The sequence below is a fragment of the Sciurus vulgaris genome (assembly GCF_902686455.1).
Source record: "Sciurus vulgaris genome assembly, chromosome: 1".
NCBI lineage: Eukaryota > Metazoa > Chordata > Mammalia > Rodentia > Sciuridae > Sciurus > Sciurus vulgaris.
Window position 1 is genome coordinate 164,397,676 of NC_136461.1, and position 72,089 is coordinate 164,469,764.

General features: G+C 34.6%; 1 long non-coding RNA gene across 1 annotated transcript; it reads right to left on the reverse strand.

Annotated features, from left to right (window-relative positions):
- Positions 1-19,112: 19,112 nt before the first annotated feature.
- On the reverse strand, positions 19,113-43,255 carry LOC306663621. Its single transcript, XR_013764491.1, has 3 exons — positions 43,157-43,255; positions 42,492-42,686; positions 19,113-19,445 (listed from the first exon to the last, which is right to left on the reverse strand). It is a non-coding gene; the product is annotated as an uncharacterized lncRNA (long non-coding RNA).
- Between the last annotated feature and the right edge of the window lie 28,834 nt (positions 43,256-72,089).

Below are 72,089 nucleotides of genomic sequence, written 5' to 3' on the forward strand. Positions count from 1 at the left end.
AAATCTCAGACCCTTCTCCTCCATGGTGTGTTATGTTAGTAAATTATAACAAAAGAGATCCAAGTAAAAGTGATACATGTATTTTTTAAGGAACACCTTCAAAGAACACAGAGAATAACCTTCTCAATCCCTTCCCTGCTTCCATTGACTGCAGTGCAGACCTTAGGACACAACTGAGGTCTCTTGAATCATGAGGTGTGCTTGGAATAAATTACACCCTCTAAAGCAATGAAATAAATCCGTGAAACTTGGGACCCTGACACTATGGATCATAATTCCAGCTCCTAATGTCTGAACCAGAGAAGACAATCCTCTTGATAACTTCTATCTTGGGCAGTCAAGAGGCTCTGCTCAGGTTGACATGAATCAGGTACCATATGGGGTGTAAGGAAGCCCTTATCAGGGCCAAGTCTGCTGGCGCCTTCACCACATTAGTGCATCATCGTCAGAGGTGAGAAAGAGGACAGACTGAATGTACACAAGTTCATTAAAGCTTTTTCCCAGAAACAATGCATTATTTTACTCTCATTTAATTGATAAAGATAAGTCATATGACCATGTGTATCACTGGGATATGGAGAAGTATAATCCTAACTATACCTAGAAGGACAGGAATCAGAAATAACAAGGAGGAGCACTATTGATGGCCCCAACCTTCAACCATGAGGCATTTCAGAGAAAAACCCTATTTACTTAAGCCATGATTGCCTTGTGTTTACTAGTCCTCATAACTGAAGCTAATCCAAACTATAGCCCTTCAGGTAGGGTTAGGAAAAAGATTAAATGAGATGAAATATGTGACATATAGCTTGGCATGTTGTAAGCCCTGGGCCACCACATTGCCGTTTTCATTACATTAGGGTATCACAATATCAGAGATGGATATCTAAGCTGTGAGTAGTGAATTCTCACTCCTGCTCCATGTATTTGATATCTCCCAAGTCAAAAATCATCGTCTAAAAATTTAATGTGAGAAAAGTAGACTCTGAAAGTAATGTTTGTCAGCCTGAGTCCTGGCAAGAATGCAGGGTGTAAGGAAGCCCTCCTACTGGAGCTGTCAGTGCTTCTCAGCTGGTACATCTCAGGAACCTATTTCAGAAGAACAGTATGAAGTACTTCTTTCTGTGCCAGATGCAGCACCTCGAAGAACTTCTAGATCCACTTAGAAGTAAAGATATCTCGTTTAGTGCAGTTTCCCAGATTTTCACCCAAGGGGAGAAGTTAACCTTTACAAAATCTCCTCATACCCCCATACCATCAAGCACAGATTTTCTTATGTATTTTGCAGTTCCTAAGATCTGAAGGAAATTAAAAAGATATGCTCATTTGAGAAATGCTTGGGACCCCAATGTAATTCCTTACCACAGTTGATGTCTCTAGCAGAATCTCAGACTTACATATGGGTAAAGAATCATACCAGGCAACAATGAGTTCTTTTCTCCTTTAATTATTTCATGCAGTTACCATTATTTTCTCTGTTATTACTTTTAAATGGACTTTTGCAATAAGGAAAAAGAAAATCAATATGAGGGCTGGGTATATAACTTAATGGTAGAGTGCTTGCCTAGCATGCACTAGGTCCTGGGTTCAATCCTCAGTAACATACACACATACACACACACACACTCATGAGGGCACAGTATAGTCCCTGTTGTTTCCGGGGGAAAAAAAATTAAACATCCCTACATTTTATCAAGAAAATTTCACTGTTTATGGTATCCAAAGCTTTGTTTTCCTGTGGATTCCAAGTTTTTCCCCAAATAACCATACACTGGGATGTTTCATCTTTCTAGAACACAATTACCACAGTAATCCAAAATGATGTCTCTAAAAAGGATATCTGATCATGATTCATCCTTATGTAAAACTCTGAAATAAAATAAAAAAGAAAATGAACTAGTTTCCCCGTTCTATCATTTTATAGCCTGTAACCCATATTACTGTTACTAGAGTTCGGTCAATAATTTGGGGGACAAGTAGCTCTGCTGTGCTTTAGCCATCTTCAATGCATTTCTCAAATATAATTTTCTAATGTGCAAAATCAAATACATTGTATACTCTTATGCATACTGGATTAGATTTGTTCATTAATAGCAAAAGTAAGTTGCTTTAAAAGCAGTTATATTGATAGTGTAGGAATTTTAAAGTAAATATGGTTCTTTATGATATCCACCTTAGACATTGGTAATTGAATCAGTTTATAAACCTTATACAAAAATCCTCCTTTGGTTCACAGTATAAATATTATGAGACTAAAACTGGAGAAATTGATATGGGGTATTGGCTTACATGTCTTATGGTATTAAAACCACACAAAGACTGGAGCTCCAGTTCCCAATAAGATGTAGTAGATCACAGTAAGGTCAGCTCTTTCACCCCCACAATAAGGAGAGGTGGATAAATTACACAACTCATGTTTTAAAAGGTGTCAGGCATGTCTGTAAGCAAGAATTAATAGACAAACTAAATTCCAGAAAGAGTATAACATTTTCAAAATAAGCTGATGACTTCCAGTTGTTTCATTTCTCTGTGGGGCCTCTGGCAATCCTGTGAAAACTTCAGGATATCCTAGGCAGAAAGTTCACAATGAGGAAGAGATACTAACAATGTTTTCAGCAGTTACCAAGAGCTGAATAATGGAGCTTAAAATGTCTAAAGTTCTAGCACTATGGGGAAAGTTACAAAAGCATAATATTTATGAAGCAGAGATAATGTTATATCTAGAGTCACCATGAAAAACTGGTGATAGGCTATGTAACAGATGAATGAAATAAAAAGGAAATTTTAAAAAATAGCTGATTACTATAAAAGAAATAAGGATGGAAGGAAGGTTTAAAAAAATTATCAAGGGCAGACAATTTATATATTTACCCAAATAAGTCAATAATTAAGTGTTGAACTTTTTATTCCAAGGAAAAGTTTGGGAACGTGAGGATGGAATAAAATGTTTTAAAAACCTTACGATACAGTGCACAAAAGAGATGCTTTAAATATAAGGGAAAAAAAAGGATTGAGAGAAAAAAGAAGCTGCAGTAGATGTCGCCCGGAGGTCCTCTCTAGAGTGTGGAGCACAGCTTCCCCTGAGGCCACTGCCTCAGACGCCACCTCTACCTCCAAGTGCCACTGCTGCTCACGCCACCTCAGGTGCCCAGAGGTCTTTTCTCCGGGCACTGCTGCTGCTATTGACATGGTCGCAGTTGCCATCACAAGGGGTCTGCTGCCCTTGACCCCGACCCCAGCTGCCACCTGCACTGCTGCTTCTGCTGCTACCACTGCCACCAAAACCCATGCAGCTCCCTGAAGGGCACCTGGAGGTCTCCTCTCCGGATGCCGCTGCAGTTGCAGTCACAGCCACTGCCGCCACTCCTGCCACGGTCCTCCCACCTACTGCCACCGACTCCTGCTACTGCCACTTCCACCACTGCCCAGAGGTCTGCTGCCAGGAGGACTCCAGGTGTGGTTGCACCAGGCCACATCCATTTTGAGATGCTGGCCAGAGCCTGGGGTTTGTTTGGGGTGCTGGTGGGTTTGCTGCCACTGTCATTTTGGAGCACAGCCACCCCTGCCTGAGGACACTGGCCAAGACCTAGAGATTCAGTGTTGGGGTGCCTACTGGTTTGGCTGTAACTGGGGTCTTCCTCCTGGGAGTGTGGGTTGCTGTCATCTAGTTACTGTCTCTCAGGATTGCTTGTCCCTGGTGGTCTCTCTCCAAATTCCAGTGGCTTTGAGATTTTAGGATTGCAACATGGCCAGATCCAGGACACCTGAGGCCCAGATTGGTGCAATGGTGTCTGGGCCTGCCAGGGCCTGCCTGAGCCAGGCAGTCTTGTGGGAAGTCAGAGACAGAACTGAGAAGTTTCTGAACTCTCAGAAACAGTTGTTCAATTTTCCACCAAGATTTATTTTATTTTTATTTTTTTCTTCTCTGGCATCTCTGTCCACCATGTTTGGAGCAGCGTGTTTTTTGTGCATCAGTTTGTTGAAGACAGTAATATATGCATGGGGTTTTACAGTATTCTTATATTTTAAAATTTTTTTCTTCTCTTCATATGTATTCTTCCTCTCACTCATCTATCTTCCTAGATTCCCTTTCTAACTTTTCTCCACATAACAGCCAATCTCTGTTGGTTCCTCTCCAACTCTTCCTCTGGATTTTTGTTTCTGGCTTTTTTCTTTCTCCCTCATGAACACCTTGTCCTGGTCTGTTTCTGTTCTTCCTTTGTCCACTGTTTGAGATTGTGAATCCATTTGACAAATGTTCTGTTTTTATTGTGAACAGTGAATGAACTCATTATTGCCATTTATAGTGAAAGGGCAGTGGCTACCTTGCTGGAAGCTATTAGATTTGAGACTGTATATGGTTTGCACTAGGTTTTGTTGATATTGGTCTCCCTCTTAAAGGTGGGATACTGGAAATGATCAGTGGCAATATAAGTCTACAGGGTGCAATCTGTATTGCCTCAGATTCATACAACTAGGTGGGAAAACACAAAAGCAACATGAAAAAGCAAGGGAACAAAAGGCCACAAACAAACCAAGATGCCCCAATAAGAGAAGCCAATGACAACACAATGGAGGAAATGTTGCCGCCCGCAGCAACAATCCCACGGGAATTTATCGGAGGTGGACTGGGAATGAACTACTTTTATTATCTTTTTTTGGGCTGCTTTCTTGCTTGCTTGCTTATTCGCTAGTTTATAGAGGAAGAGAGGCTTTGTTTAAAGGAAGAGAGGCTTTGCTTAGAGGTTTACTTAGAGGAAGAGAGGCTCTGCTTAATTTTAGAGGTGCTACGCTTTCAGAGAGGCTACGCTTTCAGAGGTCTGCTTCTTAGAGGTGAGTCGCTTCTTGGAGGTGTGGGGTGCGGCGAGTGGCGTGCATTCTGCAGCCTGCTTCCTGCAACCTCCGACCTAGAGGTGTGTTCTTAGTTCTCCGTTCTGCGATCTATGATCTGCGACCTGCGACCTGGAGGTGTGTGCTTTAGTCCTCCATCCTGTGAACTCCTCCCAGACGAAGAGAATGTCTTATATACCCTAAGGCAGCCAATCAGTTTAGGATTAAGTAGCATGGTTGGAGCATGTGCCAAGGTACCAATTAAGAATGAGGAACATCTGTTGACCACTAGCACAGAGGAGATATTAACTAATCAGGCAAAAGTAGATCACACGTGTTAACACTAATTATGCGCCACCTCTTGGCCAATGCCACACCATCTTAGAGCTGCTTAAACATGTCTCTGCAAGGAAACGTCCATGAAGGAATTTAGAATATACACAGTTGATCTGATTTATGAAGTAAAGGATGGCGTAGAGAGTGAAATCAAGAAGGTATCGGAAGTGAAAGATTACTTCAATAAAGAGAGAATATGAAAAAGAACCAGGCAGAGAAATGAAGGAATCAATAAATCAAATTATAAATTCAATGAAAGCATCAACAACAGACTAGACCATTTGGAAGACAGAACCTCAGACAATGAAGACAAAATATTTAATATTGAAAATAAAGTTGACCATGCAGAGAAGATAGAAAGAATCTATGAACAGAACTTCCAAGAATTATGGAATAACATTAAAAGACCAAATATAAAAGCTATTGGGATAGAAGAAGGAGCAGAGATACAAACCAAAGAAATGCACAATCTTTTCAATGACAATGTTAGAAAATTTCCCAAACCTAAAGAATGAGATGGATAATCAAATACAGGAGGTATATAGGACCGCAAGTGTACAAAACTACATACTACCCATACCAAGACACATTATAATATAAATAACTAAAATACAGAATAAGGATAAAATCTTAAAGGCCATGAGAAAAAAAATCAAATTACATATAGCAGAAAATCAATTCGGATCTCAACTGATTTCTCAGCCCAGACCCTCAAGCTAGGAGGTCATGGAATAACATATTTCAAGCTCCAAAAGAAAATGGATGCCAACCACGAATTTTATATCCAACAAAATTAAGTTTCAGATTTGAAGATGAAATAAAAACCTTCCAGGATAAACAAAAGTTAAAAGAATTCACAAATAGAAAGCCTGCGATACAGAACATTCTCAAAAAAATATTCCATGAGGTTGAAGTGAAAAAAAAAGTGAAAACCAGCAAAGGGAGGAACTACCCTAAAGGAATAGTCAAAAAAAAAAAAAAACTAAATCAAATTAAAAGCCAAAAATAAACCAAAATGACTGGGAATACAAGTCATATCTCAGAAATGAGCTTGAATATTAGTGGACTAAAATCATCAATCAAAAGACACAGACTTGCAGATTGGATTAAAAGACAAGACCCAGTAATATGCTATCTCCAAGAGACTCACCTCATAGGCAAAGGCATCCACAGACTGAAGGTGAAAGGATTTGAAAAAATATATCACTCATATGGATTGTATTAACAAGCAGGGATTTCCATTTTCATATCACATAAAGTAGATTTCAGGCCAAGGTTAATTCGAAGGTACAAAGAAGGTCATTCATTCTACTGAAGGGAATTATACAGCAGCAAGACATAACAATTGTAAATATTTATGGTACAATCAATGGAGCATCTATGTATGTGAAACAGACCCTTCTGAATTTCAAGAATCAAGTAGACCACAACACAATAATACTGGGTGGCTTTAACACACTTCTTTCACAACTGGACAGATCTTCTAAACAAAAACTAAATAAACTATAGAACTAAATAACACAATCAATAATTTGGACTTACAGACATATATAAAATATTTCACCCATCGAAGAGCAAATACACTTTTTTCTCAGCAGTACATGGATCCTTCTCTAAAATAGACCATATCTTATGTCACAAAGCAACTCTTAGTAAATACAAAAAAAAAAAAAAATAGAGATAATACCCTGCATTATATCAGTTCATAACAGAATGAAATTACAAATCAATGATAAAATAAAAAATAGAAGCTACTCTCACTCATGGAGACTAAATAATACACTATTGAATGATGAATGGATAGTAGAAGAAATAAGGATGAAATGAAAAAATACTTAGAGGGAAATGAGAATACTGCTAGAACATACCAAAATCTCTGGGACACTATGAAGGCAGTACTAAGAGGCAAGTTCATTGCATGTAGCTCATTTATTAAAAGAATAAAATATCAACAAATAAATGATCTAACATTATATCTCAAAGTTCTAGAAAAAGAAAAAATCAACACCAAAAACAGAAGACAAAATAATTAAAATCAGAGCTGAAATGAATTAAATTAAAACAAAAGAAATAGTTGAAAAAATTGAAAAAACAAAAAGTTGGTTCTTTGAAAAACTCAATAAAATTGATAAACCCCTTGCCACACTAATGAAAAGAAAGAGAGAAAAACCAAATTACTAAAATTCATGATGAAACCTAACCCTAACCCTAGGACCTGACTCCCTTAATGAGACTCCTAAAGTGCAAGAAGTAAAATCAAAAATCAATAAATCAGATGTACTCAAACTAAAAAAGCTTCTTCTCAGCAAAAGAAACAATCAATAATGTGAAGAGAGAGACTACAGATTGGGAGAAAGTCTTTACACATGCATCTCAGCTAAAGCATTAATCTCTAGGATAAAGAACTCAAAAACTTAACACCAAAAAATAATAATAATCCAATCAATAAATGGGCTAAGGAATTGAACGGACACTTCACAGAAGAAAATACAATTGATCAATAAATATATGAAAAAGTGTTTAACACCTCTAGCAATTAGAGAAATGTAAATAAAAACTACTCTAAAATTTCATCTCATACCAATCAGAATGGCAATTATCAGGAACACAAGCAACAAAAAATGTTGGCAAGGATGTGGGGGAAAAAGTAGACTCATACATTGTTGGTGAGAATGCAAATTGGTGCAACCATTACGGAAGGCAATATGAAGATTCCTTAGAAAACTTGGAATGGAACCACCATTTGACCCAGCTGTCCCACTCCTTGGGCTATACCCAAAGGACTTAAAATCAGCTTACTACAGTGACACAGCCACATCAATGTTTATAGCAGCTCAATTCACAATAGCTAGATTGTGGAAACAGCCTAGATATCCTTAAATGGATGAATGGATAAAAGAAAAAAACTGTGGTACATATACACAATGGAATATTATTCAGCCATAAAGAAGAGTAAAATTTTGGCATCTGCAGGTAAATGGATGGAGTTGGAGAATATCATGCTAAGTGAAATAAACCAAACCCCCAAAACCAAAGTTTGGATGTTTTCTCTGATATAGGGAAGCTAATTCACAATAAGGTGGTGGGGATAGGGAAGACTAGAGTTACTTTATATTAGGGAGTGAAAGGAGGGTAAAGGATATGGGGCTAGGAATGATAATAGAGTGAAAAAGACATTATTACCTAATGTACATGTATGACTGCATAACCAATGTGATCCTGCAAATACGTTTAATCAGAAAAATGAGAGGTTACACTCTATTTATGTATGATCTATCAAAATGTATAAATGCATTCTACTGTCATGTACAACTAATTAGAACAAATAAAATTTTAAAATTTTAAAAAAGAGAGAAAGATGATGGGGAAGATCTTGTGAGTCCTAATGAAAAAAAAACTGGTCTTGCTCTGCTAACATCAAACAAAGTAGATATCAAGACAAGAAGCATTATGAGAAATAAAGAGGAACATTACCTAATGACAAAAGGTCAATCCATTAGGAAGATATCCAAATGAACAGACAAACACATAATCAGTTGGAAACTTCAATACACTTTTCTCAATAAGTGACAGAATAAGTAGGAGGGGAAACCAACTTATTAAAGATATGGAAGATCTAACTATATTATTAACAAATTTGAGTTAATATAAAAAGAATGCTATATATACAATGAGAGAACTTATACTCTCATTTCAAGAGTACATGGAACACTTAAAACTAGATACTATGCTGAACCATTAAAAGAAGCCTCAGCACATTTCAAAAAATTAAATTATTTCAAATATGTTTTCTGACCACAGTGGTTTAAATAGAATCTATAACAAACCTAGGCCTAGAAAAAAAATACAAGAACTTGAAAATTAAGCAGCATACTTCCAAATAATGCATAGGTCAAGAAGAAATCAAAACAGAAACTAGAAAATATTTTTAACTGAATCATAATAATTACTTGACATTTTACATACTAAATTAAATTGGATGTAATTAAAGCAGTGCTTAAAGGAAAACTTATAGCATTGAAACGTCTGTATTAGAAAAGAGGATTGAAAATAAATAATTTAATTGTTCATCAAATGAAAAGTTAAGAAAAATGCAAGCAAATCACATATAAATGTCAGGATAAACAAAGTAAGAAGCAAAAATTAGTAAAAAGAAAAAAAGAAAGAAGAAATTAGATTAAAAAGTCAATAAAACCAAGATCTGCATATGTTTTTAAAGATTCATAAAATCAACCAGGCACAGCGGCACATGCCTGTACTTCCAGCAGCTTGGGAGGATGAGGCAGGAGGATCATGAGTTCAAAGCCAACCTCAGCAACTTAATGAGGCTCTAAGCAACTTAGTGAGACACTACCTCTGAGTAAAATATTTTTAAAAATGACTGTGGGTGTGGCTCAGTGGTTAAACACCCCTGGGTTCATCCCCAGTACCAAAATAAAAAATAACTATAAAATAATAATAATAATAATAAAAAGATTAATAAAATCAATTATTAATTGATTGAAACTCTATTAAAGCTGATTCAGAAAAGAAAGAGAAACAAGTTACAAATGTCAGAAGTGAAAGACTGGAAAGCATTACAAATTCTTCAGACATCAAAAAGATAATGTTTCCTCTTCAGTTCTCCATGATTATAGCATGTGTAATCATCAAGAGACCATCATATAAAAGACAAATTTCAAGATAATATTTGGAACCATATGATACAGTTGCTGCTTCTCCAGGCAATTTTCCTTCTATAGCCAACCTTGGAATGTTTTGTTCATTTTTAATGTGAAGTTGCAATATCTTTCTACTCTTCTTATTCTCCCTCTGCACCTCCCAACTAGATTGTGCCAAAAATGGCATATTTGAGAGCAGCATCTGATTCCTTTACCTTTCAATACCTAATAAACTTACCTTCTTTCAGATGAATGACCCTTCCTACCATCATCAGTCAGCCACAGAGCCATTTGCAAGAATAAAGACCTGAATATATGTGGGCACTGAGTATCCGGAGCTAGAGGCAAGCACAGACATTAGCAAAGTGCAAAAGACAGTAAGGTTGGGAGACTGAAAAGAAATTAAAATTTTTCTCAAATCGACTCAAAACCTGATTATAGGCCAGCACCTCAATCCATACACACCACTCCAAGACTTTATCACATATCAGGTATCCCTGACTCCATCACTTACAAGCACCTAAAAACAATGACAAAAACAATGCCAAAAAAAAGAAAAAAAAAAAAAAATCAAAGACAAAAACATTCTGTGTAAAGTGGCACTATAGGAATGACAAGGATGTTGGGTTAATAGCTCCTTCTCTTTGAGCTTTAATAGTCCATTTATGGTTACTACTAGTTTTTAGTTCACTCTTCAAGTAGTTGGACACATTTTCCTCCAATTTAAAAATATTGGTTGAATTTTCTGTTTTCGTTTTTTAACCTATTGATACTAGTACAAAGTGGTTCACTATGTTAAGGAAGCATACCACATTATGTAACAAGAGCTAGAAAACTGCTTATGTCAAGTGATGTAAACCCCACATTGGGAAAATTATTCCAAGATAATAACCCAAAGGAAAAATGATGGTGATGTCATTTTATTGTGTAAATGTCATAGTTTATATTAGCATTTTCACATGTATTTAGTGCAAATATATTTTAACTATGTTATGCGTAGTAACAAAACAATGGAGAAACATAAATGGCTTACATAGAAACAGGAAGGTAAATGACATAGTTACGAAAACTGTAAGGATGGAAAATGAATAATGGTAGTGCTAAAGGGAAACATGCTGAACCCAAAAGAATACATGTATGCTGTTCTTAATGAAATGTGTATGAATGCATACCAAAGGTCAGAAATGTAGATTATTTTAATTTTCTGGGATTTTTTTTAGTAAAGTAGTTAGAATAAAAAATAAATATTTGTACAATTATAGAAAAGAAGATGGCAATATGAATGTCCAGGATTTTCAATGACAATACATTTGATGATTTCAGTGAAACAAATACCTCAGAATTATAACACATCAAAATCAATTAAAGAAATAGAAAAACTAAGCAGTTATATATATTTTGGGGTCCAGGATCTAGTAATAAGAAATCTTCTTCAAAAGAAAACTGCAAGCCAGAATGGCTTCATTGGTCAATTGTTCAAAATCTTAGGGAAGAAAAAACACCAATCTTAATAAAAAAATCTTCTCAAAAAATAGGCAAGAAAGAAATATAATTTAACACTTTCTATAAAATCAAAGGAAATTTATAGAAAGAAAATTTATAAACCAAGACAATCTCATATAGGCAAAAACCTTTAATAAAATACCACATCAAATTTAGCAATGTATAAAAAGGATACCACACCATGATCAAGTAAGGTTTAGTCTAGATATTTATGATTGGTTGAAGTCGATTAATTTACCACATTAGCAGATGTCAATGCTCTATCCATATCTTTTCTGATTGCATTTCCACTTTCCTGGCTACCTGTTGCTTATTCAAAAAAGTCAATACCTGGGTTACTTTGTCAGACTGATACCCTCAGGCTGCTGAATATACAATGAGTATACAAACTGAAAAGCTAAAGTTCCAGAGAAATTCACACCCCCAAACCTGCAACTCCTAACCAGTGTCTGAGAGATTCAGGGGTATAAATGATGTACTCTCCTTATCTCATCTATATTGGTTCTAGACCTTCCCTGCTACTGATATAAAATTATCTACCATAAAGCTTTGTTTGATTAAGCACCCATATGTTGTCAAATCTATCCATTCTGCTATTGGTTTACCCTAGGAATATTTTCTAATGAATACTTTTCACATCAGTATTTTTCTCAGTCTCAGTTTGAAGAAATCTAACATTTTAAAAAAAGGACAAAAATAGGAGGGATAACAGTACAATAAGGAGATCAAGAGGGAGAAGAGGAGGGGTAGGGGAGGTCCAAGGAATGAAATAGACCAAATTATGTCGTGTGTGTACAGATATATCACAACAAATCCCACAGTAATGTATAATTATAATGTGTTAATTAAAAAATAAATGAATAGAAGGGAGATCAGTCAAGTAGAAGAAGGGAAACAGGGAAGAATGAAGGGAGAGAAAGTTTGAGGGAATGAAATTGAGCAAATTATGTCGTATGTGTACAAATATGTCACAATCAATCCCAGTATGTAAAATTAGAATGCAAAAAAAAGGATAAAATAAATCATATAATGACTTTGATAATTCAGAAAAATATTCAGTAAAACTCAAAACCCACTGAAAATTATCATACTAGATATAGGCACGTAACTCTTCAACCTGATGAAGAATATTTACCAAGAAGCTTCTGTAAATATAACACCTAATTAAGAATTATTTTATTTAAATTAATTCTGAATTGAAACACAAAAACAAAATTATACATATTAATGGAGCACTATGTGATATTTTGATACATTATACATTAATTTAAATGTTTAAATCAGATTAACTATATATGGACTATCTTTTTTGAGCACCTTGGAGCCATCCTTCTGATATGTGAACATCAAGGGAGAGAGCATCCCTATCTCCCATTCTATGTGGGAGACCAGAAGTCTAACTTTGGTGGGTGTTTTGTTACAAGTTGTAAAACAATTGTGCCTCCTGTCACAAAGATACTTGAAAGCTTCCTTATCCTTTGGATAAATTCAAATAGCAACACATGTGGCCTATTTTCTTACCTCAATGCATAAAATCATCCCACTCATGTTTTCAGTGGAGTTGAGTTCAGACTTCCTTCATTTTCTCCTAGCATACTATATTTGAATAAAATCTTCCTTGTCTGTTTAACTTTGTCCAGTGCAACTTTTGCCTTGATGCTATCTACACTCACTCATTCAATTTGAGTTCTTCCTAAATAACCAATTATGCATGCTAATGGTACAATGCCACCTGACTTTCAACCAAATGTGTCATGAAGGAAGGAAGACCATTGGCATTTATTGAACCCTTTACTATGCTAGGTATTATGTGTAATTAAAAACTCTAAAAATATGGGCTATCACTCTGCACATTATATAGATGAGGAAATTGTAGATTAAGGAGGGTAAAGGACTTACCCGATATCAAAAAGCTATGAAACAATTCAGTCAAAACTAACCCAGATCTGCCTATCTTCAAAATGAATACTTTTTTGCATTAGACTACACTCTAGCCTTAGAATCACAAAATCATTAATTCATTACTTTTTAGAAATTCATGCCAATTCATCAAATATAAATGCCTATAGGTATCTCATTTGAGTAGATGTTGAGTCCAATAAAGTTAGAATGCTACTTGGAAATTAGCAAATTCAAATAAATCTAGACACTAGTCTTATAACCTATGAAGATTCATTCATTCATTCCATAAATATTTTATTCATTTCAAAGAGATATAGTATTAAACTACTTGCAAAAACCTGTTAAAATCTTTCCCTCTGGTAATTAAACAATGGAAAAATCCTCTCAAAAAGTCCAGGAAGTTCAACATAAGTCATTTGTATCAAGTAAAGAAAGCTACTTAAGTTGAATGCCTAAATTCCACTAGTACATCTTTGTTTTGTCTACTTCTGAGCTTGCTCTTGGGGCTTGTCTCTCTGGTGAAATATCCTTATGAGTATGTGTGACATTTCAAAGTGTCAGTCATATTGCTTTGATTCAGTGAAGTAAGTGAGGACACTCTGATGAGGTCTTAAAACCAAACTTTTGAATTCTCAGATGTCTTATTTCCATGTAATGCATGAAATGGATATTCTTACCTCATTTCTAAGCCTTACTTCTTTATTGAATCTCTCCCACAAAGAGGTTTCTACTTTGTGGAGGGAAAGCAAAGATAAGGTATGTGTGAGTATGGAAATTATTATAATCAAAACACAGTGCTCCACTTAGACCTCCTGTTCAGGCCTGATGCACCCACAACCAGCTATCAGGAGAACCCTTTCTTATGACCCTACTTCCTTCCCTGGGTTTGCCCTTGGTCAAAGGAGTCACCTTGCCTGGTGCTATGTTTCCCCCTGAAAGATGGCTCTTGCCTATGATGGATTAATGAGGGCATACAGACATTTGGGATGTCTTTGAAAGAGTATACCAGCTCCAGGACATCCAATAAGAACGGCTGTGACCTCAGTTGTAGAAGAACTACTAGTTAGCTTCTCTCTCCTCTATGTCCTACCTTCTTCACTTTCTCACAGGGATATTGCCTGAGAGAACTTTCCAATACCTTTATGTATGTAACCATGCATCTCAGAATCTGTCTCCAGGGAACCATGTCTAAGACATCATGTGCATTTTGAATAGTCTGCAGCTCAAATTCCTTGACATCTGTCTTAAGAGTCCTTTAAGGGATTCATCTTCTGTTTAATAATAGGACATTGTAGGTTTTTCTTTCTTAATTTTAAATCATATTCAGTTTCATCTCCATATGCAATTGTGTAAGAACTCTGGCTTTTTACTTGAGGTACATATTATGAGGGTAGGAGGCAGGCTCAGATGATAGACAGGCAAACTATCTTGCTACAGTATAGTCCCTTCTGTTCAGTGTCATATGTTCAACATTTTAAATATATCAAAATTTAATATAAATAATTTCTCATTATAAGTATAAGGCAAACTCTTGAGCAAAAACAAACAGAGGTGTCAAAGGAAAAATGTCTCCTTAATTGAGTTTAGGGACAACAAATCTACCACAGTCTGTGGTGGAGGCTTATGGAGTTCTATAATGAGGTCAGAGATTGGCCCCAACACCCCAAAGGCAATACAAAAACTTGGGAAGAGAAAAAAGTCATGCCATTAATCTACACTTAGATTCTTCTGACAGTGTAGTATACTCACATGAATAAAACATTGTTTAAAACTCTGAGAAGTCAAATGCAACAGACTACCACAGTGCCCAGAAAATAGCAGACTCTCAACAGACATTTGTTTTAAACAATGAGTGAGTAATGGTTGCTATGCAGTGGCAGAGGGGCTGGAAGGAGGAGTTAGCAATGGTGAAACCGCTTGTCCCACAGGACTGGAGGAGAATGTGCTTTGGCTGACTGACATCCCATTTTCATTGTTATTTGTGTTGATTTTAATATTTTAATAATAAATATCAAATGTATATTCCAAAATGCATTAAACAATATAAAAATTACAATAAAACATGAAATAATATAATAATTTCCCTATACCTATCAACCAGATTTAACAGCTACTAGAATTTTATATTTGCTTGAGAACTCCCATACAGAAATAGTTAAAACGGTACTCTTTGTATACATTCTTTCTCCTTCCCCAACAAAAGAAAACATTATGAATTCTATGTGTGTGTATATACATGAGTCTGTGTGTGTGTGTGTGTGTGTGTGTGTATACACACACACATGGGTATCATGTTCTTTGAACGTTCACTTTTTTATTTTGAGGGGAGGTGGGGGTAGAAGCATATTTATTCTTCCAAATGTGGAGGCTTTCTTGTAGCTGATTTTTACTTTTACCATATTTTTATTGGTGCACTATGGTTGTACATAATGGTGTTATTGGTTGCTACATATTCATATATGCACACAATAGAACAATATAATTTGGCCAATATCATTCCCCAGTATTTCCTCTTTCCCTTCCCTCCTCCCTTTTCCCTGTTCCCTTTCTTCTACTCTACTGATCTCCCTTCGATTTTCATGAGATGAATATTTAATATCTAAAAACATTTACATGGCTTAGAATTATATAAATATCATGCCATATTCATCTTTTGGCAGTTAGGTTTTTATCATGTTCATATTGTAGCTGTATATTCATGTAACATGCAGTTAACATATTAATTAGTATGCATCCCAATAGCAATAACTCAGTTTATTCAATCTAGTAAGAGATAATTGTGTTGTTTACTCTTTTAAGATGTTCACAAATACTGATTTAAGAAACATTTATACATATTGTCTTATGCAAATGAGAACATATTTCTCTTTATAAATATTTAGAAATAAAATTTATGGGTTGCAGATTATGCATATCTTTGTTTATACTGGGTACTGATAATTGCTCTTCAAAGTGGTTCTCTCAATTTATACTCTCACTAGAACTGCATATTAATTCACCACTTCTCCCCATTTTGCCAAAACATGGTGTTAACTTGAGCATGAAGTGGTATCTCATTGTGGTTTCATTTACATTTTCCCACCATTAGGAAAGTTAATCATGTTTATTGGAATTTAGGTTTACTTTTGTGTGATTTGCATGTTCATATCATTTGCTAATATTTTGCCCATTTTTTTCTTATTGATATGTAAAAATTACTATTTAAGCTGTGTGTGTATGTGTGTGTGTGTGTGTGTGTGTGTGTGTGTGTATGCATGTGTGTGTGTGCGCATGATTGTACAGCATATATCCTTTCCAATCTGGGGCTCCTTTGGTGGCCAATTATTTAAGCATTTTTATTTTAATGAAATCAAATTGGCTCGTATTTTTCTTTATAGTTTGTAATTTGTATATAATAGTAAGTAAAGAACATGTCCTCAGGAGAAGCCTATAAGGATTAAAAACCCACCTTACCACATGCAAGTTAAAATGCTATTTACACATCTGAAAATAGGGTGGTAATAAAATTTACTTTAAGTTTGTTGTGAGGATTTAATTACTTAGCACAAATCAAGTGTGTAAAACAAGGCCTGGGACACAGTACTTTTGATAAGTTTTAGTGATTTTTATAGTTGTCATTAGTAGAAGTACTAATATTTTACTCTACTAATAGTATTAGTACTATTGCCACTAACTAAATATCTATTTTAAGAACAGGAATAAATTTTCCAATGTTTATTTTTAAACCAATTTTGTTTTTTCACATTTGGATATTTAATTTAGAAAGACATTCTTGAGATATGATATGAGAGAGGAAATTTTTTTCAGGCATCCCAGCCTAGACTATCTATTGAATTACCTACCACTTACCCACTGATGTATAATGATATGTTTCTTCTACTTCATATTGTCAAATCTATTTATTATTTATCTCTTCTATTCTACCAGTCTGGATCCCTGTGGACTTTCTACCTGTATTTAACTAGTATAAAGATTTTTCAGTAATTATTATCTGCAATGAATTCCTTTGTTATTACTCTTCAAAAATTCTTTATAATTCTTGGCACTTCACTATTCATATGAATTTTAGGTTCAGCTCATTAAAATTACATAAAAATATTTTGCTGTTTCAACTGTACTTTCCTTGAATATTTTTTAATTGAGAAAAACCTATATTTTTATAACATTGAGCCTTCCCAAGTATGACTATGTATCTGGCATCGAGCTCTACTATAAGAAGTTCTGTTGTTTCAATCCATTCAATGTTTAAAATAATCAAGTAGCAAACAACTATTTTCTTCCCATTTACAGTTGAAAATATGCACCATATTTTCTACATATGAGCAGTGTGGTTCATAAACACACCATTACCTATAGGTTCATGGAGAACAAGAACATGTAAGCCAACAATATCAGTAAAACATAAATAAGATTACAACAGAGAACATACACATGGTAAAATGGATACACATGGTAAAGTATAAGCAATAGTGTGGACCAAAAAGGAAAAGGACAGAAATTCAAAGTCTAGTATAGGTCATGATTAAAGACATGGAAGCAGGAGAAAGTTTCACGTGAATTGGGCACTGCAAACTCATATTTATTCCTGGAGTACAGAAGATGAAAAGGAAGTGAAGAGCTCTTAGGGACCACATGATGAAGGAATGGTGGAAGAAATTTGATCAAGGAAATAAGATTTGTACATTAGATATCCTGTAGGAGGATAGCTTGGGAGGGACAAGATTAGAGGAAAGAGGAGCAAAGAAGCTATGTCAGAATTCAGGTGAGAAGAAGCCAGTGTCAAAATTCAGGTGACAGTTGTGGATGAAGAGGCCACAGCCATAATTAGGGAACCAAGTATGGATAAACAATCCACTATCAGAGTTCAGAGAAGAGGTTTGGGGGCAAACTAGTGGCAGCAGTATGGATGGAGAGGAACAAAGATATTGGCAATTCTGAGGATTTAGAATTGGCAAGCTTTGTGTCTGATGTGATGGTGTGCAGTGTGGTGTGAAAAAAGGCTAAAACAACTGCAAAAAATTGGGGTTGGATGATTTGATAGGTGATATTATCTTTCAGCAAACTACTCTAAGTGACCCTTTCAATATCCCTTTCTTGGCTAGTTGTACTCCACAGTCATTGGCAGCAAATGAAGTTACAAATAGAGCCACAATTAGAACTAATTATTCCTCCTCTTTTGCTTTTCTCTGAACTAAAAGAATCTCTGTCTTATTTAAATTTCTCCCCAATTTTTTGGAAGTCTCTAATAGATATCTCATATCTACTTTGCATCTAAATTCCCTTAGATACTATCCTCTTACTCTGGTTTCACCTCTCCATAGTCAATCTGACCACCCACCACTGATGACAAGACCTACAATACTTAAGATGCTGCTGTCTGACAAAGATGATGTTACTGGCATTGAGGTTCCTGATAACTGTAATCAAGGATGCTGATGTTTTCCCATACATCACTCTTGCCTGATACTGCTAAAGCCATTTGTGTTCCATCTCCTTTGAACCTAGAGCCATCAAAAGACTTGCTTTCAATTACAGACAGTGTACTTGTCCCAGTATCACAATACTTTACCCTCAAACTTTTTATTATTTCTTCTAATTAGTTATAAATGACAGTAGAATGCATTTTGACACATCATACATATACTCTCATTCTTCTGGTTGTACATGATATAGAGTTACATAGGTCATGTAATCATATGTGCACATATGGTAATAATGTCCAAGACATTGTACTATCATTCATTCCTACCCTCAAAGTCCCTCCCCTCCCTTCACTCCCCTCTGTCTAATCCAAAGTACCTCTATTCTCCTCCCCACCCATATTGTGAGTTAGCATTCACATATCAGAGAAAACATTCAGACTTTGGTTCTTTGGGATTGGTTTATTTTACTTAGCATGATATTCTCCAGTTCCATCTATTTGCCAGCAAATGCCATAATTTCATTCTTCTTTAAGGTTGAATACTATTCCATTGTGTATATATACCACAATTTCTTTATCCATTCATCTGTTCAAGGGCACCTAGGCTGGTTCCATAGTTTAGTTATGAGTTTAGCTAGAAGTGGGATAACTGGGCCAAATGATGGGTCCATTCCAAGTTTTCTGTCCTCAAACTCTTGAATGAGTTTAATTCTTGATGCATAGTTGTATTTTACTCTATGTCCCCAGTTGTACTCAATATTGATTCTAAGAATACTGCTTGGGAAGACAAGCTGCAAAGAGAATTCAATACCATATTATAAACCAGTTTTTCCTTCCAAAATTGACTATTCTTTAAAACAACGAAAGTGAATTTACTCTTCTTTCTTCTGGAATGATTTGTTTCAAGAACAAAGTAACTATTTATGTATGGAATCCCCTAATTGCTCTACTCGTCCCTGCCCTCATATGCCTAATAGTAAACAAATAAAATTTAGACTATGTTTGAGTATTAAACTACGTACTTTCCATGGGAACAATTAAGATCATACTATGTAGGGGTGAGGGGTAGCATGTTGGTAGCACATACTTAGCTTGTTCTAGGTCCTGGGTTTTACCCCCAGAAGCACCAGAAACAAAGAAAGATTATTATATACCATAATCCTTTAAAGAACTAGGATTGAACTAGGTCCAAAAGAACAAGGAAAAAGAGTCTCTAGAAAATAACGGGTACAGGGCTGGGGTTGTGACTCCATGCTAGAGCCCTTGCCTACCATGTGTGAGGCACTGGGTTCAATCCTCAGCATCACATAAAAGTAAATAAATAAAATAAAGGTATTGTGTACATCTACAACTAAAACAGATTTTTAAAAAGAAAGTATGGTTTACACCTTCTTTCTCAAATTTGGAGTTGTATGTTTTTTGATGATTAAATTTTTGAAGAATTGAATTTGCTACAATGAGAGGCCACTCACAACAATTGCTAAAAATACTATAGATTAAAAGAATAATAATGAATGTGATGTACACAGTAATACTGATTACAGAACAAAGTACCCATTTAACAACCAACATAACTGGGGGGACTGGGAAGTCCTAAACTGTAGTGTTTGGTGGTTTTCACGTAGTTTTGGTTGATTTAAATGATAATATGATCTCATTGATCATGGAGTTAGACAGAGATGCTAATGTAAGGCTCACTTGTCATGATATGGCTCAGGCATATTATTGCTTAAACTTCTTTTTATGAAATTTCTTTTTTGGTACTGGGATTGAACCCAGGGGAGCTTAACCAATAAAGTACATTCCCAGTCCATTTTTCATTTTTTTATTTTAAGACAGGGTCTCACTAAGTTGCTCAGGGCCTTGCTAAATTGCTGAGGGTAGCATTGAACTTGCTATCCTCCTGATTCTCCTGCTCCTGCCTCCTGAGTTGCTGAGTTTTGTGTAGCTTTTAATGTGTTTATGTTTTGGGGGAGGTGGTTTGATCCATGAAACATTCACAACAATAATAAGCCAAGCCATAATAGAAGTATCTTTTATCTCTTAATATTTTACTGCATTTTTTAAAAAGTCCTTGAAAGAGAATTCCTCACCTTTCATCCTGAAGATTACAATGAACTGCCCAAATTATTGCTGCATGACAGCAGTGAATGACAAATCTCTATTGACATTGTATCAGTACATAATCTACTAGACTATCTGAAGAATAACTAGGCAGTAAAGGAATAAGAGAAAATTTTCTTGCCCCAAAACATTCAAGGAAAGAGATGCAAATCTAAAGTGGAGATAGAAAATATTAATTTGTAAATAGGCCTACTATTGTGGGACAAAATTTGAGTCATGAAACCTAAAGCATTATGTGAAAACTGAAAGCAAGTAACCTTTCATGTCATATTCCTTTAATAAGACTCTTCTGCTCAAAAATAATAGCTCAATCCTAGTTATAGTCAGCAAGTGAACAAATATACAGAGGAATAGAAAGATCTATCTTTTAAAGATAGAATCATTTTTGTCTCCAAAATATAGGTTGAATGAGTAATTACAGAAGTGGGAGATGATATATGAAACTGTTAATCTCCTATAACTACATTTTGGGCCCAATTCTCTCTCCCAAAGGAGCGGATCAACCACGATCCGGAGGTCAGCCATTGGTCCTCAAAGAGATGCCAAGTAACACTGTCTGGGCTTTTTATGAGTTCACCTCCATTTGAGACATTGACCTGAGGTAAACTGCTTGAGAAATAGTATTTTCCTTTGATAAACTGAAATTTCTCACAGAGTCTTCAAATACAATATTTGCCAATTCCTTTCCCATCTTGCTTTCCTGCTGCAGATAGGTAACAAGAGCCTAGGCTAATCTTCGGCTACTCCTTTAAACCCTGTCTAAAGTTTGTTATTCTCTGGTAAAACGCACTGGGACACATATTATTGTTAAGTAGAAGTAAAATTTAGTCTTATAAGAACATTCATGCTTGATATAGTTCTTTATCTCCCAACTGTCAGGTTTTAAATTTAAAGTCCACTGTTCTTGAAGGTGCCTTAAAGAAAGAGGTCGGTAGAGGGCGTCACGATCGCAAAGGAAAGAAGTTTAGAAATAAAGGTAGCTTTCAGGTATCACTCAAGTCTCATTTGAAAGACTAATCAAAGTTTTAATAACAGTACCATCCAGGAGCATGGATGAAGGAAGACTTGTGACCAAAATTAATCCCCTCACAACGGTGGATTTTTTTCTTGTCTTTTCCCCCTATTTTAAAATTATAAAATACTTCCAAAATAAAATGTAGAAATTAGTATGACATTACTTTCTGCTCACTGCCAGGATGTCACATCATTTAAATTATTCTAATATTTTCCTTCCAATCATTATTTTTTAAGTAATTAGTTATTACAGATAAAATCAAATGTTATAGTAAACAACTACTGGTTCATATTTCCTTACCTCTACTTCTTTAGGAAAAAACACTATTCTCATTTACAGGTTTATCACGCCTTAGTATATTTTTATACTTTTACTACATATATACTTAGAAAACCATATGCTTTTGCATATTTAAACATTCACACATGCATATATATAATACCAAAGAATACACAGAATTTATTAACATTCTTTTATTGTTCAAAAGTGTGACAATACATATAACTATAATTAATTTATTTTAACTAATAAATTTCTGTATTGATATATGAACTGCAACTTATTTTTACCATTTGCTGATTATGTGCATTTAGCTTGATCCAATATTTTGGTTATTCTAAGCAAAGAGCAGTTTTATACATGCTTCCTTTGAAAAACAGGAACTGACCAGTAATAGTTTTCACCTTTCCAAGTTGATTACATAATGAAAAAATTTGTTTTTCACATTGTTTATATAATATATCCTCATCAACATTTAGGGTTGTCAGACTTCATAATTAATGCCAATCCACCAGATGTATAATAATAGCTCAGTGTTGTTTTAATTGTGTTTCTCTGATTATTAGAGAGGTTAAGCACATTTTCATGATTCTGACATTGAGTCATATTCCTACATAACCTGCCCTTAGCTTTTGGATATTGTTCTACTGCAATTTTTTAAAATTCTGGAACTATATTTGTTTAGAAAAGCTTGTAGGTATATATATGTACTACAAGTATCTTCTCATGGTCTGTAACATGATTTTTAAGTTTGCTTATAATACAGTAAATGTTGCTGAGGCAAATGCTTTTGCATATCAAAATAAATTTAAATTTCCGATAATACTACATAACAAGATCCAAGTGAAAAGTGGAGGGAAAAAAGCTTTAAAAGCTTTTTGAAGACATTACAGAGATATCTTTGTGAAGTTGAAATAAATACATAAAACAAAAAGGAGATGACTAACAAAAATACTTAATACTCTTAAGAGATAACAAAATTAAGCCTCTCAACAAAAATGCATTTCCAATGTTAATTAGAAAAATGAAAAAAATTACTTACTTATGGAAAGGAACAGGAAAATGTGATTAAAAATTTATCAATAAAAAAGATTCAGAGTTGAAATAGATGTTGTAATTTAACTGATAAATACACAAGTAACTTAATATAAATAAATTCAAGAACTTAAAGGAATAGGACTTAAAGAAATAGATGGGATTAGTGAGTAATAGAAGGTGATCTCAGAAAACAAAAAGGAAACTCTAAAAAGACCTAAGGGGGAAATCCTAGGCCTAATCTAGACATTAAAAAGTATAATAACAGAAATGAAAACTTTTCTGGATAAGCTTTAATAGCAGATTGGACACTAATAAGAGAAGATCACACATTTCTGTGATTTCTCTTGGCCTCAACAGAAATAATCCAAACTGACTGCACAGCTCTGAAAAATTCTGACCAACAGATGAGGGAACTCAAGAAAAACTCGCCTATTTGAGGAATTCCTTGTAAGACTAGAATGAGTGGGCCCTACTGCCTTCCTGTTTTCAGTTATTACCTAGGTATAGTTTGAGGAAAGTGTGCGGTTGGTCACAATATGCTGGTGTGCTGGTGGGTCCAAAATGGCAGCAGCCAAGATAATCAGACTTCATTTAATTTGTAGCTATCTAATTTACAGTCATGAAATTCTTCAAAGTATTCTCTTATTATCAACCAACAACATTTTTTGGAATTAGCATCAATTATTTCAATGCAATAGAATTTTAACACAAACTATTCTGACAAACTTTCTACATCTTTTTAAAGATGATAACATATCTTTCATCTTCAAGATATTACTAGATATGCTATTTGATTTACAGTTAAATTTTAATAAAAAGTCATAAAAAGGGGGACTAGGGATATAGCTCAGGTGGTAGAGTGCTCACCTCAGAAGCACAAGGCCCTGGGTTCTAAACCCCTGCACTGCCAAAAAAAAAAAAAAAAGTCATAAAAAGTAGAATAAGCACTAATTCTACTAAATTTTCACATATTATACATTATCATGTAATTTATTTTCTGGAACTAGTTCTAACCCTATCTTGTATTTTAGTTCCCATCTTTCCTTATTTTAACTTACATAGCAGGTATAATATGCATTGCTTTTCCCAACCAGTTCTCTTTATCAACTGCAAAGAATCAGCATTTATACTATTGCCAACATATTGCTTAATCATTTTTCAGGCTTTCTTCTTCTTTCAAGCTATTTAGTCAATTCAAACACAGCCAAATGTTTAAAGTTCAAATACAGTCATGTTTGTTAAAGGTTTGAAAATTTTATCTTTAAATCTTACTAATTCACACTTAATTACTTTAGAATTTGTGAGAATGCAGTCAAATATTGAGGAGAAAGTTACAACTACATTGCATCAGAAGGCTCATTGAGAAAATGTGCTCTAAAAGCATTTCATAATGAAAATGTTTATTGATTTGAAAGAGCAAATTCTACATAATTATAATATAACTACATTTCGATCCATCTTAAACTGATGCTACTTAGAAATTTCTAGTCGTTTTTCTGTGAGGGGATTGCATGCTCTTAGAAACTATAACCAAAGTCATCTTTTGAGAGTGTAAGTAAAAATTTTAAAAGAACCTCAAGAACTTTTAAAGAGCCATATATAAATATCTATAAAATTAACACATAGAGATCATTGTTTGTATCCTCATGTGCCATAAGAACTTTAGAATGCCTTTGGTAAAGCCAAAGTAAACCTAATTGTTTCTACAAAGAAAGTTATAATCTAATCATCTAATGCAATAATGTGATAAAACTTTTACAGCATACAGAGTATATAACAAGTAGAGATGAGTAATTGTGATGTTTTCCTCTATCTAGAGTTTCTTTTTTTGAGATTCATCACTCATTTCCTTATTGAGTCCATCTGTGAATAATAGTAAAACACAATGCGATATGGGAATTCAAGTATTCAGAGGGAGATTTTCTATTGAGAATGGAGCATAGTTTACTAGGTTTTCTCCTAACCTAATTTTATTTTCAAAAATCTTTCTATGTGATTGCACCTCTGATTTCCTAAGTTCTAAAATATTGGATCATGGGAGGTCTTCATAAGAGAGAGAATTATTATGGTCAGTAAAAAATTCTTGCCTATAATTGGAAATTTCTTATTGAATCTGGAGTATGATTTTCATAACTGAAAATCAGGACTTGGAAAACAGTGATCACAACAAAATGCCGTCCACCTTTGGAATCAACCTGAACATCAAAACAATCTCCTACATTATTTTTTTTAATTTTTATTATGTCAGATTTTTTCCAATTTAGTTCTATTTATACTACGTGCTTCAAAATATGACTATATATATTCTGGAAATACATTCGTGTGTGTGTGTGTGTGTGTGTGTGTGTGTGTGTGTGTGTGTGTGTTCTGTGGCTATCAAATTTACCTTCCCTTTACTGCTTGTAGGGCCTGCCCAGGATGGCTATAGTTAGGCTCTCTCACCAAGGCTTCCAGCAGGCTACGTTTTGGATATACAGCCAAGTTCATTAACACCCTGATTCAGTGCATGTACTCAAGGTCATACACATTTGTTTATGAGCATGTTCCCACTTGTGTAACCTGTTGGCAATGTGTCACCTTTGTCTGGTTTGCATGTAAAAAAGGCCTGTGGAATGACTCATGGGGGCAAAATGAGACTGAAACTGAGGCTAAATGGGGCTCAAGCTGAAGGTTGAAGGCTGCTGCTGCCTCTGAATAAAGAATGTCCACTTTACCAACTGTGTCTTACATCTCTTTCACCTGCTGGGATCTGAAATCTGTTTCCCAGGGTCTGGGCTTCTACCTGACATAGCTGCAAGTAGATGCAGCTTTACTGAAAATGGACCTAATCCAACCGAACCACTTTTTATCCATTAACTTCATCTATTATATAAACTACATTTTAAAATGCAAAATATCATATTCTCTGGAAAATTCTCACACTAAGGATAAGTAGTAAAGGAACCAGAAGGCATATAGAGAATAGGAAAAAGAAGGAACAGGAAACAATTGAGCAAAGAGCATTTCTACAACATTTGCTAAGTCTGGACAAAGGGAAAGACAGGCTACTTAGCAGGAATTTTGTGATTCATTATGCGTTAGAGTAATGGTTAGCTATGGAAATAGAATACTTATTTATATTTTCCAGTGAATGTGTTTTCCAGGAACAGACCAGCTTAACTAGAGGGCACTATGTCTCCAGGCAGAAAAACATTGAGTATTTCTTATTTCTAAGTGCTTAAATATTTTAAATGGCCCAAAGCCCAGCTCTGAGTTGGTTGGTGGCAAGAAAGTAGATCTGGTTTTGAACACTGGCAGCCTTTATCTATGTTCATAGTTATGGAATGTTTAGTAATCAAGACACAGGGATTAACTGATTTGATTATCTGTGTGTGAGACAAATCAATCAGCCATATACAGTATACAGCCATATACAGTTGCATATGTAGTATACAGCTCAAATCTGACCCATAGAGCACTGCATCCTAATAACAAATGTAATTACCTGTCATTTCTAATAATGAATAAGGGCTTTGATCTGATGGAATTTCACTTGTACTACTGATTTGCTCAATTTGTATATAAGATCCTCCCCACACCCAGGCAATTCAACTGTACTTTGAAAAAAATATTTTTAAAGGAAGCAGTGAAGAAACCCATGGTTAATGCTGATCTCGCCACTCAATTGCTTAAGCTCAGTTACACCATGAAGTCATTACAAATTAGTGATCCAGGAACTTTGCTATATTAGGCATGAAAGAGTAAATGTTCCTAGCATTCAACCCTGTCTGTCCACCAGAGGCTAGGGTGTGATGCAAAAGATGTACAGATGATTGCAAAGCTATTACTGACTTTTTTTTTTTTTTCTGGTGTCTAAGTAATATTTAATAAAATTCCAAAGTAACAATTTTCCAATTCATTTCTTAATCAAGCAAAATTAAATAAATTATTTAGCATTTAATATTGAGATTAATTTTTTAAACTAAATTACCCAGTTTGGCAGTGGTTGTTGATCATATTTACCAAATTAATACAGTCTTACCTTGATTTGGAAAAAATAACTAGTTCATTTATTCTTACCCCATTATTCTTATTAGCATCACATTCACTCTTGGAGACTACTTATCATATGGACCTCTGACCCTGACCCTGACTTTTTTGAAATCTTCTATGCAGATTTAAAGGCTTTAATCAACTATATCACCTAGCATTTTATTGTTCTTCCTTCCTAGGCATATTATTTGGTATTTGATAAAGTCTTCACCCAACTAAATAGAAAGCAGAAATTCTGTAGTTTCCTGCAGCTTTAGGATCTGCTGACCTTGAATTAAAAACAACAAAAAACATCCATCTATCCAAAAGAGAAGCTTGTTACACACATTTGGAAATCCTGGAGTTATCTACTCAGGTACTCTCATTAGGACAGTATCCCTATTATTATGGTCATCTGGTCCACTTGGGTGGCTGTTCTTTATTCTGGAAGTAGCAGATACTTTCTTCCAAATGGGTACTTCTAACTTTGTTTCTTCAGAACTAAGTTTTTCTAAGAAATTACCAGCATATTCTTAGCAGCACTTGCTAAACAATTCCAGCACATCTAGTTTATTCTTATGCTCTTCCCAAAAAGTGTTATAAATAACTGCATATCCAAATCTACAAAGGATCTTATATGTAGGATCTCATACCTGTCAAAGATACGTGCATCTTTCCCCTGATTTCAGGGCAGGGGAAGGAATGCTGTCTCTCAGGGGTCCTGGTTGTACTCCCTGTATTTAGGATCAAAGCCATTCTATTTATCCATTCAGCACTGAATATCTACTTCCTTCATGGGCAGACAGGCACAGAATCTGATTCCAAGTCACTCCAGAATTATACACTGTTACTCTATTTTGCCTTCACCAGTAGTCAAAGCTTATTGTCTCCAACTCTCATGTGTACCAGTCACTAACTTGTTAAATTCCTCAATTTTTCAACCTTCTCTTATTCATAGATTTGGCACTTGTGAAATTTTTTCCTCTCAACTCTGAACACTGGCTTCCTTGAAGAGAATTCTGATTCTTCAGCTATACTTTCTTTTAAACAAGTTATGCTGCTTCATGATGCCAAGGGAACCAATTTTCCAAATTAAAGATCCCCTAGTGATCTGACTACCCAGTACTGCCCTAAGGGAAAATGTCCTGAGAAGCAAGCCCCTACCTAGACACATAGAACTCATTGTTGAATGAGTGAAAAGTGGGTAAGATTAGCTACCCAAACATTTACACAAGAAACAATATTGCAATGTTTCTAGATGTTTAATGATCCTGCTTCACAAATCATAACTTTATACACAAAGGCAGTAAGAACAAATGAAGAAGCCTTCCATATCAAATGCATTATATTCTTGAAATACTGAGAACAATTATACTATAAATTGAATATAGGATTTCTTATGAAATTAGTCACTGATCCAAGAAACTACTAACATAATATAATTTAGGTTTCATTAGAAGTAATTAATGCTTTATTTTGAGGCATTTGGAAATATAACTAGGTAACATGAATTCCTACATATGAGGTACAAACAAACAACTGGTATGAAGTCAATCTGATATCTTTAAATAGCAGGTATTCTTTGAAATTTATTTTCTTAAACTAACAGAACACACTGTTTCAGGTCAATAAGTATAGTCAACATTTTTTTATCAACTTTATGTTGGGAACTAATGGTCCATAAATATTCATGAATATCTCACATATCTGCATCATCTGGGTCTTCTGAAGAAAGATACTTATAGTCAACGTAAGAATATTGTATATAAGGGCATATGCAGAATAGAAAAATAGAAAAATAGAGACATCTTCCCCCTCTGGAGATTTCTACAGTGGTAAAGATCCAAGTCTCTCCCTGGAGGTTTGCTTACATTCCAGAATAAGGTAGGTTCTCTCTTGGAAGTGAATGGGCAATTTATTATCAACTGTGTATAAGACTGGAGTTTCTTAATCTGGGTTTTATTCTCCAGTAATTTAATTTTCTCCCAGCACAGGTATAATTCAAGTTTCAGCACATCACCCTGTGAAGAATGCAACTCAGAGAACTAGTGCAATAACATTATTTTCACTGAGTCTTTTGCTCAGAGTAATAAACTGTCTTTATATCTATCCCAGATGTCTTTTAATTATGTATCTATTCACACATATCTTCAATATGTATATAAACACATATATGACCATTATGATACACATACACATACATACACATATATATACATACATACATGTAGATAAGATACTATTAAGTAACTGTATAACTTAGTTATTTAACTTGCTGGACATTTTACAATTTAAGGCTTTATCAAGATATAAAGGACATAAAATAAAACCATTTCAAATGTGGACTCTGATGAGTCTTGACACATACACACACGTGTAAATGCTTATACAAACATGGTGGCATTTTATATTCTAATACAAAATATTTTCATCACCAAAAATAGTTCTCTTGTGCTCACTCCCATCTCCTCTATATCCTTAGATAGAGGCAACCACTGATATGATTTCTTTATCTGTGGATTGAATTCATCTTTTCTAGAGTTTTATATAAATGAAATCACACCATTCACTCTTCATAATATTTTTGAGATTTAGTCATGATATTACTTATAACAGTAATGCTTTTCAATAGCTTATTATTACAATATATTAATATTCTTTCATATCTTTATGCCTTCTGTTATTGAAAGATATCTGGGATATTTTCCATGTTGGAGCTACCTCAATAAAGCTTCTATGATCATTACTTTGCAGGTCTTTGTGTAGAAAAAAATTTATTTCTCTTGGATAAATGCATAGGAATGAAATGACTGGCTGCATGGCAGGTATATTATTAGCTTTATTCAATACTACCAAACTGTTTTCCAAATTGGTTGTATCATTTAACATTTAATAAATGATGTATGTGTTCTAATTGCTTCATGTACTCTCCAAAACTTGTGTTGTTTTTTAATTGAGACATTCTAATGCATGTAGCAGGGATGTTTCACATGATAGATATTGCTGATTGCAGTTCATATCCATTTCTACTTGTCTGTCCCTCCTACCCCTAAATGTTATAGGAATTGAAGAGTTAGAGCTGCTTTCCCAAACTTCCTTGAGGCCAGACTTCTCAATACAGTCTAGGATCTTTCAATGAGATTAACTCTCATCTAATTTGGAAGAGGTCAAGGAAGTGAAGACCATTCTTTTCTAAAATGGTGACATTGGCACTATCTTGGCAGCAGCTAAATTTCATGTCCTCCATCTTACCATAGTCATGGGTATAGAGAAGCTGTAACATCAGAGCATGGTGGAGACAACAACCTGTTCCTGATCTCTAAGTTACAGCAGCAGTGGTGGCCTCTGACTTTCTTTCTTTAAGACATTCCAACCATTTTGAAATCACTTAGAGCTCCTTTTAAAAATAGTTTTCTCTTTCAAGTTCCTAGAGGTCTCTATGTTATCTGAACCTCAATTGTTCGAATAGACAATAGGAAAGGAATAAATGAAAAAGAAAGTCTATGAAACATATAGGTAGGGTGTTAGCAGGATATCCTCTCCACTTCTCAGGAAGAATTGTTTAATATCATTATTAGTTTATCACTGCAATATTTTTTTTAACAAAGATCAGTTGACAATATATTGATATTAACATTTTTGAGAACTCTCTATGTCCCAGGCTCTGTGATAATTAACTCGATGCTTATTATAAAACTGTTAGTCACAGCGCAGTCATTAAGTCAAATCTATTTGAATCACTTCCTACTGTGTACCAAAAAAAAGTATTTAAACCCACGTCTGTCTAAAACAAGATTTATATCATTTTACTAGCATCGTGTCACCTTTCTGATAAAATTTGCTGCTAATTATCTATCTCAGGAAAATAGAGGGGCACTCTCCCAACGCTTGTCCATGTACAATCTTGCCTACTTCTACCTTGCTTTCTTCCTCTAAGGGTTAGAAGGGAAATGATTGTTTTCTCCCTCTACTTAAGAAAAATCTCAATTACTTATACAAGAATAAGGTAGGCTGATAGAGACTCCAAATTCAAAATTAATGCATATTTTTTATTTATTTATTTGGGTACCAGGGATTGAACTCAGGGGCACTCAACCACTGAACCACATCCCCAGCCCTGTTTTGCATTTTATTTAGAGACAGGGTCTAACTGAGTTGATTAGTACCTTGCTTTTGCTCAGACTGACTTTGAATTCTCCGTCCCCCTGCTCAGTCTCCCAAGCCACTGGGATTACAGGCATGCACACTGCACCTGGCGCATATTTTTATTTTTAATTGACATATGAAAATCGTATGTATTTATGGTATATGGCATGCTGTTTTGATACTTGTATAAAATGTGCAAATGGCTAAATCAGGCTAAGTAACATATTCACTACATCACATATTTAATGTTTGTGGTAAGAATTCTTTTGGCCATTTTCAAGTATGTGAGCTGTTGTTATTAACCAGGAACACCATGTTGTACAATAGATTTCTTGAACTTATTCCTCCTAGCTGAAATTATATAACCTTTGACTATCCTCTCCCTAATCCCTCCTGCTCCCATTCCCCGGTAACTACTATTTTACTCTCTGCTGCTATGAGTTGAATATTTTTTAGATTTCACATATAAGGGAGGTGATGCTATGTTTGTCTTTCTGTGTCTGGCTTATTCCATTTAACCTGATGTCCCCCAGCTGGATCCATGTTGTCACAAGTAACAGAATTTCCTTCTCTTTTAAGGCTGAATCATATTCCATTTGTGTGTACACCCCCATTTTTTCTTTCTTTCCTTTTATTTTTTTTTCTTTTTGGTACTAGGGATTGAACCTTTACCCCTAAGCTACAACTCCAGCCCTTTTCATTTTTAATTTTGAGACAGAGTCTCACTGAGTGGTTTAAGGCCTCCCTAAGTTGCTGAGGCTGGCCTCAAACTTGCAATTCTCCTGCCTTAGCCTCCAAAGTTGCTGGAATTACAGGCATGCACTGCCTGGATTCCAATTATTTGAAGCATTCATTCTTTGATGGGCACTTGGGTTAATGTCATTTCTTGTTCACTGTGAATAATACTGTAATAAACATGAGAATGCAGACATTCCTTTCTTTGACACATTCATTTCTATTCCTTTGAATATGCGCAGTACTGGAATTGCTGGATCACATAGTAGCTACACTTTTAATTTTTGTGGAAACTTCATATTGATGTTAGTTTATTACATGAGGTTTGCCTGTACGAATTCCAGAACTGGACAGATGACTTCATAAAATTATTGAGACTCAAATTCCTTGAGCCCTGCTAGTTCATCAGCTTCATTATATTTAGCTTCCACTGCATGGTTGAAGATATGCTCAACCTCCAGTCATCTACTCTCCATTCTAACCAGCATGAAAGATGACAGGCCATGAAATGGGTGTCTTGTCTTTACAAGGATGCATACTAAAAGTTACATAGACATCTCTGTCTATGTCTTATGGCACCTACTTGTCATATATTAGCTATACCTATTTATATGGGAAGGGTTAAGAAATCAGATAGCTTTTTGTGGTTGTTATTGTTGTTGTTCTTGGAAGTCATATGTCGATTTAAAAATTAGGATTTGCTAAAGAGAAATAATTGTAAACTAGACCTTAGAGGGTAACTAGCAATAACATCCACTCTCCATCTCTGTTTAAGATTCCATCTCAACTTCTAAGAGATCCATTTTATAAAATTCGGACAAATTCATCATGAAATATGACCTGCATCATATTTGACCTTTTAGCCTCAACTTCTGTCAACATCATCTCATACTGAAAATGCAGAAAGATAAATTTTTTCTATAAAATTCTCTTTATATCACTAAAGGTTTAATCAGAGAAGCAGGGCCACTACCAGTAATATAGAGTGAGATACTTACTATAGATATTAAATTATTTACAAGTGTGGAAGGTGAGTAAGAAGTCTGTCAAGGTGATTTTTTTCTATCTGAGGTTGAGCCGAGAGGTATGGATGACCCGAGCCAGTCATCAGACAATGAATGCGGAGAAGAGCAAGGAGAAACTGGAAGCACAATGGTGAGCTGGAACCTAAGTCTATCTCTGGGCTCTTCTAAGAACTTTAATTCTAGGACGGATCTGCAGGAGAAGCTGGCTCTCTTGACCACAGATCTGCTCACATGCCTGAGGATTCAAAGAAACTGTGGGAGAAAACCCAACAGGAAAGAAAGGAGCTGCAGCCCAGCATGTTGACCCATGCCAGAAGGTAAACCAACACAACCCTCAAGCTTCACAACCTGCAGCAACCCTCCAAAGCACAACATGACTCTTTCACTTTTTCCTACCATGTGAATATAGCTTGCAATCAATCATAATCCAGAACAATGCTGGGAAATGGTTTGGAAAACCCACTGGAACTCAGTTTAGTTAACACAGTATAAACCTGTATGTTACTTGCATCTTGTTTTAAAAACGTATTTCTTCAAACTCATTTTCCATGACTACCAAAACTAAATTAATCAATTCACCCACATGTTCTCAAAGCACCATGTGCTTAAACTTATCCTAAGATTTAACTTATGGTTTGGCTGTCTGACCTCTAATATACAATATCTTTGAAAACCTGGAATTGACCTCACTCCAAATAGGTGATGAATAAATGTGTGCTAAATAAATGAACAAAGGTTGAATTCTTCTTTCCCTATCTCATTAATGGCATAAAATTATTGCATGTTGGAATAAATCAAGAAGCCACACAAAAAGTGATCATGACTTCAATTCCAAACACAGGAATACAAAATATACTTAGTATAAACCAGTGAAAGTAAAAATCATTATAAGGTAAAACTTTGAAAAATAATTGATAATATTAGAAGTAAAGAAATGTAAGAACTTAATAGGAAAAAAGTAATAATAACAGTATTTTGAATATGCCATATGTCAATATGTCATGATATATGTCATATGTCATGATGTGACTAGTCATGATGGGCTGGAGTTGTGGCTCAGTGGTAGAGCACTTGCCTGGCATGAGTAAGGCCTTGGGTTCAATCCTCAACACTACATATAAATAAACAATGAAATAAAAGATCCATTGACAACTGAAAAATATTTTTAAAAATCTCCCAATAATCTTCCAGAAGAAGAATGAATATATACAATATCTTCAAAAGACAATGTATACAATATCTTTAAAAGGCATTTAAAAACTTTCAACTGAGCTGTCTCTTGATTAATAATCCAAAGGACAAATTGATTAGTAACTTTTCTGCTGACGGAGATAAAGATGAATGAGGGAGGGGAATGTTAATATATGTTAATGTTTTTATGTGTGTGCAAGGAGCAACATGGTCAAAGGCATGAGACCCTGTTGCCATTCTGAGGCAGAACAGAATGGTGAGCCGTGTAGTAAGACCCCAGAGGAGAAGCGAGGTCAGAGCTGGTTTGCAAAAGATTCTCTCCATGATGGAATTCATGTACATGATACAAAGAGAAACTGAGATCCCATCAGGAGTGAAATGACTAAACTGAGCATGACAGGATAATAACAACTTTTATTGGAGATAACAGACTATAAAAATTTTATAGAGAGGGTCCAGAAACAATTTTCAGTGAAAGGTAAGATGTTCCTCTTCTTGCCAAAAGTCTTAGAATAGAGCAAAGGTAGGACAAGATTGGGGTAGACAAGACTATTTTTGTGTGTGCTTCGTAAAGTGATGCTAATGAAATTTTTGCAAACGAAACTTTTGCTAAGATTTTCCCAGTTAACCTCTCCACAACGGCAATGTTACATATCATGGAGACCATATTGGTACCCCACTATTATTGAACATTAAGGACTAAGGAGTTATAGACCTACATTTTTCCTGGGTACCAATTTTTATTGAGTTTTCAGATACCCTCAAGCCAAGTAGAAAATGAAGAAAGAAAACATAATTATCCACATTTATGATTAATCAGTCAATTAACAATTCCTTAAAATTTATCTGTGTGAATTTTAATACTTCCCATTATTATCAATAGGTATTATTTATGCTTTTTCCCCATCTCTGTTGGTTTAAATCCATTATCATGTATTTAGAAGAAAAATTTCTGGTGCATTTATTTGGAGGAAAATCACCTCCTACATATTGTAAATAATCCCTTTAAAGGCAAAATGGTAAAACTTGTAGTCTAGTAACAATTCTCTTCATCTAGCACACAACAGTTTGTCTTTTAATTTATCACTTCTGATATTTACTCTACAAAATGGAAAAATGAAAGTTTTAAGTATGGAAAAGAGTACACACAGATTTTTCATTGAAAATAAAAAGAACTGTTTAAATGTGTGCTCTATCTTATCACACTTAGAGATACTTTTTTGAATTTATAGAACCGATTATATCAAATTATTTCATGATTTTAAGAATTAACTCTTGTTCAACCCCAGGGCTGCAAATGTCCCAGGCATACCATTTACTGATCCCAAAGAAAAAAGTTTGTAGGACTCAATCCAGAGGTCTTGGACATTTTATTTCTTACTCACTCCTCAGCATAGCAGACCCGGGCACAATGGAGTGCCTCATCATGTTCAAAAACAGAGGGAATATACAGAGAATAGGTTGCATGCCCACTGTGTAGAAGGATTCCTTCAGATGTTTTATAGATACATTCTTTAACTTCACACCAAGGTCACTCTGTTTTGTTCTTCATCTAAAAACTGGAAACAAAGGGGACAACTTCCCCTCTCCATTTCCTTCATGATGCCATCTTTAGGGTTCTTTTTATCTCACTGTAGTATTTCCTAGGCACTGATTAATGTTCATCCCACTAACTTTGTTTTGTGGTTTCTATATACACACACAGTTTTCTTCTTCCCAAAGGGCAACTTTTATGAAGAAAGGGCAAAATGAAATACAAAATTATGAATTATTTGCAAATCTCAACCTAGTCCAAAGGCCTTTGTTTGTTCTGGTTTTGGTTTTTGCTGTATGGGGATTGAACCCAGGGACTTTCCACCACTAAGCTACATCCCCAACCTTTTTACTTTTTATTTTTAGATAAGGTCTTGCTAAGTTGGTTAGGACTTTGCAAAGTTACCCAGAATAACCTCAAACTTGCTCCCCTCTAGACTCAGCCTCCCAAGTTGCTGGGATTACGGACATGTACAACTGCACCCAGATAAAGGCCTTTTGATGTTTGTTACACACAGATTTTCATTTACCTCTACGTATATCTACCAAATAAACATGTGTCAGGTGCTCTGGAGGTTTTTTCTTTTTTTTTAAAAAAAAGTCCTTTCTTTATTATTTCATGAAAGTGTAAAGTATGAATAAACATGTGAAGATAACCACCAAGCAAAATTAATGAGTACTCTTTGTCAGAGTACCTGAACCCCATTAGATTTTTGACACCTATTTGTAATGAAAGAAAAGAAAAAAGGTGAGGGGATAAAAGGTATATTTCCCAAATAAAAATTATGTTCTTAGAGCTATTACTTATGTACCTGTTTTCTTCCAATAAAAATGTCTGAATTTGTTGAACTTAAATTTTATAAGTAAAACAAGTTGTTAGATTCAGAGATGTAAAGTCAGGCTATGACATTGTACAAAGCATTAAATCTGAAATGTGTCAATGCCATTTAGTTTTTGCTGGAAATTATTTTTTTCACACTTTCTGATATTTCCAAAATGTTTACTATATTAAATAACAAGTTGATTTTAATATCATTTATTAAAGGTCTATACACAAAGAACTTGCCTCTTTCAACTGTGCTTCTGTTTGCATCAAATGTGAATTTGCCTAGATTTTTTTCTTCTGACTATATACTGAGCAATGTGCCTTTTATGCTGCTGTGGAATCGCCCTGTCATATACTTAGCAATGAATTAATATCAAGATGGGTTTTCATCTTTGAAAAATGAACCAATATTTTTTAATAAAAAATAAATTGGGTATTATTTATTATACTTGACAAGCTACTCAGCTAGGCAACATTTAGTGATGTTCCAGATAGAAAAGATTTAGGTAACATTCTTTAAATATATGAGCCCCTAGTGAATTTGGGGAATTTGGCAGTGTTTGTAATCATCAGTTTTGTCTTTGCCTCTGAAAAACAGCAAAAAAGTTCATCAGTCCATTAAAGGGCTATTAGCCAACTGAGAGTTAGTAAATAGACTAGTATTATTAACAAAATGCTATTTTCCCCCTTAGTATAGCAAATGCATTAAATAGGTTACAAAATGAAACAATTAGCTTAATGTATGTTTAAATCAACTAGCAGAATAATTTATAATATTTAAAGGAAACTATTACATTAAAACTCTATGACTTCTAAAATGGAAATGGAACAAAGCCGTCACACATTTGCTATATACTTTCATAATAGACAACATCACTTTTAAAACGAGAGATTAAAAAACAATTTTCCACCATTTTTTTTTTTGTCATTCCCATAAGATGTAATGCCAGTGTAAAATATTCCAAACAGCAACACATCTGCTGGAAATATCACAGAAGGCCATCTAGTTTAGTCTATGTACTGCTCTCTAAGTATATCCTTCCAAGAAAAATCTGTAAATGAGAACAACCAAATATCCTGACATTTTCAGGGAAGGACAGATAGAAATACTCAAAGTTAAATAAGAATCTTTGAGTGTTGTTGTCTTATTGGTGGTGGCAGTGGTCCTGTGCTACTTAAAACATGCTAAGAGCATATACTATACATAGGGAGAGCACAGACTACATATTATCACAGGATTTAGAAATGCTTCAACTATAAAGTGGAATTTCAAAGAAGAAAGGTAGGAGATTGTGAGTGAGGCAGAAATTGGGATAAGAGGACCACACATTTATCAGAAGAGTTGGCCAAATAAATGAGTCTGGCTTGCCTATGGCTGTGTTGTTTTGACTCACAAATTGCTTTTGCACTCCAGTGCTCTAGTAGATTATTTCTTGTGATCCTAGAGTATGCTTTATCTGTTGTTGAATATCTATGCCATATCGGTGTTGCTGTGTAGCCTTTACAAAGTAGTCTCATAACCTTGAAATTTTTGTTTTCTCTTGATGAGGATGATAAGAAAAAAGCTTTCCTATTACCCTGTTTATTGAAGGCCACAGAACACAAGATGCATTACCTCTACTGCTAAGCCAAAACAACCTTAAAAGGGTTTCCAACCTACAGGAAAACCTTAGAGTAGCAGATTTGAAATGAAAAGAATCCATCGTTACAAGACCAAGGTTTTAATGCACCGAGTGAAAGAGAAACAAACCTAAGGGGAGAAAGCAAACTAGCCCAGAGAGAAAATAGCCATATCATATGTATGTGGTAATTAGATTTGATTGGTGAAATGCTTTGAATTTGAAAAGTGCTACATATTTTATTATGCTATGTAAGTGATCGCAGAGACTAGAGACCAAATTAACTTTCCTGAAAGTTGCTCTGCTTACCACTCAAATTAAATCTGAAACAGTTGATGGGGAAACTGCTAAACATATCCAAATGCTTTGTTCTTTCTGCATGTCAGTCAATGAGCCAGAAGCATTTTGTAAACTCACCTGGAATACGACATAAAAATGATCCCTGTTCATCAGAAACTTCTCTATTGGAAACTTAGAGAAAATTACAAGTTTCTCTTCTGAATCAAAACCCTTTAACCACTAAGAAACTTCTTGAAGTCAGGATCATGTTGCATGTGACTGAGTATTCCCTAAACACCCAACAGCGTGGCTTGCAGGGAAAGAAAAAAAAAAAAAATGTTTTGCTGGATGAATGAGTGAACAAATGAATTTTCTGGCTTAAATTATATTTTTTATGACTTACAGTGCAGTGATGAGAAAGCTGTGCACTAATTACCAAAAGCAAACTTTTCCTTTTATTCTACCCAAGTGGCAATAAAAGATTACCAGACCAGTTTCCCCATAAAACCTTTTAGACTACTACATGTTACATCATGACTCACTTTCAAGTCACATCTTCAAGATGCTCAGAATTCTACAAGTCTGTTTCCTGACTAGGAGTAACTGGGAAAATTAAAATCAAAAAAGTTCCAATGCAAAGAGGAATGGGTGGCTCTATTTTAAGTATATAGGGAAATTTAAACAGGAGAAATGCACTTGTGGTTCCAGAATCTGGATGCCAGGGTGAAGAGTGAACAATATTCCCTATCTTCTTATAATATCATCTTGACATCAATAGTGCAACAGTCAAAAAATACCCAATCTAAAACGGAGAGAGCATACACAAACAACCATCGGAGGTTAAATAGAATAATAAAATATCAAGCAACAAAGGAGAGGTAACACAAGATCATGAAAGGCTTAATTAAGAAAATAGGACTGGAGTAAAACCTGGAAAAATTAGTAAGATTTGGGTGAGCTAGGATAGGAATAAGTATATACCATGCAAGTAAAGCAGTCTTAAAAAGAGCAAAGATCTACATTTGCTTTGTTCCTCATGCATGTGATGTTGTCTTTAGTCCCATTGCTAAAAATCAAATATTCTCTATTTCTGCTCCTAAGGAGCTTCTGAAATGTTCAAACCTTGCATTTTAAACTAGCATGAGAGGTAATTCAGCCTGATTTGTCTATTTTACAGAAGAAAAGTAAAGAAATGAAAGGTGACTTTCCCCAAGTCACATAGTAGTTAGTGGCAACTCATTCTAGAGCATAGGTGCTGTAAAATCCATTCTAGTGGAAATTAGGTGTAATATAGGCTGTATAGAATTCAGTGCATGCTATCTCCCAACATCAAAGAAAACTCAGTGTTTGTCTAACAATTTTCTTTTCTCATACTAATTATCATTGTTGGCATTATATTCTGATAAAATTAGCAACATCATGATTTGATGGCTCATACCAGTTCCTTACAGTTATTCCTTTCCTGAATTCAGGTATCCTTTCATCAACATTCAAGAACAAAACATAATTGTCCAGAGTTTTTTTTTTTCTTTTTTTAAGTTCTAATATGATTTCATTTCCTCCATAGTTTCTCTACATCAGCTGTGGAGATGGATAATTTGGGTTTATCCTCTCTTCATCTTATTGGTTTGAAAGAAACAATAACATTATTTAATTAACTGCATCTGTCCATGATTTTCCCATGCTTTACCTAAGCCTTTTTTTTGTTTATTTCCTTTCTATAATTCTTTAAATATATATAATTTATATACATTATATATAAATTATGAAGATTTGCATAATTTTCATTTTATTCCTTACCTTTGCTTGCCTTATTAATTTACATTCTTTTCACTTAGTTCTGCAATATTTCTATTTTTCTCTGTGCCTGAATTGAATTACTATGTGGATTTAAGCAGAAAATGAAATATTTGTCTAGGAGCCACCACTGAAAAGATTTCACTGCTACTCATATTTACAAAAGCATGCCAAATTAATTATGAAAGCAATTGGAGATTATGTTTCTATACTACAGCTGCATATGCAGACAAGGCATGGCCTTGTTCAACAATGAAGAACCCTCGTTCTACAACCCTATTCCAAGGAACTCAAGGCAAAACATCAATATATTTTAATCAATAATCATATAAATCATACATTCATCCCAACCTGACCAAAATTATATACCATCTTCCACTTATTAAAAAATATTTGGGACAAAGGTTTGAGAATTTTTACTATCTATATTAAATTTTTTAAAGACTGAAGAAAGGACACATAGACTTTACAAAAGAAGGGGGGAAAGTCATTCAGATAACTTTCTGGTATAACCAGGATGGCCACACACCCACACATTGAAACAAAGAAGAGCTGAAAATCTCCAATCCTATCTTTATTCAATATTTAGAGATAATATGAGTTCCCATAGGTATATGGAAACCCTCCTGGGGTCCACCTCTTTGTTTCAATATTAATAGAGGTGGTCAATCTCTTTTCTACAATTTTGATACCCAAATCTCAGAAATTCAAAAAAAAAATATGCAATTCCTTTTGAGGCAGCACTTATGCAGTCTGAATTCATTTAACACAATTCACATTGACATAAAATTTCAGATATTCATTTACATTATTTCATATGAATTATTTGCAAATTTCCCTGCAGAAATACTTTATTAATTAATGTATTGGTTATTAAATGCCATCAATCCTTGCTGTTGGCATTATATAACAGTCCATCTACGCACTCTATTACCTTCCTAAAATTCAAAGGTATTTGAATTTCAAAACACATTTGGCTACAAGGCATTTGGACTTATATTAATATTTAAATCTAGGTCGCAAAATATGGTTTTCAAATCATTTTTACTTGAGTGATGTTCTATAGTCTTGAAAATATTGTATGTCATATACATTTTCAAATTAAAAATTGAGACACCAGGCAGTTCAGTGGCCTCTTCAGGATTGTGAAGCCAATAGTAGATGGACCTTCAGCCTACAAAAATCCAACAGCTGGTTCAACTTGGTAGATGCCTAGTATTGAGTACCTACTAAGTCTGAGATTTTCTGTTTTTCAAAGTCTGATTAATTATCTAAAATTGTTTATTTAGTACTCAAGAAACAAAACTATTCATGGAGTTTCAGAAAGATTCTAAATTTGTCAAGCATCAGTGAGCATTAAATGCAAAGTTTAAACCTCTTAGATGACACTGGTCTTGTCATTTTTTCATGCAAATGGACTCATACACTGTCCACTACTTAGGCACTCTGCTTCCTTTTGAAATCTTTTTTTATGAATACTTCAGATATTTTTAGTTACCGAAATGGAAACTAAATTTTTAAAAAACCATAGTTTTCCCTTTCTAAAGTGAATGTATAATTTCTTTCAGGAAACTTCTATGTTGTTTGCCTTTGTAACTGAATTTTAAAACTATATTGTGTTTTGACCTAAGAGAGTCATTGCATTTCAAACTATGGAAATTCACATAGTTGGATCCTGTAAAGTTTACCTGGGTTTTTAGTTTTGTTTTACTTTTGCTTTTTAAAAGCAACTAGATCTTTAGCCTAGGAGATTGTTGTGTGATGACAAATAAAGGAAATATTCCATTTATACAGTGAGTTATCAATGAACTAAGACAAGATGTTTCTTCAGAACAACTCTCCACCCAGTGCTTCCCACTCCCTGTTTCATAAGCATGTGAAGCAGTGCCGATTGCTCTCAGCCAGCCTCTGCATCACCAAATTCCTAGATTGGAAATGTCCTCAGAGATAACTAATATTCAATGACCTTAGAAGTAAAAAGATTCCCAGAATAGATGAATCCTACAACTGATCACATAAAAAAAGTTACCAAGTCAAATCACTAAAATGACACAAAAATATTCAACCAAGGCACCAAGGCTACATTAAAAAAAAAAAAAAATGTGTTCTAAATTCACACTATTACTTGGAGGGGAAGTGGTAGTCGTAAATAATAATGAATTCTTAGTAAAATAACTGGGGCTTCTCAAGGACTAAAGATAAAAAAAATATATTCCTACCTCTTTCTTTGCTTTCTTTGTATGTCTTTCCATTTTCTGCTGGTGTAGCTAAGTACCTGAAGCTGAGTAAATATGTTAAAGAAAAGAGTTTTCTTTAGCTTCCAGTTTTGTGGCCTGTAAGTTCAATGGCAAACAGCTCCATTTGTTTGGCCTCTAGAGAGGGCCTCATGGTGGATGGCATTATGGGGAGATCACCTGTGACAAAGGGAGATCACATGGTGAGACAAGAAGCCAGAGAGATTCAGAAGCCAGGTTCGACCTTTTCATAACAGCTTATTCCCTATGTTAATTTGGAACTAACCAGGGTCCCAGTCCCAGGAGAACTATATTAATCCTTGTTGAGGACACTGTTTCCAATAATCAAATCACCTTCCTCTAGGCCCCACCTTTCAAAGCTTCTGCTGCCTTAACATTGTCACACTGGGGACCAAGATTCCAGTACATAAACCTTCAGGGGACACACTTTAACTATATCCAAACCATAGGAGTAAGAGAAGCCAGTTGAAATATAAATCATAATGGAGAATTATAGACATTTAAAATGTCATTATCTCAATTAGCATAATTTAGATGAAGAGTGTATTAGTCAGGGTTCTCTGTAGAAGCAGAACCAACAGGATATGTATATGTATAATTGTAAAATGGGATATATTAGGGTGGCTTACATGATCAGAAGCTGGATCATCCCATGATGGCTGTCTGCACACCGGAGAGTCATCTGGAGCTCCTGGAGAAACCAGTAGCTGCTTAGTCCAACAAGCTGGAGCCTCAGAACAAAAAAGGACCAATTATACAGACCCAGTTTGAAATGGAAGACCTGGGACCTCCCTATAGAATTCTAGTCAGAGTTCCTGTTGGAAGAGTGAAGGAACTGGAGTCCAGGGTCCTTGGATGATGGCAGCAGCAATTGATGCATCCACTCAAGAAGAATCTAGCTTGCATACAAATTAAGTTTACTCCTTGTTTTGCCTTTTGCTCCAACTAGGTCTGCAGCCTATTAGACTGTGCTGCCCATATGCATCGCAGGTCTTTCCCCTCAGTTGAGGCCCTACAAATCAATTATCTCTGGAAACCCCCTCATTGACACAGTCAGAAGTCTCTTAATTTTAGGCATCTCTACATTCAATCAAGTTGACAATCTAGATTAACCATCACAGAGAATGAATTAAAAATGGATTAGAAGAAAACAAGCAATGTTATACAGTAGAAAATAGAAATTGTGAGCCCCTAAGTCTATCACAATAGTTTCTTATTTAATGTCCTACGTATTCTACAAAATTTAATACCTTCAGAGAGGTGAATTCTCTCCCTAAGATCTCCATCAGTCCTTATTATTTTATGTTTATCTCATGATTATTTATCTACTTGTTTGTAAATTTACATATACCTAAATATAAATGCCTAGTCCTCAAAGTATTTGAGTCTATGTTCCCTGATTAAAGTGTATTTGACACTTATTAAGATGTTTCAGTTGAGTGGAGTAATTGACAATTAGTATTTTGAGGGACATTTAGGTCACAAAAGGTTTATAAATGATAGGAAAGACTTGAAAAGATGTTCTTTCTTAATGTAGGTACAATAATCATGGAGATGATAGGGGAGATAAAAAAAAAGCACATGGAAATGGAAACAAATAAATCAATAAGTATCCTGGAATAAGAAGCAGAAGTCTCACTGAGCAACCTCCTTGCATGGGAATTAATTTGGTCTCTATACTTTTGTTTTATTTCCTTTCCTTTTCTTTTTCTTTTATTCTTTCCTTCTTCCTCCTCCCTTCCTTCCTTCCTTTCTTGTTTTTTTTTAAACTCCCTGGTTTCTTTCAGAAACTTTCCTTGTTGTTTTTTCCCCCTATCCTATCAGATGTTGCCTCTTTGACTACTATACTCCCTCTTTGCCCCTCTATCTTCTTATCCTAGCTGTACCGCCCCTTTGGGAAGATTTCACCTCTTCGTAGGCAGAACCAATGAGAAGTAGAAAATTGTTTAAAATAAATGATCATTTTTTAAATGTTGGTGTCAAAACTTATGATACATAGCTAAACTGGGACATAATCATACTCCTAAGGTTTTACATTAGAAAATGACAAAGATCAAAATTTAAATTCCCTAATACTCAGTCATAAAGAAGAATGAAATTATGGCATTTGCTGATAAACAGATGGAACTGAGACTACCATGCTAAGTGAAATAAGCCAATCCCCCAAAACCAAAGGCTGAATGCTCTCTCTGGTATGTGGATACCCACTCACAGGAGCGGGTGAGGTGGCAGGGGTGATTCACCAGACTGGACTTGGGGGAATGGCAGGAAAGGAGGGAGGATTGGAAAGACAGCAGAATGAATTGGACATAACTTTCCTATGTTCTTATTTGAATACACAACCAGTGAAACTCCATATCGTGTACAATTACAATAGGAAGTTATCCTCCATGTATGTATAATATGTCCAAATATATTCTACTGTCACATATAACTATAAAGAACAAATTTTTAAAAAGTCTTTACCAAAAAAAATTTAAATTCCTAAGTATATGGAGAACTGTGAAAATAGATGACAAAATAAAGCTAAATAAAAGAAAACAAAGATACTAAATGCTCAAAATATTTTACTAGGCACAATAAATTCAAGATTGTTCTATAATCTGATTAATTGAAATTATTATCAATATAATATTATATAGACCTCTAGCATGATATAAATTCTCAAGAGTTCATTCCACTTACAATTATTGTAATTACTAATACATTTGAATTCTCTCAAGTATTCAAATATATACTATCTATTGATTTCTTAACCTTATTTCTTTCCTTTGGAATTTGCATTTATTTTACTGCTTTCTACTTCTTTTGTTCATTTATAAGTTAGGCACTCTATTTCTATACTTTTATGGTCAGTTAAGAAAATGTAGTATGTATATTTAACTTAAGAGAGTCTAAATTCAATCAACATGTTTATTCTTCTGAATAAAAGAAGGATTTTTAAATACCTTAATTTCAGTCAATTTCTCCTTGTGTCTGATATCTGTCCAACATTTGTACCATTTTAACACTACAAATAAGATGTATTTGTATATTTTTGTTTGCTCAGCATATATTTTGAATTATCATCCTTGAACCAGTCCACCTGTCATTCTGCTTTATGGCTGGTCATATGGCTACCCTGAAGATTTAGACTTACATAAATCATATACACTAAGACAGGATATTTGCCTACAAAGAAAAACACATTTAGATGCTGATGCCAGAAAAATGGAAAATGATTCTGGGCAGCACAGCAGCAGCTGACCACTACAGATGGTCTGGCAGAGGTCAGCAGAAGCCTTCACTGTCATTCTCCATCCTATGCCTGGGTTTAACCAGAGCTGGCCTATTACTTCTTGGACTAAGCACCCAGGGTGTTTGGGTTTCAGATATCTCATAAGATGGGAAGATGGGCTCATTTTAAATGACTAAGTAGAAGAAACTAACCTAAGTGGGACTTATTAGGACCACAGTTAACAAGTGCAAGAAAATTTAAACAAATTGTAAAGCAAAGAAAGGATCTGGAAGAGATTACCAGGTCAAACATTTGTAGTGCTGTAGGCTGACTTAATCAATTACTTCCACTAGAGAGCATATACCAAGGCTCTTCTTGAAAAAATTAACAGTACAATTGTCTATAAAACCATCCATCCTGGTAGCTCTGAAGCAGCTCCTTTAGTGGCAATAGAATATGGAGAAAGGGCTGTGTCCCTTCCAAAACTTAGAGCCTGGTTTCTCAGTGGGTCTGCCCATGGGGGACTGCTCACAAGGCTTGCCGGAACAAATAGGGTAATGTGATTCTGAATGTGCATAAACACATATTCATTAGAGAAAAATAAAATTATCTAAATTTTTTAAAAGGGAATTTTCAGAAATTTTAAGATCCTTAGTCATTACCCTGGGCTGGCTTCTTACTGCACTGCAAAGAAGCTATTAGGGAAATGATTTAAGTACTGGTGGGTAATGAAGACTTTGTGCCAATTAGCTGCTTTTAATTGCAAATTTAAATACTGAGGTACTTAAAATGATGATGCTACATACTCATTGACCAAGAAAAGAACAATAGAGACAGCACGGTCTGTTGCATTAAGAACCCACAAGGCTCACCAACCTTCCCCTGCTACTAAGAGAAAGTTGCTCAGCTGTGCTGTGCCCAAATTCCTCCATCTGTGGGAAGGCATAAAGAACACAATGACAATAGTAATGTCAGACACTGGATGTGGATATGTTATATAGATATATGCATATTTATTATTTATAATGCCCTTATATGACTATATCAAATATGAAAATTGAATAGGAAAAAATATATGCTACTGAGTAACTTGCACTAAGAACGAAAGTATGAAGCATGATTATGAGAGGAAATCAAACATTCTACTGCTGCAAGGAAAAGGAATTGAGAAGATAAATTATGGTCATCTTATGAACAAGCCTAGAATTAAAATGTCCCCAAATTCATATCACTGAACTCCAGAGAGAACCTGCTGCACAAGTAGTCTTGGTCAATGAATTCATCATTCCAGATATATTCACTGCATAAAGCATGAGGCTTCCTTCAAAGGGGAGCTAATAGGAGAATTGTTGTTGCCTATCTGCCTGTCTTCTGCAGTCGCACTCTTTGTTATTCCCTCTGTTCCTCTGACTGGCCTTTTAACAGATTCTCCTCCTTTGCCTGACCCTTACAGGATAAGGATTTTCCTTGGATTTCACTTTCAGGTCACTTTTCTTACTGACCTAAACACTCCCTGAGGTTGCCAGTTGTGTACATGATTTCAAATCCAGCTTTATGCTAATAGCTCCCAGGCAAGTTTTCCACATCCATTTTCCCAATTGCCTATTTGAACCACAACCCTAGAAGATTCTAAGGAATTCCACACTCTACCTGCATTCAGTGAATCTCATTATTCCCTTCCCACCCTCCCCCTCCTAATTTGCTCTTCATATAATCCCCAAGTTATTGAGGAACAGTTGATAGGTGGTAAACCAAATAACATCTTCCTACACAAACACTCTATTGGTTCTCAGGGTCTGCAAATGGTATATTATGCTGATATTAAAATATAGTCTTCTCCATTTCTGCTACGAATTCCTTAGGCAAGAACCTACTTACCTATAACTTAATTTATTTCTCCATCTACAGCCTCTTCTCTCCAGTCCACCAGTATACTACCTCCTGTTTCCTAAACTGGAAATTTATGTCACTGTCTTTTATAAGTTTCTAATACCTTCCCAATAACCACAGGAGAAAAACAAAACCAACTTAAAAATAGCATGCTAGTCATCTCCATCTGCCTCAAGCTTAGGTCCTCCTCACTGAGGTCTTTAGACAAATGTTGCTTTAACCCTGAGCTCAGCATGCTTGTCCATGAAGTCATGATTTTATCCACAGTGCACTGAGAGGCCTTTCCCTCTACTTTCTCTTTGAAGAAAGGCTGTCCATTACTCCACTGATAAATTTTAAATAGCATCTCGTTCTCTATTGCTTCATAAATAATTGCTGCTCCCTTGCTAGATTCTTGTTCATGGTCACTATTACCAGGTAGCACTGAAAGCTTCTGCCTGCTTCTCCCATTTTCTCTTCTACTCTAAGATACTCAGTGGGAAGTATAGTATCTTATTTATGTGCTATATAAATTGAGCATTGAGTATAGTACTTTAAATAAGATGCAAGAGAGTTCAGCTAAACCTATGATCAAAAACTTCAAAAATTTGAAATGAATCAGATGGCCTAAGTTTATGTACAAAATCACAAAGTACCTTGTTAATCCTGGAAAATAACATTTATGCTTGTTTTCTCAGCCTGAAATGCTTCACCTATCAAAAAAGGGGTTTGAAACAGATGTCTTCTCAGACTTATCTCACCATTTTTATTGTGTAAATACATAATTCAATGATTTGGAGTTGGGGTTTTTGTGTCCAATGTATTTTTTTAAGTTTAATAGTGAATTATCATGTTCATTAATGGGAAGACTCAATATTGCAAAAACTCAATTCTCTCTGAAATAATCTGTCTAATCAATCCCTAGAGGATTTTATAATTTACATAAAATTTATTATAACATTATAAAACTATGTGTATTATAAGATTTATGTGGTAATATATAAGGATATATAAGTATATATATATAAAAATATATAGAGAAACAGAAAGAAAAGAGGGAGAGAGAGAGAGAACAGCATTTTTCAAAATGAAGAATGATGTTTTATGGTAGAAACATAAAATTGGTCTGCCAGGCATTAAAATATTAAATTGTAACAATTTAAAAAATGTGATATTTACAAAGAAATAGACTAATAGATTACTATAGCAAAATAGAGAACCTAAAATTCATCTTTTCACACATGAGAATAATAGAATAGAATTCACTAAGCACATGGTAAAGAAAGACTGAGTAAATATAAAAATGTTAGGAAAATTGATTTTCCTTATAACAAAAATAAAATTATATGACCATAGAAAAATATACTCAAAAATATATTCTTTATGAATATTAATGCCCTAAAAATGGCAGATAAAGCCCTTAAATGAGAGAAGACTTGGGTAGTGGTCATACAGTGTTGCTATATCTTAGACCTTATTCTAAGTACTTATGTTTCAGATCTAGAATGTTCCTCCATGGTTCATGTAATCCAAGACTTGGTCCCCAATGCAGCAATGTCCAGGCTTTAGAAATATGAGGAATATGAGGCTTTAGAAAATAACTAGATCACTAGTTATAACTAGAAAATAACTAGATCACTAGCCAGCAATATGAGGCTTTAGAAAATAACTAGATCACTACCAAAAGTGCTATACAGATTCAATGCAATTCCAATTAAAATCCCAATGATGTACCTTACAGAAATAGAGCAAGCAATTATGAAATTCATCTGGAGGAATAAGAAACCCAGAATAGCTAAAGCAATCCTTAGCAGAAAGAGCAAAGCAGGGGGTATCACAATACCAGATCTTCAACTCTACTACAAAGCAATAGTAACAAAAATGGCATGGTATTGGCACCAAAATAGACAGGTAGATCAATGGTACAGAATAGAGGACATGGACACAAACCCAAATAAATACAATTTTCTCATATTAGACAAAGGGGTCAAAAATATGCAATGGAGAAAAGATAGCCTCTTTAACAAATGGTGCTGGGAAAACTGGAAATCCATATGCAACAGAATGAAACTAAACCCCTATCTCTCACCCTGCAAAAAACTCAACGCAAAATGGATCAAGGACCTCAGAATCAGACCAGAGACCCTGCATCTTATAGAAGAAAAAGTAGGTCTAAATCTTCAACTTGTTGGCTTAGGATGAGACTTCCTTCACAGGACTCCCATAGCCCAAGAAATAAAAGCAAGAATGAACAATGGAGATAGATTCAAACTAAAAAGCTTTCTCTCAGCAAAGGAAACTATCAGTAATGTGAAGAGAGAGCCTACAGAGTGGGAGAATATCTTTGCCACTCACACTTCAGATACAGCACTAATTTCCAGAATATGTGAAGAACTCAAAAAACTCCACACCAGGAATACAAATAATCCAATCAACAAATGGGCTAAGGAAATGAACAGACACTTCACAGAAGAAGATGCACAAGCAATCAACAGATATATGAAAAAATGTTCACCATCTTTAGTAATAAGAGAAATGCAAATCAAAACTACCCTAAGTAGTAATCTCACCCCAATTAGAATGGTGATTATCAAGAACACAAGCAACAATAGGTGTTGGTGAGGATGTAGGGAAAAAGGTACACTCATACATTGCTGGTGCGGTTGCAAATTAGTGCAGCCACTCTGGAAAGCAGTATGGAGATTCCTCAGAAAGCTTGGAATGGAACCACCATTTGACCCAGCTATCCCACTCCTTGGCCTATACCCAAAGGACTTAAAATCAGCATACTACAGAGATACAGCCACATCAATGTTCATAGCTGCTCAATTCACAATAGCCAGATTGTGGAACCAACCTAGATGTCTTTCGGTTTCTTTATCCATTGATAAAGAAACTGTGGTATATATATACAATGGAATATTACTCTGTCATAAAGAATGATAAAATTATGGCATTTGCAGACAAATGGTTGAAATTGGAGAATAGCATGCTAAGTGAGACAAGCCAATCTCAAAAAACTAAAGGATGAATGATCTCACTGATAAGTGGATGATGACACATAATGGGGTGGGAGGTGTTAGTGTTAGTGTTAGGGTTAGGGTTAGGTTTAGGATTAGGGTAAGGGAGGGTGGCAAGAATGGAGGAAGGAAGGACTGTATAGAGGGAAAAGAGGGGTGGGGGGGTGGGGGAAAGGGAAAAAATAACAGAATGAATCAAACAACATTACCCTATGTAAATTTATGATTACACAAATGGTATGCCTTTACCCATGTAGAAACAGAGAAACAACATGTATCCCATTTGTTTACAATAAAAAAAAAAAAAAGAAAATGACTGGATCATGAGGACCCTAAGTTTATCAGTGGATTAATCCATTTGATGGATTTATAATTTAAATGGATTATTCGGAGGTGGAAACTAACTAGTGGATTTAAGTCACTAGGGGCTACCCTGGAAGAGTTTATCTTGTCCCCCACCCATCTCTCCAAGGAGCTGAGCAGCAGCTTTTCTCTGCCATCCCCTTTCATCATGATGTTTCTGCATGTGAGCCACACAACCATAGACTGAAATCTCTGAAACCATGAGCCAGAAATAAACCTTTCATCTTCCAGGTTGTTTGTGTCAAGTAGTTTATTCATAGCCATGGAAAGTTGACCAATTCAGAGCTATACAGACATTACTTCTATCAGTTACCCAATGAGGAAAGTAGATCAAATTATTGTTTTTATTATTATTTCAATTACAGAAACAGTGATTAGTACATAGAGGTTAATAAACTTGCTGAAGGATCATGGTTAATAAAGGACAAAATCAGAATTCAAAATCAAGTACTGCAGACTCAGTTCTCAAGCATTCTGCTGATCATGAGGGAGAAGGCATTTTTTTAAGGCGAAAACATGAAAAGCATAAATATTCCAAAATGAGGTATATATGTGGACGAAGACTTTTTAAAAATTTTACAATAAAGTTAACTTCATGTTTGTTTTAAAATAAACCACTTATTGAAAGAAAATACGTGTCGAAGAGATGATGTAAAAATAATTTTTCTAATGGTACGTGAAAGCAAGAAAAAGAAAAACTACAGAAACAGAAAAATTGCCCATCAAAAAATAGGTACAGTATATGAACCTAAAATTTTAGAAAATATAATTTAAATTTTAATAAGTAAGTAAACAGTCTCACCAGTAACCAAATGAAAATAAAAATGAGATAATATTTTGCTTATACAATTGAGAAAAATTTAAATGTTGGCATGTCTCACTTCATGTGAGAATAAAAATTGATCAGCAAATGTGAAGGCAATTAGCCAGTATGTAGAAAAGCTGAAGATGTGGCCACTAAAAAAAAAAAAAAAAAAAAAAAAAAAAAAAGAATAAAAATAAGCCAGCAATTCCTATTCTTGGTATCTACATCTAGAGAGATTCCCCAAAATAAAATAATAATATAGTGTAAAAATCTAAGTACCTATCAAACAAGAACAAGGTTAAAAAAAAAGCTGTCACATACATGTAAATAACTATATATATATAAAAGAAATAAAAAGCAAACCAGATAAATAAAAAATATATTTTTAAGTATAAACAAGTTGTTCTTTGATGTATAAAACTTAGATGAATTTATAAGTTGCATGAAACAATACTGCAAATTCTCCTTTTATACATATGCAAGTATTTATAATTTCCACTTTCAAAGAACTAGAAAGAATATATATATATATGTATATATATATATGTAAACCAAAGGTATAATATGGTTGAATCAAAAGTACAGAGAAGTTGTCAGCTTTATCTACATTAAAATCTGTTTAAGATATTGTGTTTACATATTATTTACATAATTTTGGAAAAGCATATTAAAGTAAAGTATTTTCAATTATGTCACAGATAGTATTATGAAAATCTATAGAACTTTCAAGGACTTTCAAAGTTAAATCATAACAAACAGTTCGATGCAAATTATTTGAAATTTGAAAGACTCAAGTAGGAAGCAGAAGGGGATGAAAGTTTTAAGGAAACATTTTTCTTAAATCTATCACAGGGAAGTGTTATTAAATTACATTTTAAGCTACAGAAATGCTATTATAGATATAAAAGCAATCTGTGGTAACTGGAGGAGAAATGCATACCCACTAGCACTCTGATAAATGGCTGGGACTTCTGCTTTTTTATTTCTTATTCTTTGGAATAAGCATAAAAGAACTGATAAGATGGTTTAATTAAAAGAAGTAGAAAAAATAGTGCTCTGGGAGATAGCCTAATAATATAGCTATTACTTCCATGTGTGCTCAGCTCTAGGACTTGCTGTCTATCTGCAGAACAGCATATTGTTAAGAAAAAGTTCCTCTTTTTTGTTATTTTTTCCTCCAGATATAGACATAAGAGTAGAGATGTAAATTTTCTTTGTTATCCTAGTTTTTTAAAATTTCTATTGGTAAGATTTATATATTTGTTCTAATATAGACACTATATGCAATTAACTCATCAACTGAATTACTCTTTATAATAGTAAAATCAAAAGCTTTACTGGAATCAATTTTCTAATTCACTCATTTATATAAAATAAAGGTAATAAATTTGTTAAACAGTGATGTTTGCCCAAATAACTCCTTAGCTTGTCTCGGTGGGTCATTAAGATTTTCCCATGACTGGGACCCATATCAGTTCTATTTTGGGGTTTCAACCTCACTATGGTCTTTTCTCTGAGTGAAGGATAAAAGCTTGCCAAAAGGTAAAATAGCAGTTTCATATACTTTTATAGAGTGCAGTGGGTGGTCATAGAGCAAAGAAGTGCAATTCTAGTTTAGGTAACATGTATTCACTCTCACATCCCTGATACTCAGTGTTTAAGTACAGTTCAACTTCTCTGGAAACAGAAGAGTGGCACAGGCCTATAATCCCAGTGACTCAGAGGCAGAGGCAGAAGGATCATGGGTTCAAAGTCAGCCTCAATAATTTAGCAAGGCCCTCATCAACTTAGTGAAACCCTGTCTCAAAATAAAAATTTAAAAGGGCTGGGGATGTGGTTCAGTGGTTAAGTGCCCTTGGTTTTAATCCCTGGTAAGAAGAAAAGGAAGGAAGGAAGGAGAGAGAGAGAAAGGAGGAAGGAAGGGAGGCAGGGAAGAAAGAAAAGAGGGAGAGGGAGAACAGGAAGGCAGGAAAGAAAGAAAGGAAATGAAATATGCTAACATGGCAGCAGACAACTTCTAATTTAGAAATATCACAGTGAGTAGATATGTCCCATCAATTATTACATCTAATAGTGTAGTCCACCTTATTATATAAGTTCATATATATAATCCACTGTATTTTTATTTATTCAACAAATAATTGAGTAATTATATTTGCATACAGAACTCAGCATTACACACATACAATTCCACGAACATGTTTACGTAGTCCCAGGTGAATTCCACATAGAAAAAAGCAAGTCCTGAAACATGCTGAACATACAGGATTTAATTAAGAAAAATATCCCTACTTTGATAGAGATTTGGAACTCAAAGGAATTGGAACACTTTCCCAATGCGTATGCTCCACATCTGTAATGCCCAAGACACTCTTTCCTCAGTTAGGTCCAAATGGTAAATTATAACTTCTCAGTCAGGCACAGTGGTGCACACCTGTAATCCCAGCAACTTGGGAAGCTGAGGCAAATGGATCACAAGTTTGAGGCCAGCCTAGGCAACTTAGTGAGACCCTGTTTCAAAATAAAAAATAAAGAGTACTGAGGATGTGGTTCAAGCTAATGTTGTATGTAAACAAACTAGAAAAAGAACAAACTAAGCCCAAAGTCAGTAGAAAGAAGGAAATAATAAGGATCAGGGCAGAACTTAGAAAAACAACGAAAAAGTTCACCAAAACTAAGAGTTTTGCCAACAGGTAGAGTAAAAAAAAACCTGAACAAAATTGAAAAACACTAGATTAAGAAAATAAGAGAGAATGCTAAAACACAAAACTGGAAACTAAAGAGGAGACATTACTGACATAACAGAAATTCAAAGAATCATACATGATGACTATGAACAACTCTATGTAAACAAATTAGACAAGCTAGATGAGATGGACAAATTACTAAACTAATATCACCTATAAAGGCAGAATTGTGAAGAAACAGAACATTTGAATAGACTAATAATGAGGAGGAAGATTGCATCAGCAATAAAACGTTCCTTGTGGAAGAATAGCTTCATTACTAAATTCTACCAAATATTTTTAGAAGAACTAACACCAATTCTTCTCAAACTCTTACAAAAAAATTGAAAAATAAAAACACCCAAATTATTTTATGAGGTCAATAATTACCCTTATTTCAAAGCGAGGTAATGATACTATAAGAAAAGAAAGTTCTAGACTAGACCAATATACATGATGGCTATAAATGCAAAACTCCTAAATATAAATTTATATAAAGTTTCTCCACAAAATATTTAGAAATTATAAATGAATTTAGTAAAGTGCAGGATTTAAAAACAACATACAAAAACCAATAAATGAACCATCTAAAACAGAAATTAATAAAACAATCTCATTTACAATAGCTAGGAATAAATGTAACCAAGATCAGTAAACTGAAAGCTATGAGATACTAATGAAAGAAATTTAGGAAGACTCAAATAAATGAGAAGATAGCCCGTGTTCATGGATTAGAAGAATTAAAAATGTTAACATGTGCATATTACACAAAGAAAGCTATAGATTCAATGTCAATCCTATTAAATTTCTAATGATATTTTTCACAAAAGTTTTTTTAAAGACTTCAAAAATTTATGTTAAATCAAGCTGAATGCAATGGCACCATGCTTGTATTTCAAGCTACTTGGGAGGTGGGAAGATGGCAAGTTTGAGGCCAGTCTGGGCAACTTAGCAAAAGCCTATCTCAAAATAAAAAATAAAAGGAATGAGGGGTAGCTCAGTGGTAAAGCATACTAGATTCAATACCCTGTATTAAGAAAAAAAATTTATGCGAAATCACACCAGACCCTAAAAGGACAAAACAATCTTGAGTAAGAAAAATGAATCTGGAGGCATCACACTACCTAACTTCAAAATATAATACAAAGTTATAGTAATCAAAATATCATGGAACTGGCATAAAAACACATAGACCAATGACAAAAGACGGCCCAGAAATAAATCTTTGTATTCACAATCAGTCAAATTATGGACAAAGATACCAAGAACACATAATGGGTAAATGTAGTCTCTAATAAATCACATTTAAAAAACCCTGGATCTCCACAAGAATAAGAATAAAATTATCTCACACCATATAAAAACAATTCGAAATAGAATAAAGATATAAAAATAGGATTTGAAACTCTTAAACTATTAGACAACATGGAGTAATGTTCTATGACTGGTGTGGGTGATAGTTTTTTAGAAATAAACTCAAAGTATAGGTAACAAAAAAAAACAGAGAAATGGGATTACATTGAATTAGAAAGATTCTGCATAGAAAAGGAAACAGCATAATGAAGAGATGGCCCATAGAAAGGAGAAAATATTTGCAAACCACACATCTAATAAAGGGCTAATTTTAAAACATATAAGGAATCCAACTCAATTGCAAGATGAAAAGATAAAGTGTTGGTGAGGATTTGGAGAAAAGGGAGTCCTTGCATCCACACTTAATCTTTACAGCCATATGGAAATCAGTATGGAAGTTCTTAGAAAATAAATTAAAAATAGACCTTCCATATGATCCAGCAACACTGCTCCTGGTATATAGCTAAAGTAAATGAAATTAATGTCAAAAGGATATCTGCCCATGCATGATCATTGTCACATTATTCACGATAGCCAAGGTATGGAATCAACTTTGATGTTCATCGATCAATGAATAGATAAAGAAAATGTGGAATATGTACACAATATAATATTATTCAGTTTTAAAAAGAAGGAAATATTGACATTTACAAAAGGTTGGATGGACCTAGAGTATATTATGAAAAGGGAAATTAAGCCACACACAGAAATAAGAAAACCACATGGTCTTACTTATATGTAAAACCTAAAAAAGGTGAATTTATAAAAGCACAAAGTAAAATGGCAATGATTAGGGGTTGGAAACTGGAGAAGTCTTAAGATATTATTGCAGAGAATAGAAAATTTCAGTTAGGAGAAATTCAGTTCCAGGGATCTATTGTACAACATGGTAACTATAGCTAATCACAACATATTGCAAACTTAAAAATCATTTAAAAAGTGGGTCACTACCAAAAAATGTTAAGTATGTGAGGTAACACATATGCTAATCAGCTTGATGTAACCATTCTACAATGTATACATATTATATAACATCATATTTTATACATGAATGAATAGTACAACTTTGCCAATAAAATAAATTCTAAGAATGAAGTATTGGCACATGCTATAACATGGATAGACCTTAAAGCCTTATGCTCAATGACCTATACACAAATAAATAAATGTTGTCTAAATCCATCTATAAGAAAGGTCTGGATTAGATAAACCCACAGAGACAAAAGTAGGTTAGTGGTTGCCTGAGACTGGGGGCAGAAAAGGAAAAGAGAATAACTGCCTATTCTTTGGAGAGGGGAGGATGTTGTTTTACTAGATAAAGGAAATGATTGCATGATACTAAGAATAAAATCTTACTTTATGAAACATTGAGGATAAAACACAATTTAATAAATAAAAAAAGCTAAAATTTTTCTTTCTACTTAGGTGTTTTCATGTTTGCTTTGAAGATTAACTGTCATGGGTTTTATCTTCTTTTCATAAGTGAGATCAAAAAATAAGTCACTTATAAAATAACAGTAATAAATATGCCCAATTTTACTCAAGTGTTATTGCAGTTTTTGACAGGAAGTTTAACACAACCCACAAAAGGGTAGGCTTTTTTTTTTCTTTTATGGAAATATACCTTAAAATCGTATCCATAAAGGTATTATACAGTACAATCTAAAATACTCATTTTGATATAGGTGCCTATAAAAACTGTTTTTGCTGATAATTTTAGAAACGTCCACACTGTTCATGGCTAGAGAAAACAGAGACTTCTTTTTATGTGCACTTCCTGTTACCTTCAGTAACATTTTAAGCAGAGAGTTTTATAGAGTAATACTGATAAGAATGTTTTTAATCTTATATTAGGTTCAACAAATTATCAACCCCCCCAAAAGAAATCTTTCATTTCCTTTAATTTTGCAGGTAACTATAATAGCTTATTATAAACTTGCAGCAATCCTTCTGGGAAATTTCAGGTGCGAATGACTTCATTCCTAGTAAACATAAAATTTGTTTTGACAACCTTTAAACATGTGTATTCCATAATCTGTTTAATGTGATCATCTAAACTCTTCCTCTCAGTGGAAAACATTTCCCAATTGAATATTAAAGTTCCTCATTTACTAAGCAAAACCAGGTTACAGCATACTCAGAAATATCTTTGCAAGGATCTGGGATTTTCATCAGTGCTTTCTGTTTAAGAAATCAGACACTGACGGAATCCCAGTAGACTGGCATATTATTTACTAGAATGTACTCAAATCATTATACATGATAACAGGAATTTTCCATCCAAACCCCTTTTCAGTGTCAATTCCTTGTCAAAGTATTCAGAAGTACAGATTCTACCATCTATTTCTCAGGTGGCACAAAAATGTCTTGAATATCCTGTCCCTGTAATTTGGAAGAAAAGTATCCAAGGATCGTCTATGATCTGATCTTGTGACTAGTATCATAGCATGCAATGTCCTTAATTTCCTTCTCTAATAAAGATAAATAATAACTAATTTCTCATAGTCACTGTGAGGATTTCATTGGATATTGTTTAAATGTAGAACAATAAAACACAGCTCAGAATTCTGGGCAGAAACAAGATACACTCCTGGGCAACATGATGGACATCTGTCTACCAGCCTCACAGCACCTGCACTAATTTGTTTTTCAATCAAATTGAAATAGCTTTACCTGCTTACAGACACTCAAAATTCAGAATGTTTAATAAGTGAATGAGACTATCTTCCATTTCTCTTTTTGTAACTATCCTGCAGCTTGTAATGAATGGTTTGTTATGTGTCTGATCTCTCCCATTAGGTGGCATGTGAATTTCTTAATAATTCTGACTTTATCGTATCCCTCTCATTATTCAATACCACAGATTCAAATGTCCAGTTTCCATGCTCTCTTGCAAGTACTAAACCTCTGATAATTTTGGACCCGTCAAATTCTTGATTCTCTCCTCCTCCCACCATCACTATCACCAACAGCAACAACAAAAATAAAATCAATACATTTTTCTCTCTCAAGGGCTCAAATCTATAATTCAAACATATTCTCTGAATCTCTTAAGTCCAATCATTAGTATTTGTACAATTTTACCACCAAAAAGTTGTCAATTATTTTGCTTCTTCTTCCAGAGACTTGGAATATAGGGAATCAACCCATCCCTACTCTCTTCCCTTGAATAATATAGAAGACTCTCATTTGGTCTCCTGCTTCCATTAGTGTTTCCGTGTATTGCTCAAATGCACATCCTATAAGTGACACAGTATGTTTATTTATTATGATACTTTTCCAAGATGGAAAATGTCTTATTCCAATGACATTTGTGTATAACACATGTGTATATTGAATGTGTATAGTATAACTTGCCAAACATGAAGTCCAAAGTTTTAAGGAATGGCCCTTTTTCTAATTCACACCCAACCATTGTACAGGTTAGTGGGCATCTTTACTTTCTCTCTTATTCCTGCTACAATCTACTCTTCACACAGCAACCCAAAAGTCATCTTTAAAACAGATAATATTTTATTAATCTTCTACTTAAAACCCTTCTACAATCTCTTATCACTTTCTGAATAAATTCCTAATTCCCTACCATTACTTCTCAGACCTTACAGTACCTTACCCTAGCCTATAACTCATCCCAAACCTACCTTCCAAATTATTATAGTTCAGTCAGGCTGATCAATTTTTAATTCCTAGAATATCAAACTCTTTGCTTCTTCAAGCACTTTCTGCTGCTTCTGCCTAGAAAACTTATTTTCTCTTATCTTCACAAGGTTGGCTCTTTCATTCTTTTTATCTTAGTTCAGATATTACCTTCTCAGAGAGGTTACAAAGTGTTAAGTTATTTAAAGACATATTCCTTTCCCTTTCCAGTTAATCACTGTATTAATTTACTTCAGGGCATTTGTTTTAAACCACAAACATATAGTTCATTTAGTTGTCATCTTTTAACCCTTGTCCTTCCTGTAACAAAATATCAAACCACATAACTAGGGGTGTTCCACAGTTATCTCCCAAAACCAAAAGAAGTGGTTGGTTCATAGAATGTACTCATTACATATTTTACATATATACTCGTTCCACTTGGTCTTTTTAGTGACTACAATAGATGGAATTGTGTCCCCACAGAATCCGTATGTGAAAGCTCTCACCCTTAATGTGACTGTATTTGGAGTCATGCCTTTAGGAAGTAATTAAATGAGGACATAAGCATGGTCCTTAACCTGACAGAATTGGTGGCCTTATTAAAAGACTACGAGATTTCCTCCCACACAGTCTCAGAGGAAATGTCACGAGAGGACAAAGTAGCCATCTACAAACCAAGATGAAAGCCCTCACCAGGAATGAATCCAACTAGAACCTTGATCTTCCACTTTCCAGCCTCTAGAACTTCTAGAAAACAAATCTGTGGCTGCAGTCTGTGGATATTGTTATGGAAGCCTGAGCAGACTAACATTGTGATAAACTTTAAGCATGAATCTATATGTCATTTGTGTATAAATACATGCAGTTATTGTCCAATTATATTTTTCCATTGTATCTGAATTATGATCTAACAAGGCAGGAAAAAACAAAATGTATATTACATTTTCTTTTACAAGTATTAAATTATTGAGAACTATAGCAAAACATAGTAAAAACGAAAAAGAAAATTGCTAGACTATATAAAACAGTAAAATTTAAATAGCCCTTACCCCTCCATTCTCCACTGAAATATTTCACATTCTGAGGATCCACCTTAAGTGCTTCCTTCTCCCTGTTTCTTCCCAAGCACAATTAATCATGCATTTTATACTCCCAAAGTCCCTCACATATATTTTTATGTGGTATTGATTCAATTCTCCCTTGTTGTTAAGGCTATTTGTTAATATCTGAATCTCTCCCACTGAATGGAAAATTACTTTGGAGTCAGGACCTTGGTTTCCATCTCTCACAGTATGCAGCACACAACTGTACAGAAGCAGTGCTAGATGGATTTTTTTTTTTGAGTGAATGAGTAAAGGAAAAAAAAAGAAATGATTAATTAAGCAAATAGGGATGAGGAAAGAGATATTGATATTAAAGGTAAGGCAGTTCTGCCCAATTGTTATACCTGAATTGTTATTCCTGAAAAATACCATAATTAGAATACCTGAGATTGACAAATTTGGAATCTTAGAAAATATGCAACTATAAAAATGTGTATGTGCATGTATGTGTGTATGTGTATATGTATGTGTCAATATTGTTCTATACGTTTTCATAATGGGTATGTGTATATGTGTGTATATACATGCATATATATATACATATAAAATCACAGTATAATTAATTTTAGAAGGAAACAGCTTTCTAAACACACCATTTTTTATTATAATCTGTTCCATTAGAGAATGATATGGGATAGTTCTCTGGTTGGCCTTGGGTCAACCTAAGTTTCCTCCTTTCTCACTTGTAGTTCTCAAACATTAACTGTAGAATGCTGGAAGCGCAACATCCTCAGATAAGGCAGAACTATATGCAGTACCTTGGACTCTGTGTTAGTATTCTCTAGAAACAGGATGTTCTTTAATGCTTTAGCCAAAAAGTGACGTTCTCCAAGGCATAAAGCCCAGAACAGGCTTCTTTCTGGGGTTCTTATCTATTACTACAAGCGAGGTTCACATAGTCTGAATTCCATATGCTCTGGGAAGCTTTCTTTGTCCTTGGAGGACTGACTTACCTAGAATCCCAGGCTTCTATTGTCCCTTGATGCCTATCTTTAAAGAAACAAATCCACTTTACATACTTGTTGTGGAGAGTGTTTTTTTCTTACTGGGCTCAGGTAAGTTGGTAACAAATGCACAGTGAACAACTTCAAAAGCCATTTTCCTACATATTTTTTGTCCAATTATTTAGGAAATCACCAAGCAGCAATCTAATGAGCGAGATTCTCCTATAATTTTCTATCATCCAGAAAGAACCTTATCTTAAAATATTTTGAAGTGCTCAGTGGTTGCATTTGCATTCCTCCTTGTATCATCTTCCCCATCTTGGCAGAATACTGATACACCTAACAAACCATACTGGTTTCTTTTCAGTGTTGTCATAAATTACCATTAAGACACTTAATGCATAAGTGTATCAGCGTTCAGTTGTGGAAATCAGAAGTCCAAAACCAGTGATTTGTGCTACATTTCTTGTGAAGGCTCAGAGAAGAATCCATATCCTTACCTTTTGCCCCTCAGAGTCAACCCACATTCCTCAGCTCATGACCCCCACCTAGAAAACATTTCAATCTCTGTTCACATCCCCTTCACTTAATCTGACCCCCATCTCTCTCTTAAGTCACCTTTTATTATATTGAGCCCACCCCAAATAAATCAAAATAATATCCCCATGTCAAGACCCTTAACTTATTCACATCAATAAGTCCCTTTTTAAGGAAACATGAACAAGTTCTGGGTGTTGAGACATGGACATCTTTTAGGAGCCACTATTCAACCTACCATATAGCCCACTGTGTGATACCAGTAGAACTCGTAATTATGATTTTCTTCACATGGTTATCTGTCAAAAAATAATGAGGAAGTCTACTTCCCATGATCTACAGAAGGGGAGTGTAAGCAATTGTGTCATAGTCTCTGAGAGAGATTGAGCTAAAAGTTTAAAAAACATGAAAAATTTAAGATTTACTCTAAAAATAATGAAATTACATTAATTTAAAATAAGTATTGGCTATAGTTTCTTAATCCATTTATGTTGCTTTTATAAAATATTTTCCTCTGGATAATTTACAAAGAGCAAAAATATATTGCCTACAGTTCTGGAGGACAGGAAAGTCCAAAGCCAAGGCTCCTGCAGGTTTGGAATCTGGTGAGGTCTGCTTTCCACAGACAGAATGATGCCTTGTTGCTGGGTCTTCATAACAGAGAGCTGAAGGGCAAGAAGGACCAAGCTAGTTCCCTCTAGCCCTTTTAAGAGCACAAAGCCACTCACAAAGATAGAGCTCTCATGACCTAATCATACCCAAAATTTCTCCTTGTAGTACTATTTCATCGGGGATTAATGTTTTGGTTTGTTTGTTTGTTTGTTTGTTTTTGGTACCATAAATTGAACCTAGGGACACTTTACTACCCTTTTTAATATTTTATTTAGAGACAGGGTCTCATTGAGTTGCTTAGGGCCTCACTAATTTGCTGAGGCTGGCTTTGAACTCACAATCCTCCTGCCTGAGCTTCCTAAACTGCTGGGGATTGTAGGCATGCACCACCATGCCCAGCTAGGGATTAAATTTTAATATGGGTTGGTGAGAATACAAACATTCAAAGGAGAGCATAGCAACACCTAAAGCAAACAGACAATATACACAAAATAAAACTCCTAAACCTTACCAAGTGCAATAACACCATGGAGTTTTTACCTACTCATCAAACAGGCACTTTTAGAAAAAAAATTCCAATCTTAGTCACACAAAAATATTGGGGAAAAAAAAAAACCTGTTTAGTTAGAAGCAGTTATTTAGTATTTTCTATGTAAAGAATTCTATTTAACTATGTAAATGTAGGAGAAGCCATAGCACTGAAAAGAGAATAGCAGAAATGGATCTTTCCTCTGTCAGTACCTCAAATATTCAAATAAACATATATTTACTGTTATCATATTATCTGCTGAACTATACCACACTCTATCTGAGGACATCTATCCTTAAAAGATAGAAACTTTGTTTCAAAATTAAGCAGTCTGCATTGTGGTAAGTCAACTTTTATTAGAACTGGATATTTTATGATGACCATTCTAGTTCTCAGGATTTTTCTCTGTTTTACCAGGGTTATTTATTGCTTTACCACCTCAGTTATTTTCATTAATCCTAAAAAATGGAAGCCAAGAAGTAAGAAAATTCAAAAGATAGCATTAATTTTAAATAAAATAAAACTGCAAAACAGTTCAGTGCCAAATAGGCGAGAGGCTCATTACAACCCACTTTTCTTAATGATTTCAAGCAAAAACTCTGGATCAAATCAACTACACAAAGACTTTGCGTGCTTTCTTGCAGAACAGGGAAACAGGATGAAAAACAGATCAGACAAACTGAAAAGAAAATTAAACGGTATAAATAAATCCAACCATATTAGTAATCATACTTCAGGAAAACAGCCAAAGCACAATTAAAGTTCTGGGAATATCAGACTGGTTAAATCAAGATCAAAATATACGTTGTCTCAAAACACACACACACACACACACACACATACACACCAATTACATATATGCTAAAAAGTAAAATGATGGCAAAAAAATATAATAAGCAAACCCACATTAAGAGAAAACTAGAATAGCTTTATTGACATCAGGAAAATGTAGATCACAGAACAAAGAAAATCACTAAGGAGGAGGGTCATTACATGATTACCAAGGGTCAGTTCACTAGGAAGAAATCAAAACCTTAAAAATATGCACACCTAGCAACAAACTTCTAAATTCATGAATCAAAAAGCTAATCTAGAACTTACAATAAATAAACTCATATTCTGAAAGGCTTCAATATTCCTTTTACAATCATTGTTATGACATGTGAATAGAAAATAAACAAAAATACTGAAAACCCTATCAACCAACTTGACCCAATTGATAATCATAGAACATTCTGACCAACTAGCAGAATATACATCCTCTTCAAGGAAAATTAACACAGACCATAATCTTATACGCAAAATAAACCTTCACAAGTTTAAATGATAGAAATCATCAGGAAGTTATATTCTTAGACCATAAAAAATTAAACCAGAAGTGAACAATTAAATGACAGGAGGAAATCTCCAAATATTTGGCAACAAAAAACAACATATGTCTGAATAATTCATGGAACAAAGAAAAGGACAGAGAAAATCGGAAAATATTTTGAACTGAATGGAAATGAAAATAAAACCTCAAAATTTTGGTAATGCTAAAGCAGTACTTATGGGAAACGTACACCATTAAAATGTTTATACTGGAAGAAAAGATAGATCTCTGTGATAAAGTATTTTGTCAAAGTCTTTGATTCTTTTCTCTGTGAGAGGCAGCAACCCTCCTCTTGGCTCTAAGATGGATTATAACCCTACTGTAACTAAGACAGGGTGATACTGGTAGAGCAAGGGACAGATTAGTGGCCCAGAAAAGACAGTCAGAATTAGACCCTCACACATAAATAAACTTTGAGGATACAAAGGCAGTTTGGTGGTAAAAAGATAGTTTTTTTTCAATAGAGCTTTTGGCACAATTCCTTCCACAGCAGTAAAAGAAACAAACTTGACATACACCTCACACCTTACATAAAAATAAACTGAAAATGACTTATACTCTTAAATGTTGAATGTAGAACTATATAGCTTCTGGAAGAAAGCATGAGGAAAAAACCTCCATGACCTTGAATTAGGCAAAAAGTTAACAGATACGACATCAAAAGCACAATCAATAAAAAAATTTGATAAATTGGATTCAAGAAAATCAGGAACTTTCATTTTCTGGAAGAGAAGGAAAATAGAAGCCATATACCTGCTAAAAGAATCATATCCAGAATGTGCAAAATAAAGAAAGAAAGAAATAAACTCGGCAATAAGGAGAAAAACAACATGATTTTTAAAAATGGGCAAAAGATTTGAACAATCACTTTCCTGAAAAAGATTTATGGATGGTAAACAAGTCTCTGAAAAGATGATCAATATTATAATCAGGAAAATGCAAATTAAAGTCACTAAAATACCACTAAAGATTCATTAATTGATGAAAAAATTAAAGGATAATAAAACAAAACTGACAATACCCAAGCATCCATGATGATCTTCAGCAACTAAAACTCTTTATTCATTGCTGGGGGGAATGCAAAATGGAGCAGCAATTGCACTTCTAGGTATGTATCCAAGACAAACAAATTTTTATTCATAGACAAGTCTGTGAATGACTGTATAAAGCAGCTTTACTCACAATGACCAAAAACTCGAAGGAACTCATGTATTCTTTCACAAATAAATGAATAAATATATTGTGGCAAAGTCATATATGATGGAATGATTCTCAGTAATAACAAAAAATAATTGAAGCACACAATAACATATGGATGAATATCAAATACATTATGCTAAGTGAAAGAAGCTGTGCTCAAAGGTTTCACACAACATGATTCCATATAGGTGTTATTCTGGAAAAACAAAACCATAGGTACAGAAAATATATCAGTGTTTGGCAGGGGTTGTGAGGTAGGAAGGGAGTTGTCTATTCAGGGATACCATGGGGAAACTTCTGGGTAACAGAAGTGTTCTGTAGCTGGGCACAGTGGCACAAAACTGTAACCCCAGTGGCTTGGGGAAGCTAAGGCAGGACAATCTCAAGTTCAAAGCCAGCTTCAGCAACTTAGGGAGGCTCTAAGCAACTGAGGGACACCCTTTCTCAAAATAAAAAAAATAAAACAGGCTGGGATATGGCTTGGCAGTTAAGCACCCCTGGGTTCAATCCCTGGTACCAAAGGAGGGGGGGAAAGAACTGTTCTAAATGGAGATTTGTAAGTAGACAAAGGACACCATGACACTGAATTTTTTAAAATCCTTAGGAAAAAAATATTTTTAAAATTAGGTTTTTCTCCTTTTGTAACAAAATAATGTTTAACTATTACTATTGAAAATTGAATAGTCCCTAAAGCAAATACATACATGTGCAAACATAAATTGATCCTCAATATTTATGGGTTTCATATTTGTGTATTTGTCTACTACCAAAAACTGGCAACCTGACCATCAATGTGCATGGTGTTTCACAGCCATTTGTGGGTGTGTGCATGTTCAGGGTAGTAAAAGTTTTGAGTCACCTGACATTCATCTACCCAGTTGAGGTAGAATAAAGCAACATTTTGATTCCTTTTTCAGCTCTCACAGTATTATAAAGTGTTCTTTTTTGGTATACTTAGCACCAGGCTCTTCACTGTTTAAAATGTCCCCCAAGCCTAGTGCTAAAGTGCTGTCTATTGCCCTCAGTACAAGAAGGTTGTGACGTGCCTTACCAAGAAAATATGTAAGCTCGAAAAGCTGCTTCAAGGCTTGAGGACCACGAACTCAATGTTGATTAATCAGCAATATATTTTAAAGAAGGTGTCTTTTAACAGAAACAAGGTTATGTTTAGATCAGTGAGGAAAAAAGTGCCACCAGTGGACACTTAGAGGATTATACCTAGGAGGAATGGTTCCATACTCACTAATTCAGTGTTTATGATTACCGTACAGAATGTAACTACCATGACTGATGAGAATCAAAAAAGCCAGATATAAAACTTACACAAATACGTACTTAAAATGGTATCATGCTTTAATCTAATGTTAAAAAGTATATAAGAATCAGTAAAGTAAGGATCAGGAGGAGGGAGGAGAGGGAGAAGGAAGGTACTACAGAATGACATTAATCAAATTATGTTACATGGATGTATGAATATGGCATAATGAATCCCACTATTACATATAATTATAAGGTACAATTAAATCATTTTTAAGTATATAAGAAATTATTTTCTAACTCCAAACTAGATTTAATACTTTTATAACTTTTGATGAAATTGTTTTTGCAATCAGATCCCCCCCATAAGTTTGACAAAAGACCCTTTTTGTAGCAATTTTCAAGCAGTTCAATGATAAGGAACATTTGAAAGGTACAGCTTCATAGACTATTAATTCCTGCATCTTTCAGCTTTCCATCACTAAAATGAAATAACTGAGATAATTGAATTATAAAGAGAATAAGTTTATATTGGCTCACAGTTTTTAAGTTTCTTGTCCTTTATCTGTTCACCCTGCTGCTTTGGCCCTGTGGTGATATCACACATTATAGTGGGAGCTCATGGAAGAACAAAACCTCTCATCTTATGGCTAGGAAGTTAAAAAGAGCAAGGAAGGAATGGGGTCCCCAAATTCCCTTCAAAGGTATGTCCTTACCAACAATGAAGATGACCCCACCAGGCTCCATTTCTTAAAATTTCCGTAACCTCCAGTTAGCACCACCAAGTTTCTAACACATGGACCTTTGGGGAGCATCCAATATACAAACCATAACAATGCTAGCATGACCACAACAGATTTTGTTTAACCAACATTTTATCAGAACCCTGAATCTAATCTCCTCTCAGCTAACAGAAAGAATGAATTATATGATTTACCTGTCTAATTCCTTTTTATAACTTTGAATTCAAATAAATAATCAATACTATCTAATTTTTATATCTATATGTTAAGATCATAGCCAGCATTTATTTTATAATAATAACAGAATGGTTTCTTTTTCTTAAAAATAAGATCTTTTCTTCACAAATAAAAACTCTAGAATTTAACTGGACTTCAGCAGCATGACTTGAAATACACTCACATTCCTCTTAAAAGTTGATGCTGCACCTACCTACAATAAATATTTACAGGTTTCTTCAATAAAGGGACAAGCATGTATGATTGAAACTTAAATACTATTTAAGGCAAATGAGGTTTTTAAAAACGTATTTGAAGAGTTCTCCAAAGATTCAATTACTATTAAATTGAGACAATATTGGAGGAGGTGGAAGAAAGAGAACAAAAGTCAAAGGGAGAAGATGCATTTGTATTTTCCATTTGCTTTCTTTTTCTTGTATTCATTTATTGAATGATTCTTGCATTTTTGTTCCTTTTCAAGTCTCTATCCCATCCAGTTCTAACTTTACCTTTCATAAGAATATTTCCTAGAATAGGACCTAAGCCAAAAGGGAAAAAGTTCATCTTCACCTTTCTCTTTATAAAATGTGCAGGTGTCTTCTGCCCAGGACTCAATCTCTTCTCTTGACCTCTGAGGCAGCTATTCAAGTCTGAGAGAAAAATCTGGCTTTATATGCCATTATTTTCTCTCTGTGATGACAGTGCCTTTACCCACTTTAAATAATAGGGTATTTATTATGCCTTAAAATTCAGTCATAATTTCTTTAAAGCCTAGCAATTGGCAACAATGAATTTCCTGGAAATATTTAAAAGGACTGAGAAAGAAATATCTGGAAAAAGATAAGCAATTTCTTTGGAAATAGCACTGGAGTGTTGTATATGAATTGGGAAAGATTTATGAAATTCCATGGAGATAGAATTGTTTCTGGCTAAGGACTTTATATAAGGGATTTGCACATTTTCTACTTTTTTATTGCATGTAATGGAATACATACCCCTTGAAGAATGCACATATGGGGCTGAAACACTTTTATGTGCACATCTGGGTGGTACTGGAACTTTCAGAATGTTAATATGAACTGATGGAGAATGTCAAATATTAAACCCAGTGTAAAAATGGATCTCTGAGCTCTTTAGTATGCATTGGGGGACATGACAGTGAAGATCTGACTTATGCCTTAGACTATGGAAGGAATTGGTCCTCTGTCCAATTTTAGAATTCCTATTAGGATGTATAAGGGCACATAATTTCAGAGCCCTTTTGTGGGCTGATTGACTCTATTAAAGTTCCTTCACAGTAACATTATGAAATGTAGTAGTTGAGAGTGTGTACATAAGATTTTTAAAGAAGAGGAGACCATGCAGCTTTCTCCATTATGACTAAAGATATATTAATACAATTAATTCAACAGATATATATTGAAGGTCTACTTATAGAGGTCTGCAATAGACACCAACAGTTATCCATGGAGAATCAATGTTCCATCCTCCTACCAAATTACCTGGGGCAAGGCATATTAAAACTCAAAAGGATGATACATGGATGAACAAATACATATATAGATGATAGAAAACTTTATGATGTGCTTCACACACACACAATTTTGGCTCAAATTAAACCTCATAACTCCAAAACTTTGGCCTGAGTTCACTAATATGCTCTGTTCATAACATCAATACATGAAGCATTGTTATATAATAACTTTCAGGGTTCATAGCATCAGAACACACTTTATTTGAGAAGTTTCTTTATTGATGTTATTCTGATTTCCCTCCTAAACAGTGTCCATATAATACTGAAAAAATAACCTGAAAATTAGATTTATTGGCAAGAAGCAACATTTCTCACAAAAGAGTAATGACCAGAAGTTTAGAGATCTAACTTGTAGACTCAATCATCCATCCTTGGTAGGATGACACAATAACCTAATTTTCTTGCTTTAGTTTCCTCATCTACACAGGTTAAGAATAATACTTGTCTTGCTAATTAATTTTAAATTAGTCAGGCAAAAATATTTATTAACCAATAACAGAACAAAATAGCCAATACCCTTATCTTTCACACAAACATGTAAAAATTTCTTTTATGAATTTTCTTAGCATGAAGGATTTACTGGTCCTAATATTTTAATTGAAGAAAATTAGGTAAATAAATTTGATTAAATAGAGATGTCTAAAAATCTCACATTAAATATGCCCAAGTAAATCTTAAGACAAACTTTAAAAATCAAGAAGCAATCATAATATGTTGATAAAAATGCCTTTTAAATTATCATGTTCAACTTGTGATGTTTATCAGAGATATTTTAATTACTACCATGAAACCAATATAATTTATCTTATGCTTTTCCTACCTCAAAGTTCGTTTAAAAGAAGATAGAAATTCAACTCTATTGCTCCAGGAAATATGGTTTTATTTTTATGGCAAACTTTCAAAGCTTATTAATAATCTGCAGAATAAATGCTGAGCCACAAATCATTTTCACTGAAAGCATCAACTTAGATGCAAAGGAAATAAAAAGCCACCTGAAAAACCACAACTTTTAATGGCACTTCTTTAAAAATGAAAAAGCACTCAATTCCCTGCTGAATAAACCTATTAAGAGACATCACTTTGAAAATTTATACCAAAATACAACATTTAAAAAAACTGATTTTTCTCAGAAAGCATTATTGACCTGAAACCCTATTTCTGTAGTTTTTATCTTGCATGATTTTAAGGGCCAATCCCAACACCTGATACTAGAATATCGACAGAGCCTTAATAAAAAATCAGTAGTCCCTACTGTAATTGTGAGATGTTTTAATAAAATGCAATTTCTGATTCTCTTTTCCATCTTCTTTGAAAGGAACTTTGTTGCTTAAAAAAAAAAAAAAGATAAATAATTATTATTCTAGTTGTCCCTAAATATTAATATATAAATTAGTGAAATTAAAAAACTACCAATTTTCTTTTTAAGCATTTTTCCAAAATTAAAATTGACTCCATGAATTCCCAGTTACATAAAGCAAAGACTAATTCTTAACTCTGTTCCATTAACACAGATCAGCTTGGGTTTTTTGTTCTTGTTTTTTTGTTTGTTTGTTTTTGTTTTTTTGTTTTTTTGTTTTTTTTAACTGGGGATGTGTGACGGGCCCGCCCATCGGCCATTAAGTCTGAGAGCTAAGATGGCGCTGAGCGGAAGTTCCTGGGAGCACTTAGGTGGTAAACAACTTTCAGGAGGTCTGACAGCGGGAGCATGAAATGCACGGGAACACCGCATGCCACGGGGCAACTGCCAATGGACTGGCTGAGTCCATGTGATGTGCACGTGGACAGGCTGCTGATTGGCTGATGGGCTCTATAAGGGAATGGTTTCTGGGGTAGGGGGAGGAAGAAGATCTACGGGAACTCTGTGAGAACCTGGGGTAATAAAACTGCTTGAGGAAGATCGTGTAAGAGTCGTCATTGCGAGAGACAGGGATGCTTTTAGGGTCTGTCCAGGAAATTCTAGAAAGCTAAGAAGGATTTGGGTTATCAGAAACCCCTAAATAATTAGGCAAGAAGAAACATCACATGCTGGTCAGACTAGTCCGCCAGTCATGAGGCTCAAAAGAGAAAAGCAAAAGCCCAAGGAAGGAAAATAAGAATTCACCAAGCACGCAGAGAGTAAAATAGATTATGCTCTTCTTTGGGCTCGATTTAAAAAGTATGGAAAGTAAATTCACACAGGTGAGGCCACACCTCAACAGGGTACAACTTTTAAATCTGCTTTCCTGGTATGAGTTTAGAGGAGAACCATAAGCCACAGGTGAAATTTAAAATGAATTTGTTAGTCTGCCTCTTCTTCCCGGACGCTTCTCCACTGCCTTTCTTTTCCTGCTTCTTTCAGGGAACATTCATATCAAAAACGTGACAGGGCCTGGGCAGTGATGTCCAAATGCTTGACGGTAAGGACCGCCACAAGCTCACTCCCACCGCTGACCTAGCCTTGTCTCTGGTGAACTCAGGCTTCTTCCTACAACTGTAGACAAACTAGAGAGCTCACTTTCCCACACACATTTTCCCCTTCACTTT